The 72,089-nt window shown below is 41.5% G+C and overlaps 2 protein-coding genes across 2 annotated transcripts in view; one reads left to right on the plus strand and one right to left on the minus strand.

Moving 5' to 3' along the window:
- The first annotated feature begins 21,572 nt into the window (after window positions 1-21,572).
- GALNT5 (polypeptide N-acetylgalactosaminyltransferase 5) lies at window positions 21,573-52,683 on the plus strand. The gene is made up of 10 exons (XM_077830294.1): window positions 21,573-23,083; window positions 33,463-33,629; window positions 36,529-36,648; window positions 38,065-38,200; window positions 38,569-38,688; window positions 40,293-40,410; window positions 41,650-41,973; window positions 46,090-46,170; window positions 47,305-47,466; window positions 52,543-52,683. Exons 1-10 carry the CDS (start codon window positions 21,573-21,575, stop codon window positions 52,681-52,683), a joined length of 2,880 nt encoding a protein of 959 aa, XP_077686420.1.
- Window positions 52,684-62,253: 9,570 nt separating this feature from the next.
- Window positions 62,254-72,089, minus strand: part of ERMN (ermin) — a 9,939-nt gene continuing 103 nt past the window's right edge. Inside the window, exons 1-3 of the mRNA XM_077830655.1 lie at window positions 71,946-72,089; window positions 71,464-71,556; window positions 62,254-62,747 (exon numbers count right to left, since the gene is read on the minus strand). The exon at window positions 71,946-72,089 is cut by the window's right edge and continues 103 nt beyond it. Of these exons, the coding sequence (XP_077686781.1) occupies window positions 62,254-62,747; window positions 71,464-71,556; window positions 71,946-72,089 (731 nt within the window). The remainder of the gene's footprint in view (window positions 62,748-71,463; window positions 71,557-71,945) is intronic.

Genomic DNA, 72,089 nt, shown 5'->3' on the forward strand with positions numbered 1-72,089 from the left:
AGCAGGAGAGTGAGTTTGTGTGTGTGGTTTTTGGAAAAAAAAAGGGGGGGGGGAGAAAACCTGGATTTGTGCTGGAAATGGCCCACCTTGATTATCATACACATTGTAAAGAGAGTGGTCACTTTGGATGGGCTATTACCAGCAGGAGAGTGAGTTTGTGTGGGGGGGAGGGGGGGGCGGAGGGTGAGAAAACCTGGATTTGTGCTGGAAATGGCCCAACTTGATTATCATAGGTTTCAGAGTAACAGCCGTGTTAGTCTGTATTCGCAAAAAGAAAAGGAGTACTTGTGGCACCTTAGAGACTAACCAATTTATTTCAGCATAAGCTTTCATGAGCTACAGCTCACTTCATCGGATGCATACTGTGGAAACTGCAGAAGACATTATATACACAGAGACCATGAAACAATACCTCCTCCCACCCCACTCTCCTGTTGGTAATAGCTTATCTAAAGTGATCACTCTCCTTACAATGTGTATGATAATCAAGGTGGGCCATTTCCAGCACAAATCCAGGTTTTCTCACCCCCCACCCCCATACACACACAAACTCACTCTCCTGCTGGTAATAGTTCATCCAAAGTGACCACTCTCCCTACAATGTGCATGATAATCAAGGTGGGCCATTTCCAGCATAAATCCAAGTTTAACCAGAACGTCTGGGGGGGGGGGAGGGCGGGGGAGGAAAAAACAAGGGGAAATAGGCTACCTTGCATAATGACTTAGCCATTCCCAGTCTCTATTTAAGCCTAAATTAATAGTATCCAATTTGCAAATGAATTCTAATTCAGCAGTTTCTCGCTGGAGTCTGGATTTGAAGTTTTTTTGTTTTAAGATAGTGACCTTCATGTCTGTGATTGCGTGACCAGAGAGATTGAAGTGTTCTCCGACTGGTTTATGAATGTTATAATTCTTGACATCTGATTTGTGTCCATTTATTCTTTTACGTAGAGACTGTCCAGTCTGACCAATGTACATGGCAGAGGGGCATTGCTGGCACATGATGGCATATATCACATTGGTGGATGTGCAGGTGAACGAGCCTCCGATAGTGTGGCTGATGTTATTAGGCCCTGTAATGGTGTCCCCTGAATAGATATGTGGGCACAGTTGGCAAAAGGCTTTGTTGCAAGGATAGGGTCCTGGGTTAACGGTTCTGTTGTGTGGTATGTGGTTGTTGGTGAGTATTTGCTTCAGGTTGGGGGGCTGTCTGTAGGCAAGGTCTACACATTATCATACACATTGTAAGGAGAGTGATCACTTTAGATAAGCTATTACCAGCAGGAGAGTGGGGTGGGAGGAGGTATTGTTTCATGGTCTCTGTGTATATAATGTCTTCTGCAGTTTCCACAGTATGCATCCGATGAAGTGAGCTGTAGCTCATGAAAGCTTATGCTGAAATAAATTGGTTTGTCTCTAAGGTGCCACAAGTACTCCTTTTCTTTTTGCGAATACAGACTAACACGGCTGTTACTCTGAAACCTGTCATAGTTTACAGACATTTGCTTGCCTCTAGAGTGAGACAAATACTGCTAAAAATATTTCCAAAACTATTTGAATTTTTAATTAATTCACTTTGGCTCTGTTTGTACTCCTTTATACTTACTTTCCACTAGCATTCTAGCAAAATGGGTTTACCGGCAAGAATGTTGGCTCAAACATCAAATTTTAAGTGAACATTCCATAATATTTATTATAAGAAAATTCAAAGTTCATAATTACTGAATTTGCATCCAAAACCTGATTCTAAGGGTTATGCTCATCCAACCAGAAATCAGAAACATATCATGAGACCCACGTGGCCAACTGAACTGGCTCAAATTTCACATAAAGACTCACAGAGGGATGGTCATGAACAAGCTACAGACTGAGAATTGTGCACACAAATTATCTGGCAAATGATTTCAAATAAGTAAATTCAGAAAAATCCATTCACAGAAATTTGTCAAGAGAAAAAGCTTAAATTAATCAAATAAAAATTATGCCTGATTTATTCACTCAGCTCTACTTTTTATACAAAAATATTAATAAATTCTGCATTAACCTGTAACAAAAGAACAAGATAAGATATAGGCGTACCTGAAACAAAAAGCCTCACAGGATGCTTAGGGCAACTCACAGATAGAAACACTCCTATCTTGGACCCAATAGGGCCTACAAACTAGTCTTTCTTGGGGCATCATATACTATAAGAACATGTTTTTACTAGACTTCCAACGAGCAATTCACCAGCATTTAGAATAATATTTTATATATGTTATTTGTTATACCTTAAAAAATGTTTAGTTATCCAATCAGGAGGCAGAAAATACCATGTAAATTAGGTGACCAATCACACACCACAAAGAGCAAATAGTTGAGCTGAACAGTTTCTGCACACCCCAAATTATTACTTGAATATCAAAGACTTTTACAGTAATCTAGATCAGTTTGTGTATTAATCCCAAATAGAATAAAGGCTTGACGTAATCTGATAATGTATTTACAGTGAAAATTTCAACAAACTCTAGAGAAGATTATTTTTAAATTCTTATCCTTTTTTAGTGGATGATTCAAGACATTAGTGTCACAAGTGAAGAATGGAAAAGGGGAAGTAGAATAGAGAAGGGGAAGCAGAAAGGGTAAAATTAACTGCTAGTTAATATTTATCTGTTGCCAGGCAGGCAAGGGGGAACATTTTGTAGGGGAGGAAGTGCAGGATAAAACATTACTTTTAAGTTCATTTGTTTCATCTGGAAATGTATTTTGGAATATTATTCAGTATCTGGCACCTCTCAGATCACAGTATATTCATTATAGTTCATACTAGATCTCACATCCTGAAGCAGTGATTTCCAGTGGTCCTCTAACCTTAGTCTTACTCTCACTGTCTGTCTTTGAAACTTGTGTATCACTTGATTCTACTCCTCCTATTTTCTGAACCTTCTTTCAAAAACTCCCAGTCTGAGAGAGAGCTCAGGTAAGTCTGAAGCAGAAGAATAAAGATGGTAAAATCATTAGAGCTTGGCCTAAGAGGTCATGTTTCCATTTTGGTTTGTCAAAATTAAAAGAGGTAGTAATATCCAGGTTCCTTTTCATCATAACCACCAAACTTTGAAGCAGGGACTGCATATGGACAAAATAATCTGGTTAAGGTTAATGGCCACAGACTTTGTCCTGAGTCTTGTGCCCCGAAAGCTCTGCATTCTCTGATCTAAACTTTGTTTATGAGGCAGGATTTTGTTGAGTCTTTCAGTATGAAAGTTCATTTTGGAATTCTTCAGGTGACAAAATATCTCTTGAATAGTAGCACAATATCATCTCCTCCTTCGCTGAAAGACTAAGTTCAATAGCCTGCCCTTGTGCTGAAAAAATCGAATTACAATGCTGAGCAAAATGTTGCACCAAAATGGTAAAGTGTAACTTCAATCAATGCCTTTGCAAATATATGAAAGTGCATATGTGGATCTCTGTGTAGCTGTGGCTTCATAAGTGAGAAAAAATGTATTTACATCAGTGCTAAGTGTAGCTCAGATACTCAGCCGGAAAACACACAGAATTCCAAAGTATTCATTCTGTCCCGTCTCACAAAAGCTAGCCATTTCCAACTCCTGCCATGCACAGCTGTCAGAGAAACACAGCATTACCACTGCATTGTGTTCCCACTCCTATAATGCCTGCCACATGGAAAGAATCTCTATAAGTACATATGAAACAGTCATCTCTCACATATGACTCCAATACATATTTTATGTTGCATCTTATTAATTGCAGATGTCAAAGGAGTGTCTCAAATATTGTATAAACATATGCTCAAAGCAATGCCAAGCCAGAAATGGCTAATGCAATTTATACTGGCCACATGCTCACATGTATGTTTGTGCAGGTTAGATTGTCTGAAGTTCATAATCCCCAGTGTGAATGTGAATCAGATTTATTAAATACTGTTAAGACTTCATGCTGGTAGCATATCTCAATTAATGTAATATCAGACCATGCTTAAAATCAAAGCAGACAAGATAGCGGGTCAATGTACTTCTGCACACTGTACCCCTACACATGTGCTTTTCTGTGTATTGTGTTGATTTTTTCAATGAAAAGATTGTACTATCAAAGCAGTGACAAGTGAATGTTGGTATTTCACACTAGTGCAGAGAAATATGACAAATTATTGCTTGCTATGAACACCCTTTATTTGGATGCTATCATTCTCTCTCTGATCTGGAATTTTCAATGGGTATCATATAGTTTAGCTAATTTGTTCATTAGCCATACCTAATGTTCTGCTGCTCACACCTTTTTGGCTTATCAGTCATATGCAAGTCACTTCACCATGACAGCACCAAATGGCCACAAGATAGATTCCGTGCATAAAAGGATGTGTAAACAAAAATCAATTAAACTATAGCACACTCCTGAGATGTGTAGTGCATAGCTCATATTACCTTATAGCCCTGTGATCTGTTGTACTGATACCACAAACTTCTGGCAGGTAAGGCAGGAAGAATAGTAGGGAGAGTAGTAGCTTGCAAGCAATAAACTTGATTAGCTCTAGATGCTTGCCAGTCAGGAGACCTCTTTCTCTGGACCAAATTAAGTCTTGGCAAAGCACGTGCAACCCCAATGACTTTTAAAACACCTGTCTATACGTTCGGAATGTTTTTGTTTTAGCATTTTTAACAAAAATGTATCTTTACCTGTAGGAACGTTCAGACCAAACCAGTCAGAACCTTTGGAACTATCCATAGTATTTGATGTCATATTTCTCATTCTTCATAAATTTATGAAGCCCCAATGATGGCTAATACTGTTAAAAAATATGTAGAAGGCATGGTCTGTTGCTGGAGGAGCTCACAGTCTAGCTCAGATACTAGGCTACACCAGAAGGCAGTTGAAACACTGAATAGTGCAAACTGAGCAGCTGAAAAGCTCTCTGGAAAAGAGTTTTATGATGGGATTTTAAGTGGGCAAGGAAGATTGTTCAGATCGTGAGAAGTTGGAGGCAGAGCTGGGTGTTGGAGAAGAATGGAAGAAGGTATGATACCAATAATGGTTAAAATATACAAGGAAGGTGGCAATTAAGAGAGAACATAGGGAAGGATGGAAGAGTGAGAGGAATTTTTTTAATATTTAAGAGTGATTGTCTTCACTTGGAAGCTGGACATGAAGAAGAGTGGCTCTGTGATCTAATTAATCAGTGTTACTGAGTATTGGACTGAGTGTTTTTCTATACTGCATAGTAGAGATGAGGCACTTGCATTAGACATGTTTGCTTATGTGAAAATCCTATAATAAAGTTGTCTGTATAATAATGGAGTTGCTAACCAGCAGATCTGCTAGTACTGCTCTGATCACAATGGAATTTGTTTATCTTTCTCCCTAATAAGTGCCATCTTCTTTGTATTGCATGTTGGGGCATGTATGTGACTGGGAAAGCCCAGGAGAGGCAGAACAAAGGATGAGTAAACATTCAGTTTTCCAGTTTGCTGCGATAAAATGATTTTACCTGAAACGAAAGCATTAGCCACGGCAGGAAGTTGTCAGCCTGAGCTTCACCCAGGTTTAGATCTGTGACACCTAGCAAAGGTCTTGTCATGATTTGTATTAAGCTCAGAACCCTGGGGACTCTACCTGAAGGTGCTGCGCACAGTAAAAATGCAGAAGAAGAGCGAGAGAGAGAGACTTATTCATCCTCAGGATCATCATTATGGTGAGGGATTCGAATATCAGGATGAGTTAACTTTTCTCCTCTCTCTTTCCCTCTATCCCTTGCCTTAGCACTATCTCCCACTCAGGTTTTGCTCTGTGCCTCTCCCTCCCTTTGTAGAATGAAACCTCCTCCCTCTCTCTAGCCTGCCCTCCAAGATGTATTTGAAAGCCACCCCCCTCCAGGCATGTGGAAAACCCACATTATCTCCTTGTCTAATCTCCACCTTTAGGCTGCATGGCAGTAAGCCCCCACATCCTGCTGTGATTCTTTTATTTCTGAGACTCTGGCTAGATTTTGCAGCAGAGGGAAGCAGGCCAGAGAGCAAGAGCAGGTCAGATAGGAAGAAAAAGGTACAAATAGGGCGAAATGGGGCAGGGCTTTTTCTCCTTTCAGGGGTCCTAACCTGGACCCTCCTCAAATTGGTCATAAATTTTCCCTCTTCTCCTAGCACAGCGAATACTCAAGCACACATACAGCTCAGGAAAATGGCCAGTCTTAATCGTATAAGATATTTCTAAACTATCCAGTATCCTAAGGGCTTTAAGTATTTTAAATTCCATTTTCCCTTTTACTCATCAATCTTTTTCTCTAGTTTTGGAGTTAAGGCGGCTTGGGTCTCAGGAAGGAAGTGTGAATATTTCAGCTAAGCTTACAGTTTTTCAGCTCGTTGCAATAAATGTGCCAGAGAGACAGAAGAACGAACAAGTAGTTGGTGGATTTGAGCCTGTAACAGTTTGCTGCTTGCCCACTCTTTTGAGTTGTCACACTGTGATGATGATTCCAAAAATCTCCAGCTCCTCACCGACAACTTGACAAATTTAGTTTAACTATTTTGATGTAATAATCTAATTAGGTAAACGGGTTCAGTAACCGATTACGTTTTGCTAATTTCAACCATCTGCTTCAACATTTGCTCTTATGTGTACTAGATTTCAGAGCGCCTTTGCTCTAACAGTAATTAATGAAACTGTTAATAAGCTACATATATCATATTATGCTACAATAATTTATCAAAGGATAATGTTACAAGACAAATTATATTTAACAATTACAGAAAATGACTTACATCACTAAATGTTGTACACTGCTAACTAGTTTCTTTACTCTCTTCTTAATGAATTCCCTAATTAATTTAATGCACACTTTATGCATAATTTGAAATTTAAAAACATTGCTGGGTCAGGTTTTACCATCCTCTTTTACATGCTGTCTGCTTCTACAAGATATATATTAGCAAAACATGACCTCTATGCAAATTACAGAGACCTGCTGTTATTTTCATTCTGAGTCCTCATGAACACATTCTAAATTGCGCTCTCTCGCACGCACGCACGCTCGCTCTCTCACACACATGCACAACTTAGATAATGCTCTTTGGTATTCCTAAGTTGTTTCTGTTGCTGACAGGAAGAAGCTAGCATTACATAATATTGGTCCATGCTTACAAACACCACTTTAGAATTAGATAATTATTTATACTAAAAAACCTAGATGGCTATTTTAATCCTTTATTATACAATCATTTCCATTTTGGACAAGGATATTTTCAGTCTTATGTTGTACAGCCAGCTACCTACGAATGCAGCATTGCCAACCCCCAGAGTTCAAAAATCATGAGTCAGGCCCCAAATCATCATGAGATTAGCTTTAAAATTATGACGTTTTGAAAAAAAAAATCATTTTGCATTCTGTTTCTTTGTCTTCTCTTGTATGAGCCTTTAGGATACACTCTAGGTCACATTTTAAAGCTTTTTTCTATAACCATGAGAGCTAGAATTTTTATTTTATTTTTAATGAAAGCCAATGTTCTCACCTAATCACATGGCTTCAAGAGCTGGGGCTTTAACTAGACCACCAAATATTTTGTGATTCAAGAGAAAATCAGAGGCAACCTTAATTTTGGCATTTCCTAACTTTTGAATGTTTGACTTTGCAACCTTCATGTTAACAGAATTAGAGTTGCCCATTCAACTAATCCCTTCCATAAACTATTTGACAATTGCATACTAGGTTTAGCTAGATCCATCGATATAAATAAAGCACTTCTTTCTAATAGGCATCTTATATGTATATAAAATGTAGCATACTTATGACAAGTCTTGAGTTCTATCCCATCATTTGTAAACATGCTCTAGGATTTATCTGTGTTTATATATTGATTTGTGTCTGTTCTTTATTAAACAACCTGTGTTATAGAAATTATTTAATACAAATCTGTATTTTTTTTATTTTGGAAGACAACTTTGATACATTTTCACAGTGTTTTCAAGTAGCAGCCAGATGTTTGTTCCTGTAACAAAAAATCTCAGATTCCTAAACATTTGTCAAGGAACAGAATTATCAGCTTTGCTCCTGATTTCCTGGCTAACATTTAGCAGTCTTTGCTACTTAGAAGTACAGAAGTTTCTGGAACAATATATGAATGCTGCTTACCACAGAACATGCACAGTACAGTTTTCTGCTATGCTTAAAATTACTTTGTTCCTGATAAAGACTGTGAAGGCTGAGCCACTGAAGGAAACAGTTATATAATGCTGTGCTTAAATAAAACCTTGACTTGATGTTAAATGACAAAACTATTTCATTCCACTAAAAATAAGTATTTTGGTATGTTGAAATAAGGTTTTATTTTGAAGGAAATAGTATGAACCTTGGAGTTATCATTGCATCCAGAAGCCAGAAACTGAAGAAAATTTATTGAAGTCTCTTTTCAGTTTATAAATATCCATCCTAACTCACCCAGTGACATAGTTCAAACACTTAGAATGTATTCCTGGAGCGTATACATAAAAGGTCTAAGTTGCTGAATGCTACAGCTATTTTCTGTTTCTTTTCTTACAGCGTTGACCCCAGAACTGACTACCAGGGCCCATTTTGGAACTTTGACATCTCAGATAGGTTGCCCAATTTCTGATTTCACTTTAATAAATAATAATAATTCATGCTTATCTAATGCCTTTCACCCATACATCTCAAATCACTTTAGACAGGTGAGTAGAAATCCTTATTACTGATTGGGAAGCTGAGGAGCAGACTGAATTGGAAACAGTCACACATAGCACATTAGTGGCGGAGCTGGAAAGATTAAGGTCTCGCTTAAAAAACATCCCCCTAAGCGATATAAGTTTCACCAGCATAAGTGGTAGTGTGCTTTGTCAGTGGGAGAGCTTTTCCCACCAACATAGCTACTGTAGCTCGTTGGAGGTGATTTGATTATGTCAATGGGAGAGCTCTCTCCTGTCAGCATAGAGCAGCTACAGGAGAGGTCTTACAGAGGCACAGCTGCATCGGTACAGTCATGCTGCTGTAAGGTCTGTAGTGTAGACATAGCTTTATATGCCTACACCATGATGGTTGGGGGAATGAACAGCAGAAATGAATGACTTACAGCCTACTGGGTGAGTGCTGAGTTCAGACAATGCTGCCAAATTTGTAGCCAAAGGAAACCCTAGGTCATATGGCCCCATCCCACTCAGGACTGCTTAAAATGCTAGCATGACATTGTTTCTCATGCTTCAATGCAACTTTGTGTGAATTATGAGCCGTTTTGTGCTGAATGAGAGCCGTAGAGTGATAACTTGTGTATCTAATTGGTCTGTCTTTCTCCTCTATCATGACATTACAAAGTCTCCTTTTCTTCTGTTTAACTGGAAACCACCATCTACTATTTCCCTATCTTCCTTCACAAATGCATAACAAGTCTGGACACATTCCCTGTTCTCACCTCCCACCATGGGATGGAATCCCTCCCCTCCCCCTGCCCCACCTCCACCTCATCTCCAGCCAGCTGACATGGCAGAGCAGTTTGCTGGTAGGAAAAGAGAGCTGCACACTGAATTTTGAGCTTTCTGCCAGGAACCTAAATTGAGTGGCTTTTCAATGGGCCACAGATTTGTCTGAATTGGCCCTGCATTGAGCTATCTTCAAGTCACTAGCCCAGCCTTCTAATCATATTTATGGACAAAATACTTTCCACTCTTCATAGCCATTGTCTCTCATTTACAGTACACTGATTGATTTTAATAAAGAATAAACTATGCCAGTACTTTGATCCTTCTAGTTAATATGCCTCATTACAGAGGCAGGTGATAGGAATTTTCATTCTATTAGTCACTCTTTGGAACCTTGTGCAGGTCTCCTGCCAAAATCAGCTCAGCATCTGGCAAAAAAGACCCCATATATATAATTATTCTGGCAGATTGAATTCAGCCTTTTGATGGGCAAGCAATTCACAAGTAAAGCTCCTTTGCAACTTACTGCTCCCAACACTCACTCACATTAATATGAAAGATATGGGCATATCTCAGATATAAAACTACAAAGTTTTCTTAGGAGAAATTCTCTGAATCTACAGATGATCAGAACAAGGTGGAAAAGAACTAGGAACCTCAAACCCCTTAATGTTTTAGGTGCCTAGAGGTCCCTGAATGGATTAAGGGGGAGAATTTCTGACCTCCTGCCATATGTGCCACTACTGGAAAGAAGATACTGCTCTGGTAACACTGACCAGGATCCAATCCTGCAAGGTGCAGAGCCCCTCCTGAAAAGGTCTGAATACCCTCAACACCCATTAATGTCCACCTTGCCTTAATTTGCCTTCACAAATTAACTGTCATTGTTCTAAGTAGGGTCTCATCTTTTGAAGGTGGCGCTCCTGGAGATAACATCAGAGCACAGCTGTTCAGGTAGGCAAGGGTACCTGCAGAAAAAACTGGAATGTTTGAATCTATTCCAAATCACTCTTCATACAGTGTCTTATAGCCACACTGCTTTAAAAAAAAATCTTCTCTTTCTGTGTGTCCTCTCTTCTCTTTCTCACTTGCCTTTCCCTCAAGACTTCCCAGTTTTAAAATCTGTTGTTTTTAATAGTTCATTAAGGATCACTTGCCAGATATTTCTGAATAGCACAACAGGCTGCGGAAAGCTTGGGTGTTCCGTGCTTCTAATGAAAACATAATAAAGTCAGTGAGAATTAAAACAGAGATTTAAGTTACTGAGATGTAATTAAAAAATATGTGTCGGTATTACGAGCAACTTGAAAAAATTTTAGGGTACAATAGTACCCCAGCTCTAGAGCAGTCCATCGAGTTTGGGATTCCTAGAATAGCCTGAGTCATTTCTGAAAGGAGAATTAGTGACACAGAAACCCAGGATTTTCCTTCTACTCTATTTGTACAGAATTCCTGTTCACCTTGAGCAAAGAGGGCAAAGGCACAGCTATGTCCCAACTCTTTAGCCCTCAATAGCTACACTCAGACCCTTTCTCAAGCACACAGTGCCAATTCCAGTTTGTCCTCTGTGTGTTATCCCACTACAAACACGAAGGGCATGATACATTTCCAACTGAAGTCATTCTGAGTCTTTCCTTCGTTCCTCAATGTGAGTTAAAGGTGCAACTCAGGGTTGCTCTTCAACCAGATGACCAGATGTCCACCCAAAACTCATACTGAACTGGAGGCACCCTGTCTGGTATTGTCGTTGTATACAAAAGAGAATGCCCACAATCAACCAACATGTACGAAAAGAACACCATCAGGCTGCAGAGTGAAGCCAGTACTTGGATAGATGGCTGGGCAGGATGTGACTGCAGTAGCTAGCCCATTCTTGTGCTTTGTCACATTAGTATTGAAATGAAACATCAGCTTCATTTCATTATCATCTTTGTTATAACAATAGATTTAAATCATATATATGCATATAACATTTGCTTTAATAACACCATCAAGTACAGAGTGTTACCTTTCAAATATATTCCTATTCCCTTCTATAGATGAGGCCACTTTCCTTAAACGCATTTGGCTTTTCAATATAAATTGGAACAGATTAAAGACCTTGATTAACATCAACATCCATTCCTTGGCTCATGTAGTTGTACCATGGAATATTGTAATCCTCTGTGAGAGAGAATTCAAGCCAACAGGTGATCTTGTTTACCCTGTAGAATAATGGGATTAGGCAATGTATGTCAGTCATTCCTGTAGGCCAGGATGCTGTCTCCAGCAATGGTTGAGACCTGGTACTTCAGAGAAAAAGATAATTAATCAAGCCAGTTGCATTACAGTAGGGTAATTTCTTCTTGACCTATAGGCAATCACCTTGACCCTGAATTATGGGACTTGATTTTGCCTTACCTTACTGAGATGCAATACCTTAGATACCATGGGAGTTGCTGTAAGGTCACCTCCCCTCGTGAGGTCCTTCTGACAGAAAAATCACTGTGTCTTTGACTCCAAATTTCCTTGCCTTCATGGGTTTAAATCTGATCCTTAACACTATTTTAATGTACCACTAATGTACCTGGACTGAATTACTCTATTTGTCCCTAGAATGGCAGCTGACTCACATCAAGGAATGCTGTTCAAATACCTGGAACATTTGTATTCCCAAGCAGGAAAACCAGACACAAAGATGGACTACAAGCCGTCAGAAAGAGTATCCCCGATAATGTCATGGCAAACCTGGTGGCTGAACTTTGTGACTTTGTCCTCACCCATAACTGTTTTACATTTGGGGACAATGTATACCTTCAAATCAGCGGCACTGCTATGGGTACCCGCATGGCCCCACAGTATGCCAACATTTTTATGGCTGACTTAGAACAACGCTTCCTCAGCTCTCGTCCCCTAATGCCCCTGCTCTACATTGATGACATCTTCATCATCTGGGCCCATGGAAAAGAAGCCCTTGAGGAATTCCACCATGATTTCAACAATTTCCATCCCAACATCAACCTCAGCCTAGATCAGTCCACACAAGAGATCCACTTCCTGGACACTACGGTGCTAATAAGCAATGGTCACATTAACACCACCCTATACCGGAAACCTACTGACCACTATTCCTACCTACATGCCTCCAGCTTTCACCCAGACCACACCACACGATCCATCGTCTATAGCCAAGCTCTACGATACAACCGCATTTGCTCCAACCCCTCAGACAGAGACAAACACCTACAAGATCTCTATCAAGCCTTCTTACAACTACAATACCCACCTGCTGAAGTGAAGAAACAAATTGACAGAGCCAGAAGAGTACTCAGAAGTCACCTACTACAGGACAGGCCTAACAAAGATAATAACAGAACGCCACTAGCCATCACCTTCAGCCCCCAACTAAAACCTCTCCAACGCATCATCAAGGATCTACAACCTATCTTGAAGGACGACCCATCACTCTGACAGATCTTGGGAGACAGGCCAGTCCTTGCCTACAGACAGCCCCCTAACCTGAAGCAAATACTCACCAGTAACCACACAGCACACAACAGAACCACTAACCCAGAAACCTATCCTTGCAACAAAGCCCGTTGCCACCTGTGTCCACATATCTATTCAGGGGACACCATCATAGGGCCTAATCACATCAGCCACACTATCAGAGGCTCGTTCACCTGCACATCTACCAGTGTGATATATGCCATCATGTGCCAGCAATGCCCCTCTGCCATGTACATTGGTCAGACTGGACAGTCTCTATGTAAAAGAATAAATGGACACAAATCAGATGTCAAGAATTATAACATTCATAAATCAGTCGGAGAACACTTCAATCTCTCTGGTCATTCGATTTCTGACCTACAGGTCGCAATATTACAACAAAAAGACTTCAAAAACAGACTCCAACGAGAGACTGCTGAATTGGAATTAATTTTCAAACTGGATACAATTAACTTAGGCTTGAATAGAGACTGGGAGTGGATGTGTGATTACACAAAGTAAAACTATTTCCCCATGTTTATTTCCCCCCCACCCACCCCCACTGCTCCTCGGACGTTCCTGTTAACTGCTGGAAATGGCCCACCTTGATTATCTCTACAGAAGGTTTTCTCCCACTCCCCACCCCCCCTCCCCCGTTGTAATAGTTCATCTTAAGTGATCACTCTCCTTACAGTGTGTATGATAACACCCATTTTTTCATGTTCTGTGTGCATATAAATCTCCTCACTGTATTTTCCACTGAATGCATCCGATGAAGTGAGCTGTAGCTCACGAAAGCTTATGCTCAAATAAATTCGTTAGTCTCTAAGGTGCCACTAGTACTCCTTTTCTTTTTGCGAATACAGACTAACACGGCTGCTCCTCTGAAACCAGTTTAGAGTGGGAACGTTTGACCACACCAACACCAGCAGTGCATTTGTCATGATACATAATGTGAAGGCAAAGTTTAAAAAAATGCAGAGGGTATACCACCATTCGCAGTGAATGAGTCATTCATTGCTGTACTGGAATGGGCAGGTGAAGTGCCAGATTATTGGAAAACACACTTACTGTTCTAGATTACAATGGTAAGCATTTCCTCTTAAATTATAGGTAATTAAGGGCCTAGTCTTGCCAGGTGCTGAATGCCCCAAGAGGTGCTAGGAACTGAGGGTCTCCAGCACTTCAGACAATTCTGTCCCAAAACAGTAGCAAAATCATAGCTACCATCTAAGGCCCCAACTGTGCAATCAGATCCACTAGCATCACTCCAGCTTTGTGGAGCTTGGCAGAGATGCATGGGTCCCCTGTAGTGGAGCTGATGACAGAAGCAGGACCTAGATCTGCAGTTTGCACTGTAATTCTGAGGTAATTTGTTTTTTATATCTTTATGTTGTGTATCACTTTTCAAATGTCTCGGTTATTGTCCCAAATTTTAACTGTGGCAGAGCCACAGTACCTATGACTTTGGAATATTAATGTAAAGCTCATGCAGTGCCCAAGTCAGAAAGGTGCTGAGCACCTGCAACTCCCATTAATTTTAGTGGGATCATTTAGCACTTATCAGAGTAAGTCTCAAAAGGGAAGTGGATGGACGGTCCTGAAAGATAAGATTGTCTATATTATTTATCTGCAAAACAAGATTCAAAGAGGCCAATCTCACATTTTCCCGCCAGCGTTTCTCACACTCCCTGTGCCCAAGGGCCCTCCCTTCACTTGCTGGATTTTTCTATTTATAACAGCAACACTGAAGGGAAATGTCCTTTTTCTTTTTATTTCCATGTCCCTGAGAGAAGGCAAATAAACAGCAGTGTACAGCACTGCAGCTGTTAATGCCAGTTTCACTGCTTAAATGTGATTTTTCTTGCCAATGTTTTCTCTTTTTACTTTACTTCCAAGGAATAACATGCCCGTGTGAGCCGTCTCCCTCTCCAAATTTCACACTTTGAGTCCGAATGCTGCTGATCATGTGGATATGACTCACCCAACAAAAATGTGACCTTGTAAACAGACTTCACCCCCTGACCTTTGCAATATCTGCACCCCACAGTGACGTCCAACTTCTGTAAGTAGGAAGACAGCTTTTTCACAGAGGAAATGGCGAATATTAGCCCTTTGAGCAAAATCATGAATTTTCACAAATTTGACTCAGAACAATTTTTTTGGAGGGGGGAAAAGAGGGGAAAAGACCAGGTTTGGAATGAAATCAAATTTGCATGTGTGCTCATGTGTGGGAAGAGTGGGATGGGGAGCATATGGAAGTTTATCCACGTGTGAAAAACCTGTTTGTTCATCTGTGTCTGTGATACATGTTTTTATATTCCAGCTGCGAGCTCTACCCAAGTATAGTGCCTTCTCCGAATTGCACTATAAATTTCTAAAAACATTCTTATGAAAAAATGTTGATGAAAGGAAAATAGAAAAGTGGCAGTATGGTCACTCAATGTATGCAGCGGATATTCCATATTTAAGATGTGCACAGCCATAATCTATGCACTTCTGAAATCTTTTTGAAGTCCTATTCCAAAAATAATACAAAGTAGGTGTGAAAGAAACAAAAAATGGAAGATGAGCACTAGTGCCACTATAAGGACTGAGTTAAGCCTGTTTGGTTGATCTTAACTGTGCATTTCCATGTGGAAAATATTTGTATATTACTTCTTGTTTCTAAAGATTGTTTTTTGCTAACTACAATGATCTTTGATGGGTTTTTTATACCTTTTAATAACTGATACATACTCTTAACCTTGCTTCCATTTTAACTATAGGGTCCAGTCCTGAAAACACTTAAGAATGTGCACAGCTTTACCCATATGAGGTAGTCCCATTGAAATCAAGCTAGGCCAGGCAGATCTGAGAAGTTTTCCCTTTAAAAGGAAAGGGTTGGAAAAATATCAGAACTGCAGCATCTTGGAAGCTCATTCTAGTCTTCGAAAGGTAAACACAGACATTTGGGATTATTAACCCTCAAAAAGAAATTGATTTGATTCCATCTTGGTTTTTCTGGTTTCTGTTACTTTCCACATGCATTTTTACTGTTTTTGGCTGGCCCCACAGTGGTGTGTTTCTTTTTCATTTCCTTCTCTGTTGCTACTGAATCTTGTTGGGTTTCCAGAAATGTATTGCTTTTAAATTATTTGTTCTTACCAGTATTTGAAAAATCTACAAAGATTAGCCACTGCAAGATGTTCACTCTTTCACTTTAATAACTGTATCCTTAACTTCCTAAATGTTAAGTAGCTTTTTTGTGTTGGCTGGTAAATTTTCATGAGAATTTTGCAAGGTGGTATGATTAGCTTTTTACAGAGGAACTTTAGAGGGGACTAGAAAGCCATTCTGTTGCTCCATTGCTTGTTGTCAAGGGGCCATATTCTACATGCCCTCCCCCCCAAAGTCTGAGTAAGCAGGCTTTGTTCAGGATCAAATCAAGATCGCACACAAGGATTACACCACTCCAAATCCAGAAGCTGCACCACTCCTCTGCCGCCACTAGTATAACAAGTGTACTGTAGTAGGTAGCAGCTGAAGCCTCTGTAGGTCCTTATTGGGAGGACAGGGTTAAGTCTGGAAAAGCAAGTAGCAGTGAGTAGATCCATTGGTAGATCCATTTTTTAAAAAAAAAATCAGTACATCATGACCAAAGATAGGAGCAACTTGGTCATCCACCACCTTTTAATATACGATGGCCGATAGCAACTATTACACAAAAATATTGGGACCAAATATTAATGATTCAATTTACTGCAACATTGACTTGCACCTTAAAGCAAATGGGAAAAAGAAAAAAAGTGTATCCCTTTCTGCTAATTCCTGGCAACCCCTTCCTTGCATTTAGCTCCTGCATGTTAATGAATGTAAAAACAGTATAATTTATTTTATATTGGTGACTAACCGAATCATACCAAGAAGGAAATCAGAGATGATTCCTGCAATCAATGGTTGGGCTGATAAAATTTTCAGATTGGCATTGACAGAACTAATAACAATCTGAAAATGGAAACAAGTACAAGGAATACAGTGGCACATGGTCACCACACAGTAAAGCCATAATTACAGGATTTCCTTCTCCCTCCTGTCAGATTATTGGTGCACCTGCCTGCACTTGGCAGAAGTCAGTTTGCAGTTTCTGGGAGTCAGGCCTCCTGTTAAGAGTTTTTAGCTTGACTGGTTAGAGTCATTAGTAGGGTTATCATGATTGAAATCATAGGTGCCGACTCCTTGGGTGCTCTGGAAAAAATGGTGGGTGCTGAGCACCCACCAGCAACCTCCCTATGAGCTTCCCCAGAGCCTCCTGCCCACTGGCTGGCCCCATGGATCAGCGCCTCCCACTCCCTACCCGTGCCTACCGCCCGCCACAATCAGCTGTTTCGCGGCATTCAGGAGGCTGGAAGGGAGGGGGAGGAGCAAGGAACCAGAGTGCTCGAGGAAGGGAGTGGAACTGGGTGGGAAGAGATGGGGTGGGGGTGGGGCCTTGGGGGAAGGGAGGTTGTGGGGGTGGGGCCTGGGACAGAGCCAGGGGTCGAGCACCCCCCAGCACTTTGGAAAGTCGGTGCCTGTGATTGAAATGCAAAAAAAAGGCACCCTCTGAAAGCAAGCCTGACATAACCCCAACCACAAGGCAACTCTGTAACCCTCCCGCAACAGCCGCTTATAGTATCTAGAGAGATAACACAGATAGATAAGATTGATAACATCACCCATCTCCTCACTCTCGCATGACTCAACCCCTCTCACACGCGGCGTGCTTGTGTGTTGGTGGGCAGACAGCTGCTGTATTTTCAACAGTTTTGATCTGTTATCACTTAAACTGCAGAAGTGGGAACACTTCAGCATCTTTAGCTGCATACAGAAAGTTTGAACAGTAGATATCCCAGTGTATTGTGATAATAATGCAAATCTTTAGACCCACGTAATAAAGATTAAATTATTTTCCTCGCAACTGGCAAGTCCATAAAAAAACCCAGCCAGGCCAGTCAAATACCAGCCAGGTAGTAACCCTAGTCACTAGTGAATGTCTATCATAAGTGCCAACACCTCAGAGGCCAAAGGGGACATGTCCCTCTCTCCCCAGCTGTCAGACAGAAGGAATCAACAATATATTTTGTTTGCCCCAAGTTTGAACCATTGCTGGCTGGGAGACATTGCCATTCCGGCCCCAAAAGTGTTGCTGTGCATAGCAGCAGCTAAGCAAGCTCCCTCTCTTCCTCCCCGGGCCCCCTAAAAGATGATGAACAGAGATTAGAGCTCCTCCTACCACCTGGAAGGTAACGTAGTGCCACATCCAGACAGCAGAGGGAACCAGAGGTACGGGACCAGCCTCCTTGTTCTTGCAGCAGGAGCAGGAACCTGGAACAGGCGCATCCCCTCCTCACAGGCCTGGAGCACATGGAAGGAGGCGGAGGGCAAATATTAGCAGGTATGGCAGGGTAGGGAGAAAGTTACTAGTGGGCGAGGGTCAGACATACCCTACTGGGGAGACTGGATGCGAAGTGGAGTGGGGAAGACGTAGCAGGGTGAGACAGAGCTAGAGGACACAGAATGCTGTGGAGGAGACCGGGGTTCCAGACCATGTGAGTGGGGGAGGGGGTGACACAGCACATGGGGGAACAGGACATAGAGCACTAGGGGACACAGCACATGGGGGAACAGGACATAGAGCACTAGGGGGCACAGCACATGGAGAGTGACACAGAGCTGAGGGTGGGGGCGCAGCGCCGGGCACATACACGCACAGGCCAAGTCCTGCTCACACACATACTTTATGGTATCAGTGGAGGATGTGAGAATTCACAAGTAGAAGAGTGCAACCGTGAAGCCAGCTCCCTCCCCTCCCCCAGCGTTTCGATCCATTGGTCCCTCCTGCCTTTTTTTTTTTTTGGCAGTTGCACCAATGGGATCTGCGTTCTAGTATGTGGATATGTTTGTGCTCAGGTGCTTTTGCTCAGCTTTTTTCCTTCACGTGCTGTGTTAAAGGGCCCTACCAAATTCACGGCCATGAAAAACACGTCACGGACTGTGGAATCTGGTCTTTTGTGTGCTTTTACCTGATACAATACAGATTTCACAGGGGAGACCAGTGTTTCTCAAACTGGGGGTTCTGACCCAAAAGGGAGTTGCAGAGGGGTCGCAAGATTATTTTAGGGGTGGGTCACAGTATTGCCACCCTTATTTCTGCGCTGCTGCTGGGGGGCCACTGCCTTCAGAGCTGGGCACCTGGGCAACAGCTGCCGCTCTCTGGTTGCCCAGTTCTGAAGGCAGTGCAGAAGTAAGGGTGACAATACCAGACCAGGCCACCCTTACTTCTATGCGGCTGCTGGTGGCAGCTCTGCCTTCAGAGCTGGACTCCTGTCCAGCAGCCGCCACTCTCCAGCTGCCCAGCTCTGAAAGCAGCACCGCCACCAGCAGCAGCACAGCAGTAAGGGTAGGAGTAAGTGCAACCCTCCCCCCACAATAACCCTGTGGAACACCACCCCCTGCAGCTCCTTTGTGGGTCACGATCCCTACAATTACAACACGCTGACATTTCAGATTTAAATAACTGAAATCATGGAATTTACCATTATTTAAATCATATGACCGTGAAATAGACCAAAATGGACCGTGAATTTGATAGGGCTTGTTTATTTAGGATTCCTTGTTTATGCAAAAGTTTCAAAAAGGCATTTTTAAATCATATGTTCCCATGTCTACAGTTAAAGAACTTTAAATGCTCCTCCGCTCCTTTCGGCTTTTTCCTTATAGAACTATACCGTACCAAATCAAGACCCTGTCATGGCGCAGACTCCAAGGGACAAATTCTGCTTTCAGTCCACCTCATTAAGCCCTGTTGAGTTCAGTGAGGTTGCCTCACTGTAACTGATGTTGGTACTGTGAAATAGGAACAAACAGCCAAATGCACTCCTCTAATATGTACTGCAAAGAAGAGCAAATGTGTGCTAAATATGTGAAATCTAGCCAAATCTAGCAACAAAAGGTGAACAGTTGCCTCTCCCGGTGTTGTCATCTCCTCCTTTGTTCTCTTTTTAGTTTAGATTCTGATTCGGCATGTGCAGCAGTGTTTTTCCTCATCTACACGGATACTTTTCTGAATTGAGCCTTTGATCATAGGCTCTTTGGGGCAGTGAATCCATCTTCTGCACCGTAAAGTGTAATGTACATTTATGGTGCTATATGGGTGTTAATGGACAGCGCTGTGGAGTGGGGAGTTCCTGGGATATTACGGGATAGTCTCCAGGGTGAGTAGACCTACAGAGCAGCTTCTTTGCATGACTTGCTTCCTTGGGAACCTGGCAGTGAATTCACCAATATTTATGCTGTTCAGAACGGAAAGTTAATGCTGGTGTAAACCACAGCACTGCACCTCCTACTTTACCCTCACCCCTAGTCTGGCTGAAGGGCCTGGGAGAGTACAGTCCTAGGGTGGAAGCTACTGGCAGCCTGGCTGTGGTGTGAGCTATGCTACGGTACAGTGACAGCATTGGACACAGCATGGAGAGGAAGGCACAATGCATAGATGTCCTGAGATCTATGGATCCTTGACCAGTCTGAAGTTAGTGGACACATGCCCAGCCCCCTCAGCGACCACTAGCTTTTCCCCCACACTGTGATGGGTTTTCAGTGGTATGAAAGCTGTAGAGCCTTTGTCTTTGTTTTCCCCGTTTGCATCTTTGTGCAGGGACAGGGAAAATTTGGCTCATTCTTCTGAAAGTGTATGTCCATTTTTTTTGCTCTTCACTTCCTTTGACCCTATATAGAGCAGCTTTCTTCACCCTGCAGCTTGCTACACCCCACAATTCAAGTATATGAACAGTAGTTTCCAAGTTTTAAGCTAATCCATTTACTTCAAGTATATCTGCCTTCTGTAGTGAAGCAGGAGAAATACAAATACTCACTAACACACTGCAGCTGTACTTCTAATTATTATCCTTTTGTTATCTATTCCTAATGAAGATAGACAGTGGTCAGATGCCGAATTTTTGCTACATTATCTAAATGAGACACTGAGCTATATTTATCCATTGATTTAGAGTTACACTGGAGATAAAATGTCCTTTTAATTTATTATTTACTGAAGGTCAGCCAGTGCGGTATTAACATTACCTTAGACAAGAAGAGTTAATGAAGGGTTAACTTTTAATACTCTAAGAAAGTGTTACGAAACTGGAACTAAAGTATTGCCTCTGGATAGGTTGCTGTATAAATGGTTAATATACAGAAGAACTCGGAAGGTAAGAGCTGCACAAAAAGTTTTCTGGGTAATGGACTGAAGTAGTTTCCTTATGTGAGGAGGTGTTGAGTTACAGCAGGAGGAATGAGAGCTGGGTGGAGAGAAAAAACATCTGATCTGCAACCTTTCCCTTCTCTTGGGGCAACATGTATAATAGTTAAACAAGAAAAGCAATGGGAATATAACGTGGAACTTGTATTTGTCGTTTCTTCAGTGACCTAACGCCTGTGTTTACTGTAGATTAAATGAAATGCTGCTGGATTAATCATGAAAAGCTGAGGAGACGCAGATGCTCTGCTGTAAAATGCCACGCAGGCAAAGACTGACAGGCAGCAGGATCTGAGGTTTCCCCTGGATCACTAGTCAGACGTGTTCCAGGGAGCGGGGACTGCCGGCTCGCTAAGGTAAGAGGCCCAGGGGGGCAAGCGCAATAAAGAAGACAAACAAACTTTTAAAGATGAACAAGATCCGGAAGCTTTTCCGAGGTAGTGGGAGAGCTCTCGCGTTTATATTTGTTGCTTCTGTCATTTGGTTGATCTTTGACATGGCAGCTCTCAAGCTTTCATTCAGTGAGATCAACACCAAGGTTCTGAAAGATGAGATGATCAGGAGGGAAAGGGAAAGGTTCAAAGTTTGGCGAAACCTAGAGAAGACCCCTGAAGGCTCCAGAAGGGAACCAAAACCTCCCCCGAAAGGCTTTGAAAGGGGGAGATTTAGTAAGGAGAAATATAGAAATATAGAAGAGAAAATGGTAGAGGCTGAAAATGAAATAGACAAACAGAATGAAAAGAGAACACCAAAACCAACAGAAAAAAGAAGTATGGCCTATAAGAAAATGATTGTTCCATTTGGGACATTCTCACTGAAACTGCTGAGCCCCTATCCCTCTGTTCCCATGGAAAAGAAAGAGAGAAAAAAGCATGTAAAAGCTGTAAACTCCACAGACTTGCTGAGAACAAAGCAAACTGTTCCCAAAAGGCTTCAGCAGACCCCATTAGCTACAGCAACAGGGAGATCAGTAGTCAAATTAACACACAGCACAGCTACTGTAAGAAACAAAGTTGCAGCGAAAAAGAACCAACCTGTAACTAAGGCATCAAAGGGTATTGAGGGCAATTTAAAAATTGGGATTACAGAGAAAATCCCTTTGGCTCGATTAAAACAGGAATTGCAAACGGAGGCAAATCCCAAGGCACCTCAGAACAAACCGCCAGTACCAGATTTGCCAATTCCTGGGCAAATCATTCCTATAAAGCAAAACAGGATTGGGGTGAAAGCAATAGATGGCACCGAACACAAAGCAAACAGGAGTTTGGATGTACCTGTCAGCAAACTGGCTGCTGCAAACAGTGCTGAGAAAAAGGGATTGTCCACAAAGCTAACAGGACTGGGAAAGCTGCCAAAAGAAGACGAAACAAAAGCTGCTCATGAAAAGAAACTAACTTTCTCTGAAAATCAGTTTGTCTTTATTAGTAAAGAGGGGTTAAAAATCAACATCCCAACAACCCAGAATCTTGTAGCTGATTCTAAAAGAAATTTTACAGTGAGATTGAAAATGAGAAAAGAACAGCAAGTTATTAGCAACAAAAGTGAGGATGCCCCTAACGTGAACTCTGTAACCAAGACTGCTGAGCTTAATGGTCTAACTAAGAAAGCAATTTTGACTGAAGGTCCAGAGCTAACAAAAGTTTATGTCAGGTTAGCTGATAAGGAGCAATTAAGGAAAATAAATCGAAGCAGCTATACAGTCCATTTTACAAGGGACACTGGGATGCACAAAGTCTTAACAATTGATGTAACACTTTCCCCAAGAGATCCCAAAGCTCCCGGTCAATTTGGGCATCCTGCTGCAGTCCCTGATGATAAGCAAGAAGAAGCAAAAAGTAGATGGAAGGAAGGAAACTTCAATGTCTATCTGAGCGATTTGATCCCTGTAGACCGAGCCATTGAGGATACAAGGCCTGCTGGGTAAGATCTGTTTCCCCCTGCATAAATTATCTTAGACAAGTTTGAACTATGTATTGATCAAAAGGATTTGATCATGATGTGCTTTCTGGAATGCTTTTAACTTTTATATAAACGTCCCATAACTTCAAATAGTCAAGTGCTCTTTCAAAACTGCAGTGCACTATTAGTCCCATGAAAAGTATCAATAAAATATCTCTATATTTTCAGCTAATAGACCAATCACACTGTAGATAAAATTTTCAGAGGCACCTAAGGGAGATAGGAGCCTCTACCTATTTTTAAAAGAGACTTAGGCACATAGAAACATAAATCCTGTTGACTTTCACTGTGCTTAAGTCACTTTTAAAAATAGGACTTGAGCACATTGGAACATTTTACCCAGTTTATCTAGTGTAATATCCAGCATTTAAGGGCATCATAAGCAAAATCAAATACATCTGGCATATGGATGTTTGATTCCCAAGTGAATTCTGTCACATAATTGGTCTAAGCACAGGACTGATAACTGGTAGCTCATGAGGGCTCATCCTTGTTCTGATATTGCCTCCCTGTCTGATCTTTTTATTTTCCTCAGTTTCCCAACATATATGATGGAGGTAATATTTTATACTCAGCTGTTACAAGTGCCTTGTAAGGATTAGTTGGCTGATATGTCTACTATGCTTTGAAGATGAAAACTAATATGTAAGTGCTAAACTAGTAGGATTATTAAATAGCAGTGTGCATACTCTACTTGACATATTGTTTGAGATATCCACTAGGTAATGCACCCTTGCCTAGGATTAATCTAAATGACCACTGAGTGGCACTCTCAGTCTAGTGAAGGACCCCTTGGCGCTCACTTTCTTGGTTATAGCCAAGGGCAGTTCTGAAAGACAGAAGTTTGTGCATTTCAGGTTTAAATGCCTGCACAGGGCGAAAATGTAGATTTTTGTTTTTAAAATTGTTGGCAGTGAAATTTGCCAACATTTCCTTGAACATTTGCAGATGCTCCTGTAAATTTCATTTTTGTGCTCCAGATGCAAAAGTCCATGGTCCAAATACAGAGGTGATGTGTAAGTTACTTTGCTGGTCAGTAGGTTTGATAGAGTCTAATTGAGTCTAAGGGACTCTGACTTAGTGAATTGTAATGTACACACAGAGGACCTGGAAGAAGGTGCAAGTTAAAGTTGGGGACTGAATTTAATCTGCTGCATACTTTTTTACATCTCCCTATTAGCTGCTTTTCTCACTGCAACCTTCTCTCCTAATCTCTTGGTTATTGTACATTACATTTTATTCTCCTGGGGGAATTCTGTGCCACTGCACAAGTGGAGAATTAACATTCTTTGCAGATTTTTCCCCCCTGCGGAATAATTGATTCTGACGGTGAGGCGAAGGGAAGCTGCAATTATACCTTCTGCCCACCGGGGCTGATGGGCACCAGAAGAGAGGACTGCTGGCTCATAGGCTGGAGCAGCCCGCTGTAGAGAGGGAGGGGGCAAAGGCTGCTTTCCTCACAATTCCCTGCCCACAGGGCTGCTGGAGGGGTCACACATACTGGGGTTCAGAAGGGCTAGCAGGGGGACGGACTGGGGCAGGGGCACAGGAGCTAGTGGGGTGACAATATTGAGCCTGGGGATGAATGTGTGTGGGGTTACAAGGCCACATGGGGACAGGGACAGCTATGCTTGGCTGAGTGAGGGTACAGGGATACATAGGGACAGAGGGAAGTGGGGTACACGGCCACAGGGGAAATGTGCATATATGCCTGGCTGAATGGGGGTGCAGGGATACACGGGGACAGGACAGATGTGCCTGACTGATTGGGAGAGGGTAGGGGTCAGACAGGGTCTACATGAGGGAGGCTCCCCAACTCCCTAACAATCCCTCCCGCCCCCCCAAAAAAACCCCAAAAAACCTGTGCTATACTTCTCTGCCCCACTCCCAAGATTCCCAAGACCCCAGGTTCGTTCCCAGGCTCCTTCCCAGCAATTACTTCCCTCTCCCTCAGCTCCTTCATTACCCTGACTCCCCTAAACCTTTGCACTGCTTCTGAGGGGTGCAGGAAATATGTTTCTGAGTAATAATTCATTTAAACTACAATACAAAGTCCCGTATTAATATGCCTAGTAAGGAATCTATTTGTCAAAAAGCATTTCCTGAATCTTTTTTGTTTTCTGTATTGTTACAGATATACTTGCTAAAAGGTATTCTGAAATAAATTACCAAAATAATTGAAACTGGCATGATTATATTGTGTTATTTTGACAAATAAAATATGAAGAATTTTGCAGAATTTTAAAATATTGTGCACAGAATTTTTAACTTTTTGGTGTCAAATTTTAGGTGCAGAATTCCCCCAGAAGTAAAACTGCATTACATTTAGACTCCCTGAGCTCTAGCCTGCTGCAACTTCATGTACTCACTGATTTCAGTAGCAGTTGCATGCATTTATAGCGGGATTCACTACTCCTCCCGAGTGCTCCTTACAGCACTTTACACATCACTTCTGAAGTTGGCTCCATGATCAAAGGTAAATTGCTACAAAGTGTAACGTACCTTTGAAGTGATGAGACATTGGAAAAAACTATGATTGTTTTTCACTCTGTATTCTATGAAGCACAGCAAGGCAGGGAAACTACAAGTGATATGAGGCAAACATAAAGAGCAAAGAGGCAACACTCATGTTTCATAGAACAAAGTTTTGTCTTGAAATAATTGTGAAGTGTCACCTGAAGGAAACAAAAGTCTCACAGAGACCAAAATCAGGATATTCTCCTTCCAGTAGTATCAGTGCATGTAACAGGTATTTTATAGAACTGTAAGATACTTAAGTGATGAGTCAGAGCTCCCGGTAAGGCTAGAAAATGGGCATCTACCTTGTTATCACAGAAAACACCATTGCCAAACATGGGAGTGTTGTAGGCAACATAGCACCTAGGCAAACTGCCCATCTGATATTACAGCTTAGTATGGTATCTGAAAAGATAACAAAAACCATACTTGGCTATATGGAAAGTTGGCTGGAATATTTTGCTGGTAGCTTTTTCCATTTCTAGAGAGCAAAGATTTCCTCTTTGTTTAACTCATGGAGTATGTGGTTCCTAAGTTAAAATTTCCCATCAACATACTCTGCAATGCTTTTTAACCAGTGGTGTCTGATGTTGGGATAATAATTTGGGTGGAAAAAGAAGATGCAACCAAGCGCAAAAGTGTGTACCAACTGGGATAGGCCAGTTGCTAATTACAAATCCATAACCACTTAAGTGGATGCCTTTTTTTCAATCCACATCAGCCAGAACCAATCCAAATTCTTTGCTCACTGTCCATTGACAAGGAAGTAATACTGCATGCCCAGTTTTCAACCAGCTCCCAGTGCAATGAATGTATTAGAGAACCTGTTTGATAAAATTTTTTCTCTGAGATCTCCTAATCTTTCCCATTTACACCTCAGCTTCCCTTTTAAGCCATTCCTCAGTACTAAGCTAATGAACTGAACCCCAGTAACCAGGTAGGCTTTAGGAACTTGTTCCATCAGTGACTTTTGTTTTTCTAGCCCTTAACACAATAAAAATAAAAACTCACTAAGGACCAAATCCACCCAGGTGCAGAAGTACACTGGAGACCCCAAGTATAATGGGACCAGCACAGGAATGGGAAAGATCCCAAGAATCCATGCAAAGAGAGATCTGGAATACACACAGTGGGATGGCCAGTGGATTTGCAAATGAAGTACTGGACAAAACCCATTTGTGGGAGTTGGCTAGCAGACAATGGATGCTACTGTACACAGGGGTCATGGAAAGACTGCATAACTGGTCTCCATCTTCTCTGAACTTGGTGGGTAGGATTCCAATCCCCTTCCCCTAACTACCATTGTAGTCCCTCTGTGCACAGCTATTTACGTGGGCTTTGTCATTAACCTGGATTTGATCCTGAGCATGCCCAACCCAAAACAACCTCGCTTGGTAGAAGAGCATCATTTCCTACATTCCACTCTGCATCTTGGCAACCAGGTATACATGCTAGCAAAGCCATGCATCTCAGCCACCATTCTAGCAGCAAAAGACGACATTTTAGGGCACCAACAGTCTTTAATCATCTGGAGGTGTCACTAGACACTCTTTTTGTCAGTGTGGATTGCATGCTCTGACTCCATTGTACTCTCAAACTCATGAATCAAGAGAACTGAGGTAACATTTTCAGAAGTGCCCAAGTGACTTAGGCTGCTAGAGCCTACTGACTTTCAGGGCGTCTTAGGGTTTGTCTACACTACAAAATTAGGTCAATTTTATAGAAGTCGATTTTTAGAAACCGATTTTATACAGTCGATTGCGTATGTCCACGCTAAGCGCATTAAGTTGGTGGAGTGTGTCCTCACTACCGTGGCTAGCATCGACTTACAGAGCAGTGCACTGTGGGTAGCTATCCCACAGTTCCTACAGTCTCTGCTCTCCATTGGAATACTGGGTTAAGCTCCCAATGCCTGATGGGGCAAAAACATTGTCACGGGTGGTTTTGGGTACATGTTATCAGGCCCCCCCTCCCTCCCTCCCTCCCTCCCTCCATGAAAGCAATGGCAGACAATCGTTTTGCGCCTTTTTTCCTGGGTTACCCGTGCAGACGCCATACCATGGCAAGCATGGAGCCCGCTCAGCTCACCGTCACCGTACAGCTCCTGGGCGCTGCTGGCAGATGCAGTACTGCATTGCTACACAGCAGCAGCTCCTTGCCTTCGCAGCAAATGGTGCAGTAGGACCGATAGCCGTCATACGTCTCCTGGGTGCTCCTGGCAGACCTCAGAGAGGTCAATCAGGGGTGCCTCGACAGACATGGCTATTCTCCTCTTAGAGCACCGAAGGGGAGCCAGAGACTCCAGGTCATTCTCTTCTTTAAGTTTCATCTCATGGAGATTCAGTCCTGCATGGAATATCATGCGAGCTGGAGGCTTCTGCCTCAGGCTGCTCTCCCAGCCGGCAGCACTGCACGGTCGCATCTACCCCAGCCTACCCCTTGTTCCCATGGCTCATGAAGCCTGGACAGTAGTAAGGAACATTTCAACTATAGGCTGAGCAAGTGCAGAATGGTGGTAGAATGTGCCTTTGGATGTTTAAAAACTCACTGGCGCTGTTTGCTGACTAGGTCAGACCTCAGCGCAACCAACATTCCCATTGTTATTGCTGCTTGCTGTGTGCTCAAAAAGATCTGTGAGAGTAAGGGGAAGACATTTATGGCGGGGTGGAAGGTTAAGGCAAATTGCCTAGCGTCCGATTTTGAGCAGCCAGACATGAGGGCGATTAGAAGAGCACAGCAAGGCACGCTGCACATCAGAGAGGCTTTGAAAACCAGTTCCATGATTGACCAGGCTTCGGTGTGACAGCTGTGTGTGTTTCTCCTTGATGCAAACCCGCCCCCTTTGTTGATTTTAATTCCCTGTAAGCCAACCACTCTGCCCCCTTCGAAATAAAGTAACTATTGTTTTGAAACCATGCATTCTTTCTTTATTAATTAAAAAAATGAGATAACAGACAAGGTAGCCCGGGTGGGGTGGGGGAGGAGGGAAGGACAAGGCCGCATTGCTTATTGTAGCCACACTAAAAATCAAACTGTTTGAACGACAGCCTTCTGTTGCTTGGGCCATCCTCTGGAGTGGAGTGGCCTCTCCCTCCGCGTTCTTGGGTGTCTGGGTGAGGAGGCTATGGAACATGAGGCGGAGGGTAGGCGGTTATACAGTGGATGCAGCGGGGGTCTGTGCTCTTGTTGGCTTTCCTGCAGCTCCAACAGATGCTTCATCATGTCCATTTGCTCCCGCAACAGACACTTCATCATGTCTGTTTGCCCCCCCATTAGCCTTAGCATCGTGTCCTGCCCCCACTCGTTGCGCTCACTTAATTCGTTTCCGGCCTCTGCCATTGAATGCCTCCATGCATTAAGCTGTGCCCTATCAGTGCGGGAGGACTGCATGAGCTTGGAAAACATGTCATCGCGAGTGCTTTTTTTTCGCCTCCTAATCTGCGATAACCTCAGGGACAGAGATGATAGGGGGAGCGTAGAAACATTCTACGCTCTATGATTCGGGGGGACTGCATCGTCACCTGTGCCGTTGAGTGCTGCTGAGTTCGCCACACTGACCAAACAGGAAATTAAATTCAAAAGTTCCCAGGGCTTTTCCTGTGTACCTGGCTAGTGCATCGGAGTTGAAAGTGCTGTCCAGAGCAGTCACAATGGAGCACTCTGGGATAGCTCCTGGAGGCCAATACCATCGATTTGCATCTGCACTACCCCAAATTCGATCCAGCAAGGTCAATTTTAGCGCTATATCCTCATCGGGGAGGAGTATAGCAGTTGATTTTAGGAGCCCTTTAGGTTTATGGAACGGGCTTGGTTGTGTGGATGCAGTCATTTTTAAATTGACCTAACACGGCTAAATTCGACCTAATCCCATAGTGTAGACCAGGCCTTAGGCTTCTAACTCACTTAGACACTTTAGAAAATGTTACCCCGAGCTAGGGGGCAGATGCAGGTCACCCTCATGGAAATGCAGAGACTTATTACTAGGGTGTCAGACCTTGGAGCCATGTTGATTTACAATGTCATTTAAGGTGAGTTGTTCAAAAGTGTTCACAGTTGGCTTCTCTCTGTTGCTATCTAAGTCAATAGTGAGCTGACTTCAAGGAAAGCAGAGTCAGGCCAACGCTGAGCACTTTTGAAAGTCCCACCTTTAAGCAACATCATTTGGCTCCTTTCATTTAGTTGTCATGTATGCATACAGTAGCTGATGGAAATTTTGAAATTAAGCTTCTTTAAATGTGTATCAATAGAAGGAACAATGGACCCAGCGGTCCCTGCGCAGGGAACTTATCCTTTTCCTTGAGGCAAGAAAAGAGACACTGGTGCCATTCCTTAATTTAAGATTGCGCCTAAGGGCTACTTTAAGTCCTTAGGAGCTGTTGCATCATCCACAAATTCATCTTTGCTAGAGGAATCCCCCACTACTTTCTAGATGCTTTGTGCTCCCTCAGAGGTTAGAAGAAGGCCCAGAGATCTGGACTAGAGATAATAAAATTGAGTAGTTTAAACATGGATTTAATATTCCTTTTTATATGTTACTCTCCTATTACCACCATCCTCAGTCCATTGAGTCTTGCTTGTGTCTTCATTGTAGGGCTACTTTTTTGCCCCTTAAATCCCTCTCTTTATAGTGAAAGCTTTCACTCTCAGCGTCTACCTTCTGCCTCCGCTGAGGTCACCAACAAAATCATACATGTCACAAAGTTTTTTAAGAGCAGGGAAGGATTGAAAATTCTCTCTTCTCGCCCTGTGATAAATGCCTCTCCTGTAGTACATTCAGTAAGTGTTTTCCAGTTTGAGAGTCCTGAACTCACTTCCAATCCAAAACCTCCTACACTGCAGCAAGCTGTGTCATTGCCATGGGCCAATGTGTTGATGGTTTCCAACTAAAACATAGCAAATATCAATATTTCCTTCTGGCTGATCCAGTGATGACTGGTGTCCTAAGATGAAGCCCCTGTAAATCTATTACAAAATCATTCTCGTGCTATAAAAGGGGGAGGAAAGATATACTTAAAGGAATGCTAGAGGGGCTGATCTGGATTTTTTGTAAAGCCAGTGCTAGAAAAGAAATCAAAACTGCACTTGCAATTAGCGAGATACAGATAGGCTCTGCAAATACTTCTTTTTTATGGTCCACACTTCACTTTCTCTCTGAGATATGCAGATATGTGAGCCGTATCTGAGCCAATAAAAGTATAATTTGATGGCTTATATTTCCAAATATAAGAAAAAAATATGACTTTTCAAAATTATTTTGGCATACAGTGCTCTGGTGCCTGCTTGTTTTTAAAGGGAAAGTATAAAAACAAATGGTGCTCTTTGTTTTATGTTCCCCAAGAAGAGCATTATTCCTGTAGTATTCTCAATTACCAGGTGGGTTAGTTGCTCGTCCTACATGTAAGAGGCCTACCCTGGAGGAAAACAGATCAAACCTTTGTCAGGCTACACTTTATCAATAGAGAGCAAGCAAGCCCCAATAATGCTAAGGTATTCTAGGCAAAAAATAATATAATTCTGGGAAGAGGAGTTTGTCAGGAAAATGCTCTGTACTCCTCAAGATGCACTTGAAGATACCAGAGCTTGGGGAGTGAATGTCCCCTTAAGGCACATATCAAAGCAGTAGTTGAATTGCAAATGGAAGATGAGAAAAGCTGCTCATCGACCTTTTGTTCAAGCACTGAAGACCCAGACTTGACCCAGCCATCACATTTTGACTGTAATGGAATAAGATGACAAATTCATAGAAATCGGAGAAATTTTATCACTCCCTCAAATCTGCTGATTTTCATCTTTCCCTGTTTGCTAGGCGAGTAGGCTACATTCAGACCCTCTGGATGGAGTCTGTTGATGAGCATTCAGCATTCACAGGCTGAGCTGGTGGGGGAGGAAGTTCAGGTGAAAAGGAAAGGCCTACATATTTTGACAAAAGACAGCAAATGCTTGATGGTTTTAGATTCTGAGATTGTTTGAGAAATGGAACCTCAAAGATAGTTTTGTGTGTGTTATATGTGTACAGATTTAATTGCATTGATGTGAGGTTACGTATATTGTAATATCATCCCACCCCCTTGCGCCCTCAAGATTAATTCATTTCGGTCCACTCAAAACAGTTACGTTGGGTAAGTTTTCTTCTGCATCTGCATGTTTTGTGTATTGTTACTGTACTATGAACAGTCCTTTTTGGAAGTGATTATTTCCCTGTACCATTACATGTACCATTGGATTTTTTTTCCCTATACAGCTGATTTACATGCAGTTTGGAATATTAAGGAATTCAGAAAAAAGAAAAAGGAGTACTTGTGGCACCTTAGAGACTAACAAATTTATTTGAGCATAAGCTTTCGTGAGCTACAGCTCACTTCATCAGATGCATTCAGTGGAAAATACAGTGGGGAGATTTATATACATAGAGAACATGACACAATGGGTGTTACCATACACACTGTAAGGAGAGTGATCACTTAAGGTGAGCTATTACCAGCAGGAGAGCGGGGGAGAGGGGGAAGAACCTTTTGTAGTGATAATCACTACCCCCCACCGTTCCTCAGACGTTCTTGTCAACTGCTGGAAATAGCCCACCTTGATTATCACTACTCAATGCTCAAATAAATTGGTTAGTCCCCAAGGTGCCACTAGTACTCCTTTTCTTTTTGCAAATACAGACTAATACGGCTGCTACTCTGAAACAAGGAATTCAGAGGCTCTGTGAATCCTCAGAATTTCTCTCAGTCTTTCTCCGCTTCCCGTTCAGTACAGCATTGTGCAAGTGCCAAGAAACTGACGCTCTGGAGAAACAGCAAGAACACTGCGCCCACCCTGCTTGTTCTGACCAGGCAGCAGTTCCTTAAACAGAAAAGTGGTGATACCAGTTCAGGCTATAGACTGCATTTCTTTATGAGCAGCTGGGGACTGTGCTCTGGGGAGAGACACAGCAAGAGAGAAATGAAGGCATGCCAGCAATAAGGCAGCTTGAGCTATAAGACGAAAACATGCCAGAAACAGGGCAGCATGAGCTACACAATATCATGAGCAATAGAGAAAACATTAGGAACAAACACTGTAATAATGAGTACATTATTCTTGTTCTTAGGCCCTGATCCTGCAAAACCCGTAAGGACATATGAAACTTTGCTCACAAGAGAAGTCAATTGCAGTCAATAGGAACAGTCCCGTGAACAAAACTATGTATCTGCTTATTTGGGGGATCAGGGCCTTAGAGGATGTTTGTTAGTGAAAATGAGATAATTGAACAGTGGCTACTTTGCAGTAGATGCAGCCTCTGTGAGGTTTCAGAGTAACAGCCGTGTTAGTCTGTATTCGCAAAAAGAAAAGGAGTACTTGTGGCACCTTAGAGACTAACCAATTTATTTGAGCATAAGCTTTCGTGATTGGTTAGTCTCTAAGGTGCCACAAGTACTCCTTCCCTCTGTGAGGTGTTACTACAGGCATAACACTCTGTAGGTGGGTACGAAGTAGGGCTGTGAGTGCGTGTGCATGCATGTCAGTGAGAGAGAGGATATCCTTGGCCTCTCTGCTGAGACTGCCCCCACTACAAGTAGCTGTATATATCTTATAAAAATCATTCAATGCACCTGAACATTCATCTTTGTATCACTGGAATTTCCTTATTGGTGTTATATCTTTATTATTCAGAATACTTCAATCCACCCCACCGACCCACCTTATAAATCTCCAAGCTAAACACAAAACAAGCAGCCTTTCAAAGTTTTACCGAAACTTACAGAAGTTTAAATCCTCTGGCCTCCTGTACATTAAAAACATCACCTGCTGGATGCTGTTCATTTGTATTGTTGACATTTTAGGTGTTCAGAACAACTGGTGCACGATGACCTTCCGACTACCACAGTTATCATGTGCTTTGTGGATGAAGTGTGGTCCACTCTTCTACGCTCCGTTCACAGTGTCCTCAATCGATCTCCTCCTCACCTGATTAAAGAGATTATTCTGGTGGATGACTTCAGCACAAAAGGTAGGTGAAGCTTCCTTTAAATTCAGGAAATGAATGTGTCCCAGGGCTAAAGAGCAAATTGCTTCTCTGTATTTAAATTCTGTATAGGAGAAGAAATATAATTTTCTTCATTAATTTCAACTTGCCCCCGTGTTTTAATCACCAAGCTATGCCACCTTGTGCTGTAATCATAGTTTGAATGGATTCCGCCAGCCAGGATGAGGCCAATGTACTGCTTGGATAAGAGACTTCCAAGAAGTAGAGTGGATTATATGACGAATCAGGAGATGGCATGCTTCCTTCTGAATGAATATGAAACCAATGCCCCATAGTGTTGCAAATACTGTGTTGCTTGAGGCTCCATCTTTCACAGGAGATGTAAAATAAGCGCCCCGACCCAAGATACTAAAACACTTTCATGACAGTTGGAGTGATAATCATAGAGTCCTGGCCAAATTCAATTACATTTGGCCTACTTCAGTGGCCCTGGAATCTCAGCTAGATACAGTACTGTTCTTCATCTCTTAAGCTATTGTGCAGTATGAAAGCATCTAAATCAGGGGTGGGCAAACTTTTTGGCCCGAGGGCCACATCGGGGTTGCAAAACTGTATGGAGGGCTGGGTAGGGAAGGCTGTGCCTCCCCAAACAGCCTGGCCCCTGCCCCCATCCGTCCCCTCCCTGCCCCCTTCAGAACCCCTGAAGCATCCAATGTCCCCTGACCACCCCCTCCTGGGGTCCCCCGCCCCTAACCACCGCCCCGGGATCCCATTCCCTATCAAACCCCCCTGCTCCCTGTCCCGTGACTGCCCCGACCCCTATCCATGCTGCCACCCCTTGACAGGCCCCCCCGGGACTCCTGCACCTATCCAACCGCCCCCTGCTCCCTGTCCCCTGATCACCCTCCCCCCAGAACCTTCACCCCCTGCTCCCTGTCCCCTGACTGTACCCCAGGACCCCCTGCCCCTTATCCAATCCTCCCCTCCCCCTCCCCCCCCCGTCCCCTTACCATGTTGCTCAAAGCAGCAGGAGCTCGCAGCCCCGCCGCCCGGCCAGAGCCAGCCACACAGCCACACTACCTGGCAGGAGCAGCAGCCAGAGCACTGGCGGCGCAGCAAGCTGAGGCTGCAGGGCAGGGGAGACAGCAGGGGAGGGGCTGGGGGCTAGCCTTCCCGGCTGGTGACCACAGTTTGCCCACCTCTGATCTAAATAGGCACTTATGTACAGTCAAGTTACATGCACAATCATAGTAATTGCAATGCCACTGAGTCTCTGCTTTTTAATACTTTGGTTCTCAGTGCTCCACAACAGAGTTCAGCCTTGAATAATTGAACAATGGGATAAGTCTTAGATTGTTAGCTCCCCATGGCAAGCCTTGTACCAAATCCAGATCAGGGCCCAATTGTGCTAGGTGCTGTACAAACAAAGACAGGATCCCCTTCCCAAAGAGTTTAAAACCTAAAAAGAGAAATGACATAAGGAGGATGAGACGGAAAGGACTTAATTCAGTAGATAAATGTTATAGACGTGCATTTTTTCGGCAAATAAATAGATTTGTACACTATTTTCTAGCAAACTTCCCTTAACTTTTGCACTTTCCTTTGTATGGACTAACCAGCCAGTGGCATAATGAAAATACTGAGCATCTTGCAATAGAAATGTCACAGGCAGCGGTAAAGTAATGAGAACTGTTTTATGTGGTATTGTATTTCTAGGAGTGGCAGAAAAAGCAGAACTTCTAGTGTGTCCACAAAGTTTAAAAAACTCAAGCCAAGATTTTGAGTTGGCTTTTGAAATGTAAACAATTGTTTCCTTTGGAAAAGCAAAAAAGGGCATGTAAAATTCAGGAACCAAATCCTAAGGCTCTTTCTCAGGCAAACTTATATAAACAGGAATTGCCACAGTGAATTAGTTCAGTGGTCAATCTAGTGCAATACCTAGTCTGCAACAGTGGCCAGCTCTAGATGCTTCAGAGGAAGGTGTCAAACTCCACTGTAGAAACTCTCACTGAAGCTCTCTCTCTCTCTCTCTCTCTCTCAGATTTCACTCTGGTCTTTACTCAGGCAAAGATCTGGCCCAATATATTTAACCCACACATGCCTGGGATTGCTACTAACTCATACATCTTTCTTTCTCACATTTTATTCTGAGCATTTTGTACAATAAAACCCACTCCCACAACAAAGTCAAACAAATATAAAGTGCCACATGAGAAATAATGAAAAGCAATGCTGCATTCCTCACTCAATTTAAGACCAGATGGATTGTTTAACTGTAGCAATTAATATTAGCTGTTGGAATTTAACAGAAAATTTGCAAAGCATAGCAAAAAAACAGTCACTCTATGAAAACCAACTTGAGAGCCAGTTTTTTAATGGGAATTATGGTGTTTTAAAGGAGAAAATTCTGGTTTTATAAGTTCTAAAGGAAATGTTAAGTATAAGCTTCAATGGGGAATGCCAGAGGTTGGCAGGGGACCAATGTCACACAGGCTGGGATTTTCAAACTGAGTAGCAATAGCCTAATTCTGCTGTCATTGACATTAATGAGAGTTTTACCTGCATTCACCTGCATAGGAGCAGAGTTTGGCTAATGCTGAGAGCTTTCGAAAATCCCATCCATAGCATACATATTTTTGCCCTGTCCCTTCCAATTAGCAGTGTTCCAAACCTCCACAGAGCACAAACACATGATTCATACATAGAGGCTTCCAAATAGTTTGGGGAGGGAGGAACCACTGCTGCTAAAGGGCCTAATCCAATGCTCATTTAAGTCAAAGGGAATGTCTCCAAGTGAAAAAAAACTAGTGTGTTTCATAGATGGTTTAAAACTTAGTGAGAGGGAACTTTTTTCACTGCTTTGTTATGGCTTTAAAAAGACAAGCCAATCATTTAAGAATTTGCTAATTTCTCTCCTGTTTAGAATACCTCAAGGACAGCTTGGACAAATACATGTCACAGTTTCCAAAGGTTCAGCTCCTTCACCTCAAAGAAAGACATGGTTTAATACGAGCCAGACTAGCAGGGGCAGAGATTGCTAAAGGTAAGAGGAGAGTTATTCTTATTTGCCATTTTGGGCTTGTCTGAATAGGAGATTTATACTACAAAAATGTTACCCTTTATTACTCTGCTGTATATCATAGCACCTTGAACTAATATTAGAGAAAGCTCAATATTATTTGGCAAGTTTTGTCATTGTTTGGCAAAGAATTTTGCCAGTATTTGAGCAGCTTGCTTTATTGTACTACTCAGCCCATCACATATTTGGAAAATAAAGGCAACATTTGCAGCATAAATTTATTTGACTTTTTTCTCTACCAGCTCTAAGTAACCAGATGATTTGAAATTAGACAGTAATAAGATAAAGGATTTGAGAAGGATTTGTGATGTAAAAACAACAATTTTACTGAGCAGCTGAGAAGCTGGCTCCTTTCAGCTATAGTGAGTTACTGTGAGGCTCTGTATTTTAGAAATTCTAACATCCTTTTTGCAGAATATCTGTCTTTCCCTTGCCTCAGTTCTTGATGCTCATAGACCCATATTATTCTGTCATTAAAATGTTTGCATTGCCCTGCACCAATGATGTCATATATTGAATTTTCTACTAACAGCCAATTTTGTCTGGTATGTCTTAAGTTTGCTTTCATTGTTTTGTTGGCTGGGAACTTGTTTGGATGGTAAGCAGAAAGGGGTGTACATTTTTCTGAGGCTGTTTGAAGGGAAGGTGTGTTCGGGGTCATGGGTCCTACCTTTTCTTCCACTTTGCCCAGGAAGCATTTTCCCCCTTACATTGTGCATTGAGTTAGGGAAGATTGCTCCTTTCCAGACTTATATTCTAGTTTTGCCTTCTCCACTAGGAGGTGCACTTTGAGTTCAAGATTCTGTCCCAGTGCTCATACCCACTCTGGAGGAAGCATGGAGGGGACATGTTGCAGTTAGAACCCACAGGAGAAATGACACCTCACTTAGCAAGAATTCCTCCTAGAGGCTTCTGGGAAGCACTCACTAAAGCAGCAGGGGGAGTTTGCTCCACTTTCTGCACCTGACCAGTTCTGTCTGCCAGTTAAGAGATGGAGCATATTCCAGCCACCTCTTTGTCCCTTATCACTCATCTCAGATGATTGGCATCTACAAGGGTTTTAGGAGAGAGTAGGGACCACGTCCTTCCCTTGGATTCTGGCTACCTCCCTGGCACACATTCCCCACCTGCTTATGCACCTGTACAGGGCTGGCCAGAATGTGGCATTTTGTGAGCAGGCAAACACTCTTTGCAAAACTTGTCTGGAAATCATAATTGAGGTCAAAATGTGTTCAGATTGGGGCCCCTACTTGGGCTCTTCCTAGGTGGGTTCATAGGAGTAGAGTATTATTGTTAGGGGCAGTAGTTGCTGGATGTGGACTTTACTGAACGTATTTCATTCTCAGAAATGAAATAATCCCCTCTTGGTTCTGCCTCTAGGTGATGTATTGACATTCTTAGATTCTCATGTGGAATGTAATGTAGGATGGTTGGAACCACTTCTGGAAAGAGTCCGTTTAAATAGAAAGAAAGTAGCGTGCCCAGTTATTGAAGTAATCAGTGACAAGGACATGAGGTAATTTCATTGTATGCCATATTGTATAATACAAGCAGCTTTCACAAAAAACACTTACAAATCACAAGTATCAAAAATATTAATTATGGGAAGACAAGCGACTTAACCTGCTAATTACTTTTCACAAATTATTTCACTCAAAGAAAAATGTACATGAACAAATATTAAAATACATACAGCTACCTCAGTTACTACAGTTTGCATTTACTGTTTGGTAGGTCATGAATGTTTAGTGCTCAAAGAAAATACATGAAGAAATCTTTGAGATTTTTGCTTTAATTATATAGACAATTTCATTTTCACTTATTCCTTCTGATTATGAGTCTGCTTAAAAACTTGATATTATAGCTTTCTTTTTCTGTATTTAGTTACATGACAGTGGATAACTTTCAGCGTGGGATTTTTACCTGGCCAATGAATTTTGGCTGGAGGCAGATTCCTCCAGAGGTCATTGAGAAAGATAAGATCAAGGAAACAGATATAATAAGGTAAGAGTATAAAATTAACACTTTGTGAGCAGAAATGCTCTTTCATCAGAGCTTCAAACAACTAGTCTTTTTGGAGCCAAAAGTTCCCCTTTTACATAAATGGGCACAGAAAGGCCAACATCCAGAAAAATCTGTGCAATTAAGTTGTGTAGGAAGTTGCGCTAGCTCATGTGTGGCGATCTGAGTCACAGAGAGCACAGAAGGCATTGCTCAAAATCCCAGGAGTCGTAAATATTTTGCTGGACGCTGCATGGCCTCAAGGGCTTCAACAGAACAGGCAAGGGATTCCAGCACTGGTATAGCCAGAGATAAAGGTCATGTACTAGAACAATCACACTGCAACAGCAAATGGTCCCTTTATGTCAGAAGCCACACAAGCTTTTGCAATTAGGTGCACTTAAGATCAAAAGAACTGGACTGACTGCACCTATCCACCATAAATCATGTTGCGTTTGTTGTCAGCACTTGAAGTTAGGGGGTGGGATTCCTCAGCCAGCAAAGTCCACTTTGTGCCACTCACTTTTCCTTTTGTGTAGGAGGAGGGAGGCGATGATTGCAGCAGAGTGGACTAATTGATGATGAGGGGCATGGTAGAATGGACCTCCACTCTACCCAATCCCCCACTAGCATAAGGACACAGAGGGACCTCACACCAGCAAATAGACTAGATCAGCTCCCAGCAGCTCTGACTTGTGAGCTGGACAGTGCAGGATCAGAGAGTCATAACTGGTTGCTACACCTCATCCCCCTTCACTGTGTTCAGAACTAAATGGGTGATGTGAAGTATCCAGCCCAGACTGTTTTAGGAGGTACCATACGGAGTAAGTGGTCTTTGTCTCTGATTCCTTCCATCTTTCTAGTGACTGTCTCTCCTATACAATGTTGTTTACACAGGATGAGAATCTGTATGGTGGCCTTTTCGGTTTATCTCCATTCTTTTTGTATTACCTTGCTACTTATCTCATGACTCTACTTTGCACCACTGATTAAAGCAGTTGGCCTCTAGACTCTAATAGGAAAAACACCCTCTAGAAATTTAATCTATAATTTGAACCCAAGATGATATTTCAGTTCCTTGGGCACCAACCTGGACAGACAGACAGACATACAAAACTGATATCAGAAAATTACCTTAGTGGTTCATTAAAATTTTCAGCTTCTGTTCAGCCACTTTGCCAAAGCGTACTGTACTTTCTTCTAATCAAAGCTTTGCCTCATGTTTACTTTCCATCACATGCTTTTTAAACATTAGTATCCATTTTGTTAGCGTGCTTGCCCGTCTGCAGCAAGTTAACACACATGATGCTCTCACTGCCACCTGGTTAACTTCAGATTTTAAACAGTGTACTTTAGCTTCTTTTCATATCCAATGGGTCTCTCCATTTCTTCAAACTGATCTGTTTGCTCTCTATTCATTAACTATCTAGTGTTTTTTAGTTTCCATTTCTGTAAGTGAAAATTAACATAGGGTGTTACACTTAGCACCTGTCACAGGACAGCTGTGAGTCCATGATTTCCAGGCTATTCCTGTGTAGAGGTGCTGTGGCAGGTACATTTTTATTGTCCCACAGAGTACCAATGTAAGGTCTGTGGTTCATTCGTAGGTGTCCCGTAATGGCAGGTGGATTATTTTCTATTGATAAGAAGTATTTTTTTGAACTTGGAACATATGATCCTGGACTGGATGTTTGGGGAGGTGAAAATATGGAGATTTCATTCAAGGTATGCTGCTTTCCTAAGTAGTAATAATGTTACTGAATGTTTCTTTCTATCAATTTGAATCCTCGTAGCCTTTAAATGCTATTATCTCTGAATCTCATTTAGACCCCAATTCATATTCTTCAGTGCTTTGCTGAATCAGGGCCTCTACTAGTGGTTAAAGATGAACTTTGAACCCTCTTGATTTAAACAGTAACTCTTGCATTCACCTGTGTCAAAAGTAGAGTGTGTTGCAAAAGGGAACAACTTTGAAACCCGAGGCTCTCCTCCCCTTTCCAAAGATTATTGGGGAAATTACTTCCTTTTTGGCCTGGAACATAAACCACAAGCTATGCTCGTCATTTATTTATGATTTTTTGCTAATATAAGCCAGCTGTAGAATTATTGTTCAACTCAGCAATGCTTGGAGGATTGTTTATCAGTATTTTCAAGTTAGTCTGTGTGAATAATATATTTGACTTGATTTTTAACAAGACCTCTCCCTGACCTCCATTTTTGTGGCCACAGTTTTTTCCCTGAAAATAATTCCATCTATAACTCATGGGTGAGCGTGTTACAGATCCCCTTATGTGCTGACCCCCAAAGGAAAGAAGTTGTTACAGTCAGCCAGCTCTTCAGCTCAAGCTGTAGCAGTTCACAATTTTATCTTGGGAGGTCCCTGGTTCAATTCCTGGTTTATCAGCCCAAGAAGCGTTTATCATATACCACCAATTAATTGCTCATGCAAACACTATCATTAAGGCATGTAAGTATTTGAATTGTAGAGATACTCAGATGTTATACAGAGACAAAGCAGGCCCAAGACACCTTCATTTTCATCCCAGAACAAGGACCAGATACACCAACTACAGTCTCTGCTAGGCAAACCTCTCTAAATGGGTCAGGAAGAGGCAGGGCTTTGGCTGTGTGCCTCCTCCACACCAGCCTAGAAGTTGGTGAGATAGGCATATGCTGGTCCTCTCCCTAATGGATGGTGGAGTGGGTGTGGCCTGCCCATGTCCTGGGGAGCTCTGAAGGGATTGTACCTGATTGAGAGGATTCCCCCTAGGGTAATACTGCTCCACAGTGCACCCAGCACAGACCATTTCCCATTGGGCTCTCTTCATTTGTACCGACACACAAGTGCAGGTTACACCCACAAAATTGTGCCTACAAAAATTGAAGCCACTTCTCAAAAATCAGATCTATTGTATACCAGAAGGTACCATTTACCAATATTTTTATCTAATCAAACTCTGACAGGTCTGGATGTGTGGAGGAGAAATTGAGATCATCCCATGCTCCAGAGTTGGACATATTTTCAGGAATGACAACCCGTACTCCTTCCCTAAAGACCGGATAAAAACAGTGGAGCGGAATTTGGCACGTGTTGCAGAGGTCTGGTTAGATGAGTACAAAGAATTGTTCTATGGACATGGTTACCACTTAATCCAGAAAAACCTGGATGTTGGAGACTTGACTCAACAAATAGAACTGCGGAAGAAGCTTAAGTGTAAAAACTTCAAGTGGTATCTGGAGAACATCTACCCAGACCTGGAAGCTCCTCTTGTTAAAGCCAGTGGGCTGGTATGTGAACTTTACAAAGGCAAATTACACCACAAATGCATGTTTACATATCTGTGTTAACCAGCCACTCTTCATTTAAACTTACTTTCTATGATTGGGCTGAGACACACAAGCTCAGTGACTCCTAGAGGTACAGAGGGCCTCATATGGTGTCCCTCAGCCATGGTGAATTTCACCTTTACTGGAGATCATGGTTTAGGACAAAGTGATTTCATTATGTTGTAGTAATTCTCTTTGCTCTATGACAGGCGACAAATCTGAAGATATGGCCCCTTGGTTGGTATTTCTGTGCTTCTCTTTGCATTTTCTATTCGGTGACATTTCTGATAATGAAGTTTCCATCTTTTTTGCACTTCTCTTTTCCCCCCGCCAAAGACAAAATTTTACATTAACAAGCTTCTTCAGTGATAACTGACATGATAAATTACCCCATAGCAGTCGAGATAATAGTGAAACATCTGAGCAATTTACCTCATTTTTGGAGTTTATATTTCAGAAATCTTGTGGCTACAGACAGATATGATAGACACAGAGATATATTATCTATAATCTCCAGGATTTTTAGGGCTTCAATAATTTATTCATGGAATCGATATAGTACATGAACAATGATTGTTTTGTACTGAGAGCCTGACACCACTAGAGTGCACTAGAAATCTATTTTTTCTCTTCTACAATAAAAACAGACTCATTTCTATTTTCAAACAAAAAGAACAGAAGTATCCTCCCAAGCAGTCATATCACATATTAAAGTGCAGCTAAAACCCAGTCTCCAGTACTTCTACAAATGCAACAAAGGTATAGTGGACAGAATACTTTCAGAAATATTTTGGGTTCAGTCCTGCGTTCCCTACCTACCCCAAATTCCCATTGATTTTAGTGGAAGTTGTGGTTGTGTAAGGAATGTAGCAGGATCAGGTTGCGTGTATTCTCTGAATTTACTTCCCTTTAACTTCCACTGGTGTTATATTCACACCATTCTGTGAACAATGTCATATGAGTCTCATTTTTACAATGTGCTAATTCACATATTCAGCATCTCTTTATGTTTACGTGTGTGTGTGTGTGTGTATAACAAAATGTAGATTTTGATCTTGGTCCATATTTCCCCACCAAAGTTCAGGGCTGTTGGAAACATTTCTAAAAATACAGGCGCATAAAATAGTCCCTCCTGAGGCATCATGGACATGCTACTTCATTAAAAAAATCTGAATGTTAAGAACAAGTGACAGTGATCCCAGGTCACAAAAGTAAGGCACTTTGTTACCATATGTAGTTCTGTCAGCTTCTGAAAGTCTTTCTAGTTTTAACAAGAGCAGTACTCCTGAAAGTAATGGGTCAGATCCTCAGCTGTGCTTGTGCGGTGCCTGCTAAGGGCAGGAGCATAAGTAGTGTTACGCCTGTTGGCACTAATGCTGGCTGTGGGGCAGTTCAGCCCCTCCCCCAGTACAGCTTTGATTTACCTTCTAGGCTATTCCAGCAGCCAGGAGCAGACATGACCATACTCTGCACACCTCAGACATGCCTCCCAGACCACGGGCAGTGCCGGGGTGGTAAAGAGCTGCTCTGCTGGCTATAAACTCCCAGATATTTTTCTACCCCAGGGAGTCAGTGAAGCTGGGCTGAGATTGCTTTACTTTAGCTGCAATGTGAACCATATTTTCCAATACAGCTGATCAAATAGTAAAAATATTGGGGAATAGTTTTGTGAATTAAAAGGGCCAAATTTGTATTACTGTGATTTGTGAAGTCATGTGATTTATGAATGATCACTGAGCATTGTGTTCATAAATTCCAAAAGTTTCATATATTTTAAGACAAATAACTATTCACCTGAAAACTACAAAAGTTGGTTATTTGTTATTTTCCTGTCTAAAAACATCCAGTCATTGGACAGAAACAATACCTTGTTGCTTAGATGAGCAGCTGCACAACACAAACAACAAGTACTGATTTCTGAAATAATCATTCAGAAGCTACCAATAGGATGAAGAATATTCATCAAAGCTACTTGGAAAATATTTTATGAAGAGCAGATTTACTTACAGAAATCAGGATTAGTTCATAAAAGGTTCAGTAATCTAAAAAGGGAGGAAAGCAGCTACATTTTTAGCTCAACCAGCTATAATTTTCAAATATTGCCATGATTATCTTAAAGTACAATAAATATATCTCAATTAGGCCAACTCCTCATCTGTTATAAATCAGCATTGTTCCATTGACTTCCTGATATGTGAACTGAGGGCATTTCGTACCTGGCAGAATTCAGCCCAGTGTAAGCAGTGTTCTAATATAAACTTCAGAACGCATAAATGCCCTTAGAATGCACTCGTCTGGTCATTCAAACAACAGTACAAAAAAGCTTAGTGCAAGCCATAACTTCTCCAGAAGGTCATGCTTAACAAGGTATCCTGATGATGACTCCCTGGTGTCATGACAATTGTAGAGAAAACAGAGCAAAAAAGAGGCAGAATGAAGAGATACAAGACACCTGAGAGACGTGAGGCCACCTGTACCACAACAAAAACAAAGGAACATCTGGAAAGAGAAAATATTTAGACACTTAAAAAAAATTCTCATTTGCATCTGCACTTTCTAACTAGCTATTCTCTGATAGACAATGTTTTGTCACTCATTCTTTTTTCCCCCCAATCTGATGCAAAAGTTTAAAAAGATAATCGTAAACCTTTTGGCTAAGTTACAATTGAAATTCCTTCTTTCCAAAGTGTCGATATGTATACAACTGCTGCTGACTCCTGTATTACCATAAGTACCAATATACCCTTTCACTGACTGGATCAAGGGCAGCCAACCCTATCTGCGAGGGTTGAAGAGTTATCTTAGTGACATGACACAGATCACATTATATATAATAAAATTAAATATATATAAAAATCCACAAACAGTTTTCCCCTTGGGGAAAGAGAACAAAAGAAGAGAATTCATGACAGATATTAGTCATGTAATTTAATCCCCTGCGGGGAGATGCTCAGATGCAGCAGTGAAGGGTGCAGTATAATAGCCTGAATAGAATAGAAATGTATCCCGCCACTTGTGTCCTAAATCCATCACCAGTCAGAGGTCTGATGACAGCAGGTAGGCTTTTGCCAGCTATTATGTTTTTAGGGGGGGGTAGGGAGGAGGGTTTTGGACCTTCTAGTTAAAGTGTAGCTGCATGACTAGCTCAGAGCAGCTTTTAACTCTGAGTTATCTTTGGGTGGCCAAGATATCTCCAGTTATCTGATCTCCGATTTGATTGGCCAGGCAATCAAATTGTATGCATAAAGTCCATTTAAGAGGATTTTTCTCCTAACCTGCTGCTCATTTGGGTTGGTTAGACTGTGCTGCAGGAATGTGAGGGGATTTATAAATCGCTTTTCAATAACAGTTACAGCATATGAATCAGCAATAGGAAAGTTAGCTGTGCCTAACAAAAACCTTACTCTTTCTGCCTCCCGTGTTCCAGAAAAAGGCTAATGTAAAGCATCTCTTGGCAGACAAAAGAGTTTGAGCAGATATTATGGGCACCACTGACACCAGCAGAGAATATGGCCCATTATCTTTAGTTTGCCTAGATTACTCTATGTTTCTCTTATAGGGAGCATCCAGTAAAAGAGATAATGCTAACCACTTATTTCTGGAATAACTCCCTGTGTAGATAAGCCCTAAAAGATTCCTGAATAGCTATTCCTGGCTAAATCCATGTGTGGATGCTCTTGTCCACACATTGAGTTAATCAGTAACAGTTAATCTGCTTTAAATTCACACCCTATCTTATTCCAGATTAACTTTCATGTAGAGACAGACTCTTATGCTAATCAGAACTCCTTGTTATTTTTATGCAATTCAGAATGTAATACTCTTAAATATTAATATATTGGGTGACCTTGGGCAAGTCATTTCCCCGCTCTGTGCCTCAGTTACCCCAACTGTAAAATGGGAAGAATGATACTGACCTCTTTTGCAAAGCTCTTTGAGATCTGCTAATGAAAAGCACTACATAAGAGCTAGGTATTATTATAATTGTTCTGTTTTTGGTGTTCTGTCTCTTGCATTTTTGTGCCTCACTTGATGTTATTCCCTTTTCTGAATTTCCATTTTTAATTTTGTTCCCAGATTGTTAACATAGCCATGGCTAGATGCATTACTGTGGAAAACTCCACTCTGGCCTTTGAGACTTGTAACATTAGCAACAAGGTAAGATGCATTTGGGTTTGTATACTGGATGTCAAATAGTGTCAGTTTTATTGCTTACGCTAAAGAATCTCCCTACCTGCCACCTCAATGACTTGAAGTCCATCTTGGAGGTTCATGTAATCCTTACTGCCAGGACACATTGCCAAAAGATGCAATCTGGTAAAACAAGAAATGAGTACTGGGCTATATTTGTAGAGGCAATAGCTAAGCAATGGAGCCTGCACCATTTCATGAAAGCTCCGAGACGCCCAAAACCAAAAAGTCTGCAATTGGCTGAAATGCAACTCAAATGCAAAATTCCATACATGCCCATAGTGGAGAGAAAACTTTAAATACAATAGGCCACTAGTGTACTCTACCACAATAACAAAGCCAGCATGGGAGGGAGGGTGCATGGCAGTTGCTGCAGGAACGGGGCTACTTTCCTCCGCTGTCTTTTATAGGAAATGCCTCCTGATGGGTAATACCCCACTGATTACTAGCCAATATAGACATCAAGGCATCTGCAAGGACTGATCAAGAGTAACTGTCCTAAGGGGGGCAGGGTTGGCCTTTTGTCACTAAGCACTGTTATGCCATCGAAGAAGTCCAGTCCTGAAGCCCCACCATTGCAAACTGGTGTTGGCTGTAGCAGACAAATCCCCTTTTCAGAATTTGTTCTGGTGTTGTCCCCAATTCTTCATTTCTACAGTCCAGTTTATAAAAGAGATCCTCTCCTCTCCCACCCTCACAACTACCCTGTACTCAGTTTTCCTCTCTGTGGGCCACCAGGAAATGCTTTGCTGAACATAGTTTGAGAATCCCTGTACTAGTACATTGTTAATGCAAACATTAGAAAGCTTTGAGTTATTGGGCTATGTTCTGATTTCAGCTACAGCAGTTTGAGACAGACTGTTCTCTAATCAAAGTCAGAAGTAGTCTGGTTACTGAGAGCACGATCAGGCCTTAGACCGGAACTTTATTCTGTGAATTTGCTCCGGATTCATACTAATAAAACAGAGTCTGGCATATCTGGAACAATTATACAAAGCCTAGATTTATGTGGTTGGATTAGATGCATAAGAGTCAGAAATAAAGGGAAATAGCTCACAAAACCCAAACCGAAATCAGTCTGCTATTGTTTCTCCTCCACAGAACCAGAAGTTCAACTACACTTGGCTGAGACTAATAAAACATGGGGACTTCTGTGTAGCACCAGTAGATGCAAAGAGAACACTGGGCCTGTACCCTTGCGATAACAGAAACAATAGCCTGAAATGGTTGCATAAATCATTGGTGGCCTTTCAACCAGAACTGGTAAGTAGAGCATTTGTAACGATTTCCCCTCCACTACCACCATAGTTACACCTGAAATAAAACTAAACAAAGGAAAACAATACTTATTGCCAGTGTTGTATGATTTTCATGTGTTTGGCACTGAGAGACTATACCAAATTCATAAAGATAAAAGAGAAACACAAAGACACACATTTAGTTTGTCTCTTTGTGAATTTCTCAATACATATGAGGAAAAAAGAGGTTGACAAAAATCACCTTTTTCCTAAGGCATGCATTACTTCAAATTATTTCAGGCACTCTGATCATTACTCTGCTCATGCCGTTTTCAATCCTCAGGATTATTTTCCTCCAGGTTACACTGAAAGCTAACCAGCTGCCAGTGTGATTTCACTCCCATGGCCCCATTTACCTTTCAGGGTGGTGTATAGCAATGTGCTGCCTTAGCATTGCACCAAGCAAAATGTAATATAGTGAAACTAACCTGGCACACACACACAAAATCATTCAAATGACATTTTGTTCTCTTTTTTCCTACCCCTGTGTCCAACAAAGTCAAAGATTCAGGCTTGTAGATAACTCTAAGCATTAAAGAATTCCATGAATAATTAGAAATGATTTTTCCCCCTCTGAAATGACATGCTTTTAGAGGAGCCTTCCATTTAGGAAACAAAAGCGTAGCTGTTGTGTTACCCGATCGATACTCGATAAGATATTCCATTATTGACTCTCCTTCCATTCATTTCTTTTTAGCCAAACAACAAAAAACCCTCCTCAAACCAAAAAAAAAAAAAAAAAGTCACTCCTTACAAAAGCAAGGATATATTGTAAAAAGAAAAGAAAATTGTCAGCCATTTATGAGACCAGATTGCACAGTTAGGTACAGTGACAATTTTTGATGGTCAGAAACTGTTCCAGGCTGAACTTCAAGCCTTAAACTAGATACATTTGGTGCTAGGATACAGAAAGTCATGTTTCATTTTACAAAGCCACAATACCCAATTCAACACAATTGGGCACAGATGATTGTACCGGCATAGGACTGAAGTAGTGACAAGCCTGAACTATACCCTTTAGTTCACTGAAGTAGATCACATTAGTTTTTAGGAAAGCCCTGGACACTGGAAACATATAGTACCAGCCCTGTGAGGAGAAAGACAGTTGAAAGTTATCACTGTCAGTCCCCCTCCTTCGAAAACAGCCATAGAAACTCACAAGCCAAAAAGACTTGAATGCCTTTCTCCCCCCTCTTCTCCACTCCCCCCAGTGAAATATTATCCTTTCTGGGCCCACTGAAGAACACAAGAACGCCCATACTGGGTCAGACCAAAGGTCCATCTAGCCCAGTATCCTGTCTTCCGACAGTGGCCAATGCCAGGTGCCCCAGAGGGAATGAACAGAATAGGTAAATCACCAAATGATCCATCCCCGTTGTCCATTCCCAGCTTCTGACAAACAGAGGCTAGGGACTTGTAACTGTATGAAGAAAAACAAAACATCACCCAACATGTTACTATTAATATCTCCCGAATGTGGATGTTTTATTTTATTTTATTTATTTTGTTTTGAATATTAGTGAGGGTGACTATTATTCATTATTTGTATTACTGTGGAATGTAGGGCTCCCAGACATGATGAAGGCTATTTACATTAGGCACTATACATACACATAAGAGCCAGCCTGTGTCCTGAAGAGCTTTTAATTTAAATAGACAAGAGAGGGTGGAAGAGAAGAAGTATTATTAGTACCTCTATTTACAGGTGGGAAATTGAGGCACAGTGAGATGAAGTTACTTGCTCAATTTTAAGGTTTATTGTATCTATTATTTTTAAAAGTCTTGGAGGAAAAAAAAGTTTATATATTGACTACAGTAATTGGATTTGTAACACAGGTTTAAAATGGATATATTTTTGTGTTAGCATAAAATATAACCCCAGAAATTGAGAAGGAGACAGGCTGAGTGATTCTTATTTTGCTGAGCAGTGTGGAAATTGCTTTATTGTTAAGGTTGCAATTGAGTTTCCATTTTAATCCAAATTTGGCCACCACCTAAAATCCACAAAATGTTAATCTCAGAATTAGAAAGGTTAGTTCTGAGGCAAGGTAGAAATTTTCCACAAAAACTGAAATTAATTGAACAAGGAACTCCTGAATTATGACATCCTAACAACAGATAGTCAAAGTTCAAAATGTCTAACTCTTCAACCACTTTGCAGCAAAAGCCAGACACAAAACACACACACACAAAAACAGAAAGATGGAGAGAAATAAGACTTAGTTTTTGACACCAAAACTTTCTAGATTAGATTAAAAAGTTCAATTTCAAAAGTTGTTACTTTTTACATCTGGAACATCACTGGGGACCTTCTGCACCATTGAGCTTAAAAAGCAAGTGAAAGGACTCTAGAGACATTTAAATAAAAAATAAGTCAGTAGCACATTTCCTTGCAGAAACAGAATTTAGACAGTAAATTGTACACTGGGGATGTGGGGTAATGGAGGGAAACATCTTCCACCAAAAGCCTTGTAAATGAAGCTAATGAGCACCCTTAGTTCTCCCCTCCTGCAGGTCTGAAGAACTCCACACAAAAGGGGATTTAATCTTAATCTTCTCCTCTCAAGCCCAGTGTTCAAATCTGGGGCTGTGGTTAGGGTCCATCTCTAAGTAAAAACAAACATGGCTTTTTTTGGTTTACTTCTGTGTGTGTGCGCAATGGAGTCAGCACTGCTCTGGGAATGGGGGACTGTCATAGTATTTACTCACTGTTGGTGGCACTCCTCCAGGCCCATCCTGGGGATTAGCTCCAGCCAGGTGTTGCACCCTCTTCTGGAAGTGTCTCTCCCATTGTCCTCTCATTCTACAGACCCCTTTCACTCTACGAATCACAGATTCCTCTTTTCAGAGTAACAGCCGTGTTAGTCTGTATTCGCAAAAAGAAAAGGAGTACTTGTGGCACCTTAGAGACTAACCAATTTATTTGAGCATGAGCTTTCGTGAGCTACAGCTCACTTCATCTGATGAAGTGAGCTGTAGCTCACGAAAGCTCATGCTCAAATAGATTCCTCTTTGTGACTTAGCCCTCCAGCCAGATAACTCCATGGTTCCCCCTTCCAAGGTAAATGTAACCAGGTTTTTCCAGGATGCCCAGGCAGTCTGCTGTCCTCTGCTTGGCCTGTGCCATATCCCCAGTGGTTGGTAGGAGAACCCAGGCCTACCCATTACTCTGGGTTTAGGGTGACCAGACAGCAAGTGTGAAAAATCGGGATGGGGTGGGAGGTAATAGGAGCCTATATAAGAAAAAGCCCCAAATACTGGGACTGTTCCTATGAAATCAGAACATCTGGTCACCCTATCTGGGTTCCATACCAGGGACCCTATACCTGTCACTATGGCCTGCTTTCCCACAGCCTTTGTTCCTCCTTCCTACCTCTCCCGGTTCCTCTCCTTTCTCTGGGTGTACTAATGCCAAACCTCCTCCCTCTTCTCAGGGAGTGGCTACAGCCTTTCCCATCAGCCTTTGTCTATTACCAGCTTCCTGGTTCTATAGGCCCCACCTGTTCCTACCCAGCTTAGCCTGCTTTCAATCAATTCCCTGCTCCCTGGCTCCCCCTCCAGGTGCAGTCTGTGAAGTTAATTGGCCTGCCTGGCCATCTTAATCCCTTTCAGTCTTGTGTGGGGGTAGACACACCATCACAAGGGCTACTTAACTCTTAGCACAGAGTCAACCAGCGGAACACAACATCGTTCTAGTCCAAGCCCTACAAAAACAATGGCTATTGTTAGTTTTATTTTGAATTGTTTAGGGATATAGAGTGTAATGTTAGAAGTCAGAGACATTTAGAGTCTAGGGGACATTCTCCAAAAGGGCGGGACAATCATAAAGATGATTAAATTTGGAGCCTAACAGGACTAAAGCATTTTGTGGGGTTCTGGCAAATGCTATCTCTGCCAAAAAAAAAAAAATTGTCATTCCTGAAAAGGATACAGTTTGGAGATGGCACCTAATATAACCTAAGCTCTAACTTTCTAATGTGCTTGTCACCATACTGTCTACAAGAAAAAGGTGCATTATTGTAATCCAGTAGGTTCACATTCACTGGCTTTCCATATGTTTTTCTGAAAAGATCATTTGGAAGCTGATTACAAAGAAGATTAGTTTGAGTTACTATATAAAAAGGGTTAAAAACTAGTCACTCCAGCAATTGACTATTGCAAACCAGAAAACAAGGCGGGAAATGGGTTAATGCTGGCCACAGAAACAGTGAAGTCCTTACCACTCATCAGGTGTCATAATCCACATCAGAACAATGGCACGTTCAATGAATTTGTCATACACATACAAAGCCCCATTATTTGTTCAAATAAAATAGTCTGTTGGTGATTTCGCTAATATTTCACCAAGATACATGACTTAAATTATACTATCAAATGTTATACAGAGAAAAGCAATAATGTAAAAATGTCCCTACCGCTGAGGATACTTGTAGTATTGCCATATTGGCAATATGTATAAGTAGATTTAAAAAATGCACACATAAGTGCAGAAGGATCAGAATAAGGCCCCTAATCATTCAAACTCCTCATGATTTCGTAATCCAATTTAGCATTCCAGCTCTTGGACTTAATTAACAAATTACCTAACACACTTTTCATCATAGTAAGTGTGCTTTTACTTCATCAGTTGCGAAATACCACAGTATGAAAACCAAAGTCTCCTGCCATATGTTATCCTATATTGCAAATGCCATCTGGAGTTATTTCCTTTGCATGATAATTACTATTCAGACAGCAAGCGAACTAATCCGTTAATTTCCAAAGAATTAAAATCCCATGAAGCACAGAAGATATAATATAGTTGTAGTTCAACAACAGGTGTAAACTTTGGATCCCACCCAAAATTCCCTTGAAGCCTATGAATGAATCATTACATAATGCAGAAATGCAAAAATGGGTGCATCCTAGGGGATCAGAAATCTCCACTGGGGAAAACTGAGTATAATTTCTGAAGCTTTTTTTTTCCAGTTTTTTTCCCTAACTCTAATAACAATTGCTGTACGAGTCATGTTACCTATTGTCATGTGCTGTTTCTCTTTAGATGGATCACATGGTTTTAGAACACCTTCAGCAGCCAACATGTTTGGAAGTGGATCAGTCTCACAAAACCCTGAGGGTTAATGCCTGTGACGCCTCAAATCCTTATCAGAAATGGCAGTTTGGAAATTATTATGCTGACTGAAGAGAACACGATCAAAACAGAAACAGAAAATTCAAATCGTGTGAATTCAAGAATGACATCTGTGAGATTTGTGACAGCACTTACAAAATTGGAGGTTCATTTCTGAATGGTAATTTAAATCCATCATTTTAAATCACCATATTGAGAGATCAAAATATCAAGCAACAGCACATCTGGTTTGATATGGTTTAAAACACACAGGCATGTTTTCCACACACTGTGGGGCACTAGGGGAAGGTTGAGTGAAAGTTTTTTCAGTAAATGGAAATACTTTCTAAAGTTCCTCATTCCCACCTTAAGCTTCAGAGAGATTAATGCAAGTTACCAGAAATAGTTCCAGGGTTCAACCCCTGTGACTGCAGGAAGCATGTTGTGCTGCTCTTTGGAAGATCCACATTTACTCATTTATTCCTCCACACGCCAACAAAATGAAAGTACCCTAGACCCAGTACCTAAAAATCCACCCAGGATCACAGGAACCTGCTCCTACCAAATTGGATTCACTGATTCTGAAAGGTAGGTGCCTGGAGCCACTTTTGAAGCTTGGTTTCCCATGACAAAAGCCCGTCTTTAATCACAAAAAGTATAACTCTTTAAGCACTTCTAACCTGGCAGCAGGCAAGGCCCTATAAGTGCTGTATTTGACACAGGCACCTTGAATTTGCTACCTTGGTTTGACCTCCTGCTTCCTGGATGGGCAAGGAGTGGTTAGGCTGCAAAGCAGTGTTCAGTGAGTAGGTGGGATGTGCCTTATCTAGCTCTAAAGCTAACTCTCTGGGCCAATGCAAGAACAGTATGAATGCAGTAGACTCTAAAGAGACTCTCCATTCAGCCCTTCTCTGCCAGAAAGAAGTGCCTGAGCACAGCACAGAGCCATGAAAAGGGAAAATAAACCAGAGGGTGTGGGAACAGGTGTGGTGATGGGGTGAAGATCCTCAGAAAGGGCCTGCTTAACCTGAAAAAAACAGACCTTGCTTCTCGCTACTAGTGAATCCAAGATGGCAGCCACACACTGTTGGGCATGATTTCATGGCTCCTGCATTACAGGTTCCTGGGTTGGCCACATGTTATGCAATAGTACTGTATATGCATTCCACGCAAAGCAAACCAGAAAAGCTTAAATAATGTTAAACTTTTAACACAAGGGGGCAAAAGCTGAGGAACTCTGATTCTATGTTAATTGCCTGTTCCTTTTTCATGCCACTGTGGAAAAAATGGAATCTTTATTTTTCTTAGAATAGAAAATAATCTGTCATGGAAGCGTTGAATGTTTTTGTACCTAAGACATCTCATTCTGCTCTTCCGGATGAATGAAAATGTGGGCAGTTGTTAAAAGTATGTAATAGCAGATGAGGCTTTTGCTGAATACATTCCTGTTTGTTGAGTATAGACACCGATATATTTTTTGAAATCCATTTTATTGGCTGAACTGTAGCTGATCTGTGATGCAAAGATAGGGCAATTTAGCATCCCATTAGATAGGGTACGCCCTGCGCTTCACCGGAGGAGCCATGCATTGGTGGGAGCAGAGTGGTGGTGACAGCTGTGTACCAGGTGGAAGCACAGGAAAAGGATGTCTCAGGATGGGCAGAAAGCAGCATGTGCACTCGCTGACTGCAGGAGGAAGACGTCTCCTAACTGACTTTGCCCACTTGAAGGCCCAGCATTTCAGATGGCATAATAGCTGGTGCTATCTCCTTCTGCTCCCCTCAGCACTAAATAGTTTCTACCTTGCTGCTAGTAGGGAGAGGGGATGGAAGTGACTCCTTGTGTCTGCTCATGCCCTAGTGCAACCATATAGTGGAGGGCAGGAGCTAGCCTTGGTATTATATCGATTAATGATAAAGAGCATGTGATGTTACACTTTGACAGGCAAAGCAGTTGTATAAGAATTGGCTAAAAGTTTGCTTTCTACAAACCAAGCTTGAACCTTTTGGAAAGCGTGGGATTGGTTTACTAATAGAGCACCCCCAGCAGGGCTCTGGAGTTCCTCTCATAGCCTTCCCATCCAACTCCTTCCTGCTGGATCTCTTTGCCTGGCCTACACTAGTACCTATCCGCAGTCCTTCAACTCCCCTCTTATCCTCTTATAACTACATATTACCTCCTTCAGACGACCACCGGCTATGCTAACCAGTTCAATAGGCATGGCAGGGTTATGAGCCTTTGGACTGGCTAATATCACTAGCAGCAGTAGCTCCTTGCAGGCCCTGTGCCCAGCTGAACACGTGGACTCGTGCCCTCCTGAGTCCCTTGGACACTCCCCCAAAGCCAGAGCACAGTTGAGCCTTATATTTGTTATTTTGCTTTGCATTCTCTTCACTGGAAAGCAACCAACGGAACACTCTGATAAAAGTTTCTGTCAGAGAAAGGGTATAATGGTGGCTCTTTGCGTTGATCTGCCCTTTTTGTGTGTATAGAACTCTCCAGATTTGATTTAGACTATTCATAGGAAGGGGAGACAGCGTGTAGGAGCTCCACACATCCAGGGATAGGAGTTGTTTTGTGCATGAAGAGAGGGTAGAAGATCTGAGTGAAGATCCACCCCTCAGAATTGAAGGCAGAATTGTCCCCTAAGACTACATATCCCATAGTTCCATTTCAGAATTTCCAGATAAGTTTTAAGCCTATGAACCTAGAAGCTGAGACACGTAAGTGCTGACTCTTCTCTCATGAAGAGTTGATTTGGAAGATGGGTTTGCATGTTTACTCTCTTAGATCAAAGTGCTACAGTTGTTGAGTCAGTGGGACATATAGGGCTAGATTCTCCCCTGCGTCTGGACTCCTCCCAACACAGAGGAATTGGGGGAGCTGTTAGGGAGCAAGTTAGAGCCCCTGAATCTGGCCTGATCCTGGCCAGTCTGCAATGATTCAGCTTACATCTCTGACCTAGGATCCCTAAGGGACCCTACACCAGTGGAGGATTTGTTTAGTGCAGCAGAGCTCTGCTCGCCTCCTTATCCACCTCAATACTCCCTCTGTGCTATGGGTGGGAGCCTGACAAAGGAGCCAGCTCTGCCAGCTTTATTGCAGCAGAGAGTTTCCTTAAACCAGGGGAATTCTTCACTGGCTGTTTGCAGCCAGAATCTAGCCCATAATATTTAAAAAAGAGTTTTGTCTGAAAAGGGACTGCAGAATTTAGTGCTTCCTGTTCTTGACTTATTCATGTACCTCACATGGAAGAGAGGATTAGATGGAGTGCAGTAAAAATGAGAACTCACCTTCACTCTTACAGCTATTTGGAATCAATACACGCAGTTGACAAAACTCAACATACTGAATATCCTTATGAATTAATCCTCATACATTTTTCATACTGTGAAACTTTTTTAAAGATCTTTTATGTCTGTTGTATGGGAAGGGGGGAATCGTACTGGAATAACTGTCATCAGTTAGTGAAAGAACATTTAGTTACTTTTTTGATAGGGTCAAATTCAGCTGCAACATGATATCTACATCCAGGGTATTGTAATGTTTTGCACATGGGACTTTCTTCTCGAGCTTTTTATTATGCCTTTTTCATGTTTTTTGTTATGTTTTGTGACAAACTGAAGACTCGTGTAAGTGTGAATGGTCCGTAATAGAAATGTAGTTCTTACACTCTTTGGCCATTGCTTTGTATGTTGAAAAATTGGCTTATCCAAATATGAGCACATTTCTCTACATATATAGGACTGAACTGTCAACTCAGTTCGTATCTTGTTGTTCATGACAGCCAAGCCTTCGCCATCTCCAATATTTACAGGCGGTTACAAAATAACTCGTCTTTTCTCTTTGATTTTTCAAAAGGGCCTCTGTATAATTTTACTTTTCACGTCAAGGTGCAACACTGACAGTATCTGACAGGCTAAGCCTGCCAAAATATTGATTTACCTAACAGACTATCACAGTTGGCTTCTATCCTAACTGTCTTCCTGATTTTTTTCCCCTTTCGTAATACAACTAGCCTGCAGTCACTATCAGAAAAATTACACAGATGTTGTTTGTGCCGTCATGTTTTATCAGGAGCATGAATTTCATTAAACTCTGCTTGCTGACATTCAATCATTTGTCACTTAACATACACCAAATGGTCATATGTCATGGTCACTTCACATTTCCAGTCTTGTCACTGGTACTGTTATTCCTGATTTGTGTAAATGTTCACTTCAGTGTTGGTATCTCTTACTTAACGTCTCTAGCATGTCCCCAGGGACTACTGGTAATAGTACTGTTGCTGTTCTGTTACACAATATTAAGAACCACTCAGATTATACCAATCAGCCTTGTCTGAGAACATTTTTCTGGCATACTCAGTAAATATTCAAAGAAGCCTGCATATGTTTTTCTTGGTTTCATGGAACCACTCACAATTATATTTGTCCAAGAGGGCCTTCTAGAGCCCACGAGACAATGAAGAACACCTTTATCCCTGGTCATCCATTGACATTCCCATGTAAGAGACCAGATTACCATTACCACTTCCAGCATCCTTAGTTCACAGATGCAAATAAAAATCACTTCTAATTAGAAAAATGTGAGACCATTTACTAGAATGAGCCTTACTCCCTTTGGCAAGTCTTCTACAAGCGTCCATATGTTACCAGCTCTTCTGTAGCCATGAGTGACTCTGACTTGCTTGGCTGGGATATGGACAGATGATTATCATGCTCATCTTTTCAAAAATAAAATAAACAATTTTAACACTTTCCAGTGATGTCATTCACAACCTCACAATACTCTTAAATCAACTTTAGGCTGGCTTTGGGCATGTGAGCTCTGCAAATCAGCCATCCACCAGTGGCCAGAATCTGACCCTTGGTCATTGTCCACTTGCAGCTGAACTGTTTAATTTGTATTACAAATGATGCTCAGTACTTTTTATGTTTTAAGCGATGAATTGTCCTATGTAGGTATCATTCCACATATAACAGCTCTTCCTGAACATAACCCTTTTGTTTTAGTTTCCATTTGTACCTATTCAAAACATTGAGACTATTTCTGACTAAAAGCATTTTTTGTGAATTTTAAATATGTACCGAAGGACACTATGCAGTGTAAATATCTCAATTTTAAAAGAAATTTTAAGAATGGTAGCTTCGTTCATTACTATGTTGATGAGAAAGGGGTAAATGTTTTTAAAATGTGAACAAATGTCTTTTATAAAATGTGATTTATGGGGAGTTTTAACAGTCCATATATGCTGTAAGATAACAGGCCTTTACCACGTCAATTTATCTAAGTAGTCTGGATCCAAAAGGCTGAAGTTGAAAACCTGGTTTGATTTGTATACAAAAAAAGTTAGAAAACATGGAAATAAAGGACTGTACATGAATATCCTGTTCTGGAGTTTCTCTATAATTACTGTGTCACTAGCTCTCCTGAATTCCATGAAATGTTTCCTTCCCGGGGTTACTGTTGGGTAACACTATAGATCAGTGGTGGTCAACTGCTGGGACCATCAGGGTAATCTGCTGGCAGGCCACAAGACAGTTTGTTTACATTGACCGTCCGCAGGCACAGCTGCCCGCAGCTCCCAGTGGCTGCAGTTCCCTACAGCCCGTGCCACTTCCCACAGCTCCCATTGGCTGGGAATGGCGAACCACAACCACTGGAAGCTGCGGGCGGCTGTGCCTGCGGACAGTCAATGTAAATACTGTCTCGCAGCCAGCCAGCAGATTACCCTGATGGGCCACATGCGGCCCGTGGGCCGCAGGTTGCCCATCACTGCTGTAGATTATTAAAATGTAAAGCACTTTTAAATCTCCAATTCACTTTGTACCAATTATGCTGTTTATTTGCATTTTGCATTTCACTGAGTTTAGCTTATGAAAATAGACCTTCCTCTATTGAATCTAGTAGTTGTTCCTGGTAATTGTTGCTGACACAGCAGGGAGATGTTGAAATCCAAATTAAAATGTTGCCATTGAAATAGTTAAATTTTAAAAAACATATCCCTCGGTATCAGCTTTTCTAAAACCCTTGAAAAAACCCTCAGGTGTGCGCCAGCATCACATGACAGGGTTCCTCCACTGTGGAAAGGAACCAAGTCTTTGAGATATGTCTGAGCTATGCCAATTGGTTATCTATCATGGGGCCTGATCCTGCACCATTTAAGTGAATGGGAGTTTTGTCATTGGCTTCAATGGGAATAGGATCAGGTCCGTAGATCCTTCCATCCTAATAAGTATTCCCTTCCCTTTGTTCTACTCCTGAGATGGTGGATTTCACACACCATCACCTGCTGAAGACTGCCTAAAGTCACAGCTTAGCCTCTAGATGTGCTCACTCCTCTCAAAACTAAGCTTATTTGACCTACAAGTAATAAAAACTAACCCCACCCCATTCCACTCCATTCCACCCAGAAACATGTGTGCCTGTGTATTTACATACACACACACACACTTGCAGAAAATTGCCTGCTTCTCTGAAGTGAATTTGTCCATTTTTTTCTGTGCAGAATATTTTTAACCATATTGGCCTTTGACAGAAAGAGAATAAATTCCATGACTTTTATTCAAAGGCAAGTGTCAAGGAGATTGAATGGCAAGGTGGGGAATTGTTAAGCTCAAGGGGCTGGATTTCAAAGGCACTTAGGCCTCTAAAGATGTAGGTAGTTGTCTAGTGGGATTTTCAAAACCATCTCAGCAGGTAAGGCACCTAAATCCCATTGACTTCAGTAGGTAGGTACCTAACCTCATTGGATGCTTTTGAAAATCCTATTATGTGCCTATCTGCATCTTTAGCCTCCTAAATGCCTTTGAAAAGCTGGCCCTTAAGTGATTGGTTTCAAATAAGGCTCAAGCAATTGGAGTATTGATCATCGAAATCACAATGCAGCCAGTGTTTTCCACCCTCCACGCTCATCCTCATCCCAAAATGACTATTTTGATGGTTGTTTGGTGGTCACATTAAATGAATTGGTGATCTTGTTCCAGCTTCTGGTCCAGAAGTATCTAGGTCATAAAATCACCAGCACAATTGGCTCTAATTGTCACCTTTACGATTGTTTCAACAACAATTTCTAGTTTGAATGGACCTGAAGATGGCATTACCTTCCTAGCAGTAGAGACAGTCCCTCCAGGACAGGACTGAGACACATGGGTGGGGCAAGGTGGGGAAACTCACGTTGCTTATGTCCATGCTGTACCTGTTCAGTGGATAATCAGCTTCATTCTCCAGGGGTGCTTATCTAGCATCTTTCATAAGCCAGTTAATTGCAGATGGTGAAATTGATGGGATCTGATTCTTCAGAAATGCTTTTCAACCACAACTTCAGAAGTCAATTAAAGTTACAGGTGCTCAGCACCACTGAAAGTCAGGCCCAGCAATGAAATACTTTAAAAAAAAATAAGTAATTCTCACTTGAATGTCCAGGAATGTAGTCTGGTTCATTTTATTTTTTTAATAAAACAGCAATACAACTTAATAAGAGCTAACCACTGGGTTTTCACAAAACAAAGAGCAAATAAACAAGGCTGAATAGTACAATGAGGACTATGTTTTGTTTGTACAATGAAGAATTGTCTTTTTTTGTTGTTGTTGTTACATATAGCCAATACATAATTGTCTTTTATGTAGGAGAAAAATTCAAAACAATATTTGGTGCTGCTGAAAATGTAAAACTAGTTATTAAAAGAGCCTATTATTCTAGGAGGTATGGTAGATTCCCCTGTCTTTAACACTGAGTTCCAGTTTCCTTTCTAACCTCCTCCCTCACTCTTGTTCCGTTGCTGACCACTTTCCCAAACAAATTCCTTCTAAGATGAAATTTGCCAAGCTTGTCTCAGCCCAAGGTGAATTTTTCTTTAAAACATTAGAACAATGTCAGCTCATGCATACTGTAGTTATTCAAGAGTTTACATATATAGTGAAATGTGCTCAGGCAACTTAAAACAGCTGATGCTTCAAATGTGCCTGGTTTTGAAAATCTCACTACGATCTGAGATTTAAGCTGCGTTTTAAGAATATTGAGTATTTTTAAAACGGATAAGAAATGTTGTGAGAAAAACTTGGATCAAAATGGCAGCATTTGAAGAGTACTGATTTTCAGTGTTGTGGGTTTTTATCAGGTAGACAGAGAGACACAAACACGTGATATATGCCATATATATATATATATATGCCATATATATATATATATATGTGTGTGTGTGTGTGTGTGTGTGTGTGTGTGTGTGTGTGTGTGTGTATAAAATGCTGACCTCCAATTTGTATGGTACAGTATCTATGCAATTACCTAATTTACCAGTAACTGATGGAAGATTCACAAAAGATACATATGGGCTGTATGGATATTAGTTGGCACAGCTGCTATTGGATAAATTAACCATTCACATCATGTTTAGCCAGCATGCTTTCTTTTTTCTCTTTTTTTTTTTGAAAGAGAGAGAGAGAGATAATATTCATGTAAACTCTGAATTGAAAACAATTAAATCTCCTCCCACAGTAGCTGGTGACACTCTGACTACAGCTGACACAGGCTACTGAGGAAGGAATTTTATTACAAAGTGATGCTTTGGGAAAGGGGAAAAGATACTTACCAAAAAGGGGCTGCTTTTAGTTACTAGAGATATTCTCATATAGCTTAACATTATGTTAACTTTTTTTGTATTCATTTTACATTTAACTTAATCATATTAACTAAAATATATGGACTGAAACAAAAATATCTATTATGGTAATGAAACCATTTAGTGCAGATCTGAAGTAATATAGTATTCTCTATTTCCTAAAGATTCAGAATATATCAACCCAAGAATGAGTTTAATTGAAACATGAACATTTTAATAGCAAATGCCAACATTTACAAAATGAATTATATATGGTGCCAGCCATTCAGACCCAAAAATTAAGAGGTGCCCTCAGATGATACTAATGGTATTAGATGCTGAATGTAACTGTTTGTAATTACACCAGTGCATTCCAGATTAAAGATCTATATTAAGGAGCACTACAAGGGTGTGGGTCAGAAGAGGAAACTTTGTGGATTTATTGCTTTGTTAAATGAAACGTTATGTGCTTATCTTCTGTTAATCTATATTTACATGCTTATGCAATTAGCCCTCTATTCCATCAGCACAAACTGGAAACAGACTGGTGATAGCGCAAGGCGGCTTTAGTGCACCATAAGACACCAACATAAACAGATTTCAAAACAGAGAGCATTGCTGTTGCAAACAGTTCTCTCTTTTATTATCGTTACTGCACTCTCTAGTTTTACTGGAAGTGTTCTGCTGCCAACTAATTACCAGAATGGCAAATGTCGTGGATCATTTTCTGCTGCATGCAGCTACAGAATTTCCAATTAGCTCAAAAATTTCTAGTGCCTGAATCTTGTTACAAAAAAAGGATAGGGGAGACGGGGATGGATAAACTTTAAATCAGGTTGTATTATATTTAGCAAACTGTTGATTTTATTTCTCTCCTATGGATGCTTCTGTATGATTTCAAAATGAAATACGGAGGTTAAATTTGCACCGTGTATTATGAAATTACATACAAAAAGGAAAAATGATGACTTGATATGACATGAAGCGATACGTCTTGGAAAACAAAATGAACTCTCTGAGGCAAATTCCCCACCTCAGTTTATAAATGCATCATGGACTCAAATTCATCAATTCTTTGTTTAGTGTTTCCTTTTCTGATCTTGCGGTAGGAGATTGTATTGTATCTAGAATAACTATGTCTGGAGATATCATTTTTTTTCCCTGAGCCTGGCTGCTCCTCAGGTTTCTCAGCCTGGAAGTTAAAACTGGGGCTGGTAGGAGGGCATTCCTCCTTGTTACTTTCTTGGTTCTTTAAAGGAGACTCCCCACCATTTTCTTTCTTGCTTTCTATCAACTGCACTTCCTCCTCCTCCTCCTCTTCCACATTCTCTCTTTCTTCTAATTGTGTATCAGCTTTATTTTGCTCCTTGGATTCAAGCATCCTCGCTTCTTCCTGGGCTCCTGCTGTCTGGAACTCCTCGGCCTCATTAGCATGAGTAGCTGTTTCTTCCTGAGGTTGCTCTGTGTTCCTTTCTTCCTGTCTAGTTATTTCACATTCTTTGGTGCTTACAGGAATAATCTCCTCACAGGGCCCTGTAGCAAAAACCAATTAGTTTCGGATAAAGTATGGGACAGGGGATTTCTTATCCTGCAATATGTTAAAGTTGCATTTGAATTTTAGTCTGGATTTCCATAGCTTACATATGCAGATCCCCACCACCATGAAAGTGCAGGATAAACTGAGCAACCATTTTCCAGAACAGGACTATGCGTCAGGAGCTAACTACATCTTGAGGCTGGATTTTCTATCACCATGAACACTCAGATATGCCACCACACCTTCTTTGTTTATAACAACCTGCCCGTTGGTGGGTTTTGTACCTAGAATAACTATTTGTACCAATTTGTGGTTTTTACCAGTGTCCTCCTCTATACCATAGAATCGTAGAATATCAGGGTTGGAAGGGACCTCAGGAGGTCATCTAGTCCAACCCCCTGCTCAAAGCAGGACCGATCCCCAATTAAATCATCCCAGCCAGGGCTTTGTCAAGTCTGACCTTAAAAACTGCTAAGGAAGGAGATTCTACCACCTCCCTAGGTAACACATTCCAGTGTTTCACCACCCTCCTAGTGAAAAAGTTTTTCCTAATATCCAACCTAAATTTCCCCCACTGCAACTTGAGACCATTACTCCTTGTTCTGTCATCTGCTACCACTGAGAACAGTCTAGATCCATCCTCTTTGGAACCCCCTTTCAGGTAGTTGAAAGCAGCTATCAAATCCCCCCTCATTCTTCTCTTCCATAGACTAAACATCCCCAGTTCCCTCAGCTTCTCCTCATAAGTCATGTGTTCCAGTCCCCTAATCATTTTTATTGCCCTCCGCTGGACTCTTTCCAATTTTTCCACATCCTTCTTGTATTGTGGGGCCCAAAACTGGACACAGTACTCCAGATGAGGCCTCACCAGTGTCGAATAGAGGGGAACGATTACGTCCCTCGATCTGCTGGCAATGCCCCTACTTATACATCCCAAAATGCCATTGGTCTTCTTGGCAACAAGGGCACACTGTTGACTCATATCCAGCTTCTCATCCACTGTAACCCCTAGGTCCTTTTCTGCAGAACTGCTGCCAAGCCATTCGGTCCCTAGTCTGTAGCGGTGCATTGGATTCTTCCGTCCTAAGTGCAGGACTCTGCACTTGTCCTTGTTGAACCTCATCAGGTTTCTTTTGGCCCAATCCTCCAATTTGTCTAGGTCCCCCTGTATCCTATCCCTGCCCTCCAGCGTGTCTACCTCTCCTCCCAGCTTAGTGTCATCTGCAAATTTGCTGAGAGTGCAATCCACACCATCCTCCAGATCATTTATGAAGATATTGAACAAAACCGGCCTGAGGACCGACCCTTGGGGCACTCCACTTGACACTGGCTGTCAACTAGACATGGAGCCATTGATCACTGCCCGTTGAGCCCGACAATCTAGCCAGCTTTCTATCCACCTTATAGTCCATTCATCCAGCCCATACTTCTTTAACTTGCTGGCAAGAATCACACAATCACCATCTATCACACATCCACCATTTGTCCTTGAAAAGGAGAGGTAGTGTGGTAGCACCCGGGCCTGGGAGTCAGGGAGACCTAGAACCTATTCCTGGACCTTCTCTGTGCTCTTAGGTGAGTCGCTGTGCCACTGCTTCCCTTCCTATCCTTTGTCTGTTTAGACTGGAAACTTTTTGGGTGCAGGACTGTCTCTCTCATCATGTGTTTATCCAGCACGTAGCACCATGGGGCTCTGATAATGGTTGGGGCCTCAGTACTGTGATGCAAATCATAACAACTTCCTTCTTCAAGGAGTGGTGTTTGTATGTACACACCTGCATACGACTATCTAGTTAAAATAAATGAACCACATGGTTCAAACCCCCCAACTGAATGCAGTACTCTCCCAAGTAACCTTGTGTTCATATTGTCTTCAATCACTTCAAACCCCAGCCCCTCCCTGTCCTATTGTCTCCTCCTAGTCTCAGTTTAGAGCGAGATTCTGCAAATTCTTATTACTAGGTATTAGTGCTCGCAGGCATCACTCATTGACATGAATGGGACCACAGCCAGAATTGGGCCCTTCAATTGTAAATTCTTTAGGGCACAGATCACGAACTTACTTGTTTTGCAAAGGGCTATGCACATCTATAGCGTTATAGATGTGATAAATAATATCAATTTGTGCGCCTTCATGATGTTGGAAAGTAATGGCTTGTGACATGATGTGACAGCAAATCTAAATATAGTGAATGATTTGCCAAGGTTTGTTATGGCTAATGTAAATAATCAGTCTTAATGCAATATAAAGGTCCTGAAATCAAGCTCTCAAAAGTCAGGAAATGTCAAAAAGTTAGAAAATTGAAAAGGGTGTCATGGGCCATAGTTTCTCTTTTAATGTCAACACGGTCACAATGTTAGGGTCAAATGGTGGGTAGGTTCCTGCATGGGAGTGCTGGGTGAGAAAGGGCACAGGGAGCCTTTCTAGCCTCTCTCTAGGATGGGCATGCTGGCCTGCCATATTCTTCCAACAGTGCAAGGAACTAATGCAGCCCATGCTCTTATGAAGCAATCTTGTGCCATTAATATTGCATTAACATAGCATGTATGGGGCAGAGGGAGGATTGCTGGATTTGTTTAGACTGGAGGTATGGGGTGGGGAGTTGTTTTGCTTTTTTGCATGTTTATTGTTACAGAAAAGATAATTCCAGAGCTATTTGGTTTGTGGCTTGAGCTGCCAAGCTCTACCGGCTTCATCAGCTAAGCTAGCACCAAAGTCAACCTCAATTATCTTGAGCATAGTTAACCAAAACTCTTGGGGCTAGATTCACAAAAAGACTTGGGTGACTAACTGTCAGTTCAGACTCCTAAATCCCAGATTTTGGGGCTACTGATATTCACAAAAACCCAGCTCAGCTGCTACCTAACCCTGTAAGCACCTATACTCACTCAGCACCTACATTTCAACTGTACAAATTCCCTACGTGCCTAAATTTCTGTCTCTGGGCATGTGCACTGCTGTCTAGGTCTAGGCATCTGAATGCCTAAGCTCCAGTGTGATTCACAAACTGAGGGAAGATACGTGCTCTACCGCCTAGCTCATCTGTAGGTCCCGATCCAGTAGGCATGCTCAGACGCTGCCTAACTCCACACAAAATGGCTGAAGTAGGACCACCTCTCTCATAACTTTTAGCCCAGAGGTAAGGTTACTCACCTGGCTTGTGGGAGAACTCTGATTCAAGTCTCCCCTCTGCCTGATGAGGAGAACAGGATTTGAACAGGAATTTGTCACCTCTCACATGAGTTCCTCAGTCACTGGGCTATGGGATATTCTGATGGGGGCAGCCTCAGTCTCCCCAGTTGAGGCTAGCTCACTTTGGCTAAATACTTTATGAGTAGGTGGCCAAAGAACGCAGGTGAGAATGACTTGATGGCCTGGTGCGTAGGGCACTCACCTAGGAGGTGGGAAACTCAGTATCTAGTCCCCTCACTCCAAATTATTTAGCCAAAGAGGAACAGCTTCACTACACAGCTAACGCCTGCTTGCTGTGTTCCCATCCTCCATTGTTCAGATAACAACCCCCTTAGTCTGTTCCACTGGACATTATATGCAGCAATCCGGACAGGGTTTCCAAGATAGTTGAACATGGAACCAGTGTGACATCACTTCCTTGCACAGTTGTTTGCCTCCACTGAGAGAAGGTTCTACCAGCTTCTCCTGCAAAGTGTGTCACTCCACTCCTGGATCAAGAGTTACAAATGTGCTACAAATTCCCTCACCCACAACAAAGTGGCTGGCGGTACTTACAAGCTCAACAACATCGTGCTCAAACATTATTAAGCCTATTGCATTTGCAATCTCTTCCTGCTTCAACAAATGAGCTTGTAACCAAACAACTTTGCTGTGAGTGTTTTTTTAAAACCACAATATTTTTATAAGTGCACAGCTAACAGCTCGCCAGACTTTTCTGCTGCACATGCTCAGTCCTGTATATTCAAACCTATAGGATTTTGTTTTAAAACCATTTCTCCCTCAATACAGGCCATATTGTGATATCCTTACTTGTGTTGAGTACACTATATGGTGAGTATCCCCAAAAATGAGACTCACTGAACAGAAAGATTTTAGGCAATGTGAGTAAGAGAGAACAATCCAGCCCTAAGGGCCAGATTCTCCTCTGCATTCCTGTTCTGCTCAGTTTAGGGAAGTGGGGGAGGAGAAAGTTTTAGGAAAAGAGTTATGACTCTAATCCTGTGGGTTGGTCTACAATGACACAGTCATGAGTCATGAGTCACCTCAGGGTTTATACCTTTTAAATCTTTGGTATGGGACCTTCAGCCAATAAAGAATCAGAAAGTAATGTTCTTGATCATTCTCACCATTCTCAAGGAGGCACAGCAAAGATTTTATTCCATGAGTCATAACAAACCATTGTTCAGTAGATGCACGATATGTTATCTCTTCAGTTATGGACGTGTTACTGACAGGCCAGACAGCATTGCATTCTAATCCTTGATTCTGTCATACAATGCAGCTTAAAAGGAGTGAACACCATTTCCCTTGTGGCCAGCTTTGGTGATTTAAGGCTGGATGTGGGTCCCCAATTTGAAAGGGGGCTTTGCCATCTGGAGGAGACAACATCCTACATCTTCAGGCGTCGGCTCACACTGCAGATCCCTGGGCTGCATCGACTGGTTTTTATTTCATTCCCTCATCTAAGGGCAAGCACAGCAAGCTGCACACTAATCAGCACAAAGACTTAGCAGCATTTTGCAGCAAGTAGGCTTTCTCTTACCCTATGAGAGGCTATAGGAAAGCACAGTGAGACCCCAGAAGTATGGAATCAAGCAGGAGTCCATCCTAGGGTTCTAGGAAATTTTGGTAGCTCTGGCCCCATTAACACATACTCTACTACTGGTTATCAGCACTTTAGCCTTCATCCATTCATAAGAGTAAGACCCTTCCAGGATAATGTTCTAAAAACAACTTAGACAATGTTTTCTTCATGGAATCAATGAGAGCAGACAGGCATTTTTCCAAATGTAATTTGCTTAAAAAAAGAAATTTAAAAAACAGAAGAAAAAAAAAGACTAAAAAGACAAGAAAAGTGGGAGTTCCGGGAATAGCTTTTGGAATTAATATGAATTTTAAATGAATTGGATTAATATAAGTTAATATACAATTTGCTAATTTCTCCTTAGGAAATGATGAGTTGTCATATGTTCACTGGTTTAGTGCAGACAATTGGTTCATCTACTCTGGTTTCTAACAGCAACTGTAACATTGCCTACACTTGTTTCAAGGGAATAAAATCTTCAAGAAACACTATTTTTATACTTTGCCATTTGGGGAACCCCCACGTTGATCCCCACTCTAAATCAGTGTATGCCCTGAAATATGAGGCATTTTCTCTCAAAGAATCAGCAGAAATCAGAAGGTGGAGACATATTAGGTCATCTAGACCATGTAATTCTGCCAGAGAAGGAGTAGTCCCTAGAACTAAGATAATGGAACTGTCTGTAGAAAAATATTCCTCAGTCTAATAGATTTCATCTTTGGGACATTTGCCTGATATTTAAAGTCATCTTATTTAGCTCCAAATATATGGTATTTTTATGTTTTTGTTATTTTTCCCATGCAAAACAGATATTACTAAAATCTGTGATCCTTACACCTATAAGGGAGAAATAAAAGATTTTCAAGAGAAAGGAAAATGAGTCCCAAGTTTCAGTGGGCTGTTCACTTAAGATTCAGCCTACCCTTCATTCATTCATTAAATGTGAGACATAAAGCTAAAACGAAATCTCAATTAAGCACTGGTTTCTGTGTGCTGAAAGCCTCAATAACCTGGCTTTGAGGAGCATTCAGCAAAGAAATAAGTTTTAATTAACATTGCCTTTTTCCCCCCCTCTGTGAAATCTTCTTGCTCCAACGGCCACAATTAAAAAGTGGACATTTGCTACCAATTACCACAGGGTGGTATCTGAGACACAGTATCACACTTTCCCTTTATAATTAGAATAAGAAGCTACGTGGTAACTGTGTGGTGTCTATTACCAAATGCTGATATTTGAATAGTATCCACTGTTCTTCCTCTTTATGGTTCGGAAAGGATGTAACAGTATCTGGCATCATAAATACCAGGAATCTCATTAAAATTTGTGCAAGCCGTAGTATAGTGAGGTCACAGAATGATACATTCTGAGATATCATCAATGAACCAGGAATTTCTGAAAGAATTTCAGAGGAGGGAAGGTAGAATAAAACAGAGGCTAGTTTAAAGTTATTTATGTGTTGAATACCCCTCCCCCCCCCCCAGCATGGTGAAGGGGGACAATCAGCTCAGAAAGGAGTTATGGGGACTGATGATTTGCCCATCGTCATTGCCCTTTAAAGGTGAATTGTGTTGACAAAGAGTTGGGAGCTACTGGAAAATGTATCATTCATGCACTGTCTTTGCCATTAGGTCTTTCAGTGGGATGGTAGTAGATGTACCCACTGAGAATCTGAAATAAAGGGGAACTGCAAAGTGAATATCATCGTTGTGTTTGTGCCATTTAGTGTTGAAAGATGGCCTCCCCTCATGATCTCATACTATTAAAGCCCCTCCTCCCCCACTTCCCTTGTTTTGCCAGAGACTTTGGCAAGATTTTTGGAGGACCTAGATTGGTGATATGAAAGGAAGCTAACACCTCAGCAGATGGTCTCACAGCTAATTAGGAATGGCTTGTTGAAGCTTGCACGTTCCCTTCCACCTCAATGTCCCTGCCCCCTCACTTGAGATGAGAGAACTGCAACTCAGTTTCAGCCTCATGGAAGGTAACCCTCATTGGAGGCAGTGTAACTGGACTGGAAGTTAGGAGATCTACTTTCGATTCTACTTTTGATTTCCAGCTCCATTGCTGACCTGATGTGTGAATTTGTGCAAGTCACTTCATATTTCTGTACCTCTTTTTCTCTTCCCACCCTTTGTCTGTCTTGTCTACCTAGACTGCAGACTCTTCAGGGCAGGCTGTCACTCACCATGCATTTATACAGTATCTAGCTTAAGGGAAGCCTTATCACAGATGGGACCTTTAGGTACTACTGTAATACAAATAATAATTAATACCACCACCATCCAGGTCCTCCAGAGATCTTACTCAAAATTGTCCCTCTAGCCAAAAAAGGAGGAAGTCAAGATCTGATATTTCTAAAGTAATGAAACAAACAGGAAAATAAACTTTCCATTATAAAAATAATCAGAGTTGGATTTTCTGCTTTGCAGAGATCATGGAAGTAGAGAATACTGACCCACCAGAAGAATGAAGAAAGACCTAAAGGAGGTCTCCATGACTGACAGGAAAATAGCTAGGGATCTTGGGGGAATGACTAAGAAGGACACTGGAAACTGAAATGAAGTAAGAGGATTGTTATGGGTGGATGGGGGAAGAAGAGGAATTTAACAGTATGGTGAAAGTATCCTTGCCTTGAGAAAGAGCTGTTAAAAGAGCCAATGCAACTGGGGTAGGTATTCTACAAGTGGCTCATATGGGGCCCAATCCTGTTCTTATTAAAATCTATTGGTGTTTTGCCAATGAGGTCAATGGGAGAAGGATCAGGCCCTTATCAGGAACCAGGATTCTAATAAGCCTTGGGAATAAACTATATAGTGAGGGAGGCAAAACAGGCCCATTAGACCAGTTTTCCAACTATCTCACCCTCTTCCTACGCTGTATTTTTACAGCGCAACAGTGACATCCAGTCGCCAGCTGGATTAATCACAGGTAGTTTGTATATTCCCTTAAGACATATTCTATACTTGCTTCTCCCATTCAAAGGTGGCAGACTACATTTAGATGGGTATCTCCTATTTGTCCTATTTGGCACATCTCTATTTTAAATGACGCTCTGATGTTGCAACAAATGATCTATTCAACATTTTGCCTGTGGGGTCCTAAGTATTAATTAGGCTAAATTGGTTAGGTACTAAAAAGCTGCCTGCAATTTAGAGATAAAGTGCTTGTGGGTAGGCGTTGGGGAGAGGGGAGTCTGTGAAAGATTACTTACTAGGTTTTATTGTACACTTGTAAGGCAACACAGTTGGAATATAGATGTCACCTTAAGAAGGAAAAGCTTCCATCATGATTTCCTTTCTCAAAACCTATGGAGCTTCTATGAAATATAATGTAGACACTGATAAATGTTTATATATTGTTCCTTTCCTTAATCAAAGCCAGTGTAATTATCCTTAGATTCTGAGGCTACCATATTTGGTAGTATTTATTTATACAGCTTTTCTGCACCTATCCCTGAAAGTTCCATATAGTAATTCTCTCACTTGACTTTAACATTGATAAAACTGTGAAAAATATTTCAGAGTTATATTTCTATATTTTTCTAAATAGATCTATACTGCATTTGAGGAGGTGGTTACTATTCACATGCAAGCTGGTATGGAAAGAGCTGGAGATACTACATGAATGATATTACAGTTAGATGGGCTTATAAATGAAAAAGAAAGGTAACTATAGCAATCCCTTCTCTAAACATTATAATCAGATACGCTAATCCAGGCACGTTGTACCTTGCAGTACCAGTGATGTTTTCTAAGGTTCAGCAGTGCTATAAATCATGAGTGACTTACTTCCCATTGCAGAATTAGGATTCGGATAAGTTTCCTAGCTTGTTATTTGGAAAAATAAATACCCATGCAATTGTTCTCTTCAAAAGTCATCCCTATGTTCATATGGTCAGCAAAATACCACACATCAGACAGCATTTCTCATTACCTTCTCTTGATTTCTCTTCATCAGGTCTAGTGTTCTCGGAAGGGATGTCAGCTGATCCTTCCTCTAGAGTTGCATTGTTTTCCTCTTGTTTTTCTTTAGAAGACACAAAACAGTGAGAAAGTGACTAATGACGGGAGTAAGTAATAATGATGATGACTAGTTTTCATAGTTACATACTGTCACCTGTATATGATAAGTGGGAACTAAAAACTGCTTATCTCTTGAGCTCTTACTTCATCCTGCCATGCTTGTAGCAATACTGTAGACAGCTAATAATTTCTCTTTCTCGTTGTTTCCATTCCTTGTTAGTTCAAATTTATATCTGATTGTGAATCACCTCTTATCATGGTTTATGTCTATTCATGTGTGTGGAGTTTCTGATAACATGTAAATTACATTCCATTATTCATTATGCTGTATGTAAAATAAAGGATTGGGTTTTCTTCCCAAACAAATTGAAAAGAAGCAGTATTGTACTTTACCTTCGCATTGCTTCTCCCCATCGAGAGCACCACATATTGTGTTGTCCTCTACTGAATTCTTGTTATCCTCTTGATTTTCCTTTTTAAGTGGAGCTTCAGGACTGGTTTCTGCATTTTCACATGGAACTGTCCCAACAGATTTTG

The sequence above is a fragment of the Eretmochelys imbricata genome, chromosome 11, assembly GCF_965152235.1.
Source record: "Eretmochelys imbricata isolate rEreImb1 chromosome 11, rEreImb1.hap1, whole genome shotgun sequence".
Lineage (NCBI taxonomy): Eukaryota > Metazoa > Chordata > Testudines > Cheloniidae > Eretmochelys > Eretmochelys imbricata.

What these genes read in the sequence shown, in the direction of transcription:
- GALNT5 (XM_077830294.1), top strand. Translation starts at nt 21,573, where the DNA reads ATGAACAAGATCCGGAAGCTTTTCCGAGGTAGTGGGAGAGCTCTCGCG. An exon ending in ATATGGAGATTTCATTCAAG is followed by an intron (nt 40,411 to 41,649) that starts GTATGCTGCTTT and finishes AAACTCTGACAG; the next exon opens with GTCTGGATGTGTGGAGGAGA. An exon ending in CTTGTAACATTAGCAACAAG is followed by an intron (nt 46,171 to 47,304) that starts GTAAGATGCATT and finishes TCTCCTCCACAG; the next exon opens with AACCAGAAGTTCAACTACAC.